This window comes from Triticum aestivum, chromosome 6A (genome assembly GCF_018294505.1).
Source record: "Triticum aestivum cultivar Chinese Spring chromosome 6A, IWGSC CS RefSeq v2.1, whole genome shotgun sequence".
NCBI classification, from domain to species: domain Eukaryota; kingdom Viridiplantae; phylum Streptophyta; class Magnoliopsida; order Poales; family Poaceae; genus Triticum; species Triticum aestivum.
Window position 1 is genome coordinate 115404005 of NC_057809.1, and position 72089 is coordinate 115476093.

The 72089-nt window shown below is 46.2% G+C and overlaps 1 long non-coding RNA gene, 6 other non-coding genes and 1 pseudogene across 7 annotated transcripts; all 8 read right to left on the reverse strand.

Annotated features, from left to right (window-relative positions):
* Nucleotides 1-21320: 21320 nt before the first annotated feature.
* LOC123132405 (uncharacterized) lies at nt 21321-25974 on the reverse strand. The gene is made up of 2 exons (XR_006464686.1): nt 25450-25974; nt 21321-25370 (listed from the first exon to the last, which is right to left on the reverse strand). It is a non-coding gene; the product is annotated as an uncharacterized lncRNA (long non-coding RNA).
* LOC123132756 (small nucleolar RNA SNORD34) lies at nt 22880-22960 on the reverse strand. Its single transcript, XR_006465024.1, has one exon. It is a non-coding gene; the product is annotated as a small nucleolar RNA SNORD34 (small nucleolar RNA).
* LOC123132830 (small nucleolar RNA Z43) lies at nt 23104-23196 on the reverse strand. The gene has a single exon (XR_006465061.1). It is a non-coding gene; the product is annotated as a small nucleolar RNA Z43 (small nucleolar RNA).
* On the reverse strand, nt 23617-23737 carry LOC123132695 (small nucleolar RNA SNORD14). The gene has a single exon (XR_006464977.1). It is a non-coding gene; the product is annotated as a small nucleolar RNA SNORD14 (small nucleolar RNA).
* On the reverse strand, nt 23877-23997 carry LOC123132697 (small nucleolar RNA SNORD14). Its single transcript, XR_006464979.1, has one exon. It is a non-coding gene; the product is annotated as a small nucleolar RNA SNORD14 (small nucleolar RNA).
* LOC123132698 (small nucleolar RNA SNORD14) lies at nt 24136-24256 on the reverse strand. The gene has a single exon (XR_006464980.1). It is a non-coding gene; the product is annotated as a small nucleolar RNA SNORD14 (small nucleolar RNA).
* On the reverse strand, nt 24296-24441 carry LOC123132860 (small nucleolar RNA snoR2/U65). The gene has a single exon (XR_006465087.1). It is a non-coding gene; the product is annotated as a small nucleolar RNA snoR2/U65 (small nucleolar RNA).
* Nucleotides 24615-24703, reverse strand: LOC123132832 (uncharacterized; annotated as a pseudogene).
* Nucleotides 25975-72089: the final 46115 nt, after the last annotated feature.

Below are 72089 nucleotides of genomic sequence, written 5' to 3' on the forward strand. Positions count from 1 at the left end.
ATACAAAGGGAAGAGACACCACTAGGAAGGCGTCTGTTCAGGGAGGTGCCTATTCGGCAGGGAACCGACGTGGCAGATGCAAATGCCTGCGGTTAGTGAAAGCAGGGATTATCCCATAATTAACAATCATTAATTAATCCTAACACTCCCCCTAATCAATGCTTGATTATGAGCAGACTTCATCTTGATAAAGACTCTCCTTGAAAACCCTGTGGGAAAAAATGTAAGGAGATACGTGTTTGATATGTTGCTAAAACTCCTTCAAACCCGGTGGGAAAAATAAGGAGAAAATGGCACAACATATATTGGTCATTGTCTCTTTTAACGCAATACGATAAAACTCATAGAGTTTAGAGGACAATAGATATGTCGTATATACTTTCCCAAAAACCCGGTGGGGAAAACAGAAAGTATGACATATGATCTTATGTTGATATTACCTCATTAAAAACCTTTATGAGAACCTGTATAGTAAACTCATGAAGGGAAAAAAGAGTATAATATGATGCATTGAAGAGGAACAACTTAGGAAGATATCCCCCCTGATTCTTGCAAATTCCAAAGTCGTCACCTACCAATTCCATGAACATGTTTCTGGAATGTAAAAGTTGGTAGAGACTTGGTGAACAAATCAGTTGCATGATTTCACTTGCAAGATATGCAATATAAAGATATTGCTTATTAGTAACCTGTTTGCATCCGGGCAACACAAGCAACATTATCATTGAGATAATGGTTGGTGGATGTTGCCATGAGGTCTGTTTCGAAGACTCTTCATGAGGGGGCTACCACACCTAGTAGGAACACTAAGCTTGTCTACGATCTGACATAGTGGGGATCTGATCGATGTATCCAATGATATCGGTGTTCACATTTCTGTGAAACTGAAAAACCAGGACAAGATGTTTGATGCCTTTGGAGATATCAAAGATATTCTTGAGTACCAACCAATTGTGTTTGGTGGATCCAATGGCATTATGGAACATTGAGTCCCAATATCTCATTTCCATCATCTCTTGGTCTAAATAGACCTTTCTCTATGTCTAGAGAATGAACTACCATGAGAGTTATGGATGGATAAGATTTGTCCACAATGAATTTCTCCAATATATCATGGATATAGACAACATAGTATACCATAATGTATGAATGAAGGTGCTCAAGTTGTAGTAATAACGAGCGGTATTTTGGTTTACCCAAATCCTTCATTTTAAAGTCCGTCACTTAGATGATTACATGTGTCGTCACTGCAGACACACAACACATGGATAATCATCATGGTAGGAGTAATCCTTGAGTATAAGGATCTCACTACATCGGTTGTACCGTATGTACCGACAACAATAAGTCGTATGGTGGCTTACCAAATTTACACAATGTATGTTGCATTTTGTATTTCGATTCGGAATTGAGATTCCATCGGAAATCAATCATATATGTCTGAATCTAGTGATCCACATGGATATGTAATCACTACATCTATCAACTGCAGAGATAGATGATTTTGAACCACCAATGATGTAAGTTATCGGAATGAGATTCCACCTCCGGAGAATAGTTGGGTATCTGCGTGAACCCTTGCGCTACAATACTTGCTCTTTGTTTCACCACCTGGTTGTTTTCAATTTTGTTTCCAGAAGAAAACTGGTGTAGGTATTGCTTATGAATACCTTCCCATTATTGAGCAAGATCATTTCTACCTAGATTATACCCTTTGCTTGAGTTCAGTCCGAGTGTTGATCACACTTTGCCATGGCCATGGTCTTTGGATCTGAATCATTTGTAAGGTTTTGCAATCTAGTTGAGAAATGTATGTCGACAATTGTAGACTTCCGGTTATATGTTCCTCCAGAATCTATATATCAATATATAGTTGATGGAAATATCGTTACCCATAGTGACTTCTCGTGATTTCCCAATGCGGTTGAGTCGGGTATTCCGATGTCCCAGTCATTTTGTGCACTATGACCTGGGTTGGTGGAGGTTTCCCGTCCACTGGGTGTATACTACCCATCAGGTGTCTGTCAACTTGAAGTTGACTTGCATTTACTGATTCACAGGTCTTTACATCCTTGCTCGCGAGAAGCTGAATCCTAATGTACTATTGCCGTACTTCTCCCCCTGTTGCTTTGAATGGGGAGTTGAGTGGTTTTAGTTGGTACCTCCACTTTTTCCGATATATTTTTCAGGATTGTAGGATTGTATGACACCTTTATAGTCAGTAAATGAATCTGGCAGGTTATTTGCAATGTGTTGCAAATTTTCTGAACGCATGGTTCAGATCTTTGAGTACGTGGATTTGAGGCAGAAATGTGTTGAACATTCCACTATTTTCCTGGCATTCTTTATGGTACTTGAAATCTCCCCCTAATGCCTGGAAATGTTCCTCATTGAATTAGCATACTGGCCTTGAATAACTCCCCATGCAAAGGGCTTGAGGTATTGACGGAAATAAAGTTATTCCTCACATAGATCCCAACTATATGTTGAGGGGCCAATGATGTATGCCGGGTGGTGATATCGGTATGCAACCGAATTACCGCAGATAGGAAATACTTGGTAGATATCCACATATCAAAGATAGAGGGGAATAATATTATGCAGTTCTGTCATGAGCGTGTAAAACTGCATGACTCCAACGTAAAGTTGGTAAATTGCAATTCCAAAGTAAAGATAATGAAATGAGCTTTAACTCTTTGGATATGATTCTACCAAACCATTTTGAGTCTAGATATTAGGACAAATTGCTAAACTTCAGTCTAAGGGCCATAGAGAAGGCACTCAAGGAGAATTATGCAATGTTATCCATTTTGATTTGCTTGAAATCGATGTCAGGATAATGAGCCAATGGTTTCGTGTGAATAAAGCATACACTTAAGACCATCATGTAGATATGTCTTTTAGAACCATGGAATACCTGAATAGTCTAGTTAATGGATGGGAAGAGCCACTTACCTCAACTTGATGCATTCAAGGAGTCTGAGTGGTTCAGCGTAGACTTTAAGGTGTGCGAGCCTTAAAATTAGCTTCCCTGTGTCACTTGTAGTGCACATAAAATCCAAATGTTGTTAGAATTTAGCATCATAATAATCATAAACTATTGGAATTGTTGATAGTTTCGGTTTCAACCCAATGTCTCGATGACCAAGGCGAGTATGTCAAGTTTTCATGTACAAGACATTTTGAAAAAACTATCTTGGGCGCAACATGTGCTACGGGTTTTGTAGTATCTGTAGTACAATCCAGATTATACATAGAAAATGTGCTTGCCATATCCGTTGCATATGGTAAAGAGAATGTATTTGTAACACCCCGAGAATCTTGCTACAGTAATCCCATGCCTAATGACGCCATGAAATCATAATCATTTTGCTAATCCTCACTTTGATTCAAACCAAACTCAAATCCGGATTCAAATGCCAAGTCGTATAATATTTTTTATAAAATAGTAATTTAAAAATATTCCTTAGGTTGAAAACTTTCATTACATAATTGTCATGCATTAAACAAACATTATGGAGATGTTTAAAATACCCCTGAAAATTATAACACTGGTCCAATAGCTAATTATTTGACCTTTTCAATTTCTAAAAAAAGTTGAACACTGCCAAATGCTTTGAAACTTTTTGTAGCAACCCGGAATATTGCGCTTTACTTTTGTGCCAAGTTTTGTATTAAATAAAACTCTTTAGTAGCTCAAATAAAATGCAAAGTATGAAAGTTAAATTAAAAATAGAAAAATAAAACATATCCTACCAGGCCACTTGGACCATCTAACTAAAACCAGCCCACAAACCCCCCCTACTTGTTCCTTCTGCTGCTAGTGGAGGCAGGGGAGGCCGTGGCGCCATCTCCATGGCCGCCGGCCACACGTCGGCATCCGAGCCGCCTTGCCCACCTACAAGACCCCCTTGACCCCCTGGACGAACCCTAGTCCTCCCTCTCTTCCTCCCCCGCACAGTTTCTTCCGCCCAGAGCAACCACCCGAGGCGTCATGGTCGTGCCGCTATAGATCCCGTGGCCACAGACAACCCCGCGCCCAGCCGTCGTGTCCTTAGGCTCCGCCGTCGACTGCTTCGTCGTCTTCAACCACCAGATCAAGCCGGGACTCCCGAACGACTACGCCCACGACCGTCTTCCTCGCCACGGCCGCCGGAGCTCCGCCGCTCGATCTGCCACCGTCCGTCCACCACGACGCCCACGAGCCGTCCGCGTGACTTCCCTGTGAGCAGACGCGCTATCCCTCTCCTTTCCCTTCTTCAATTGATAGCCGTAACTACCCTGTACGCCATGGCCGGACCTCCGCGCCCGCAGCTGCTTGCCGCGGCCGGCCCCTCCCATGGCCGCACTCCCCTTGCCCCGGGCGCTCCCCTGCACCATGCCCCTGGCCGCCCACGCTGGCCGCGCTCGGCTCGCCCGCTGCCGCTGGCACCCGCGTGCGCTCGGCCGCCCCTGACCGCGTCGTCGCCTGAGCTCCCGTGCTGCTGAGCTGCTCCTTGCGCCGTTGTTTCTTCGCTGCTACTTCCGCCCCTGCTTGCTCCTTGACCGCTGCTTACTGCTGCCGGTAGCCGCTGTTGTGCGTGCCTGCTACTGCGCTGCTCTGCTTCGACGCTGCTGTTGCTTAGTGCAACTACTGCGCTGCTCTACTCCAGCCGCTGCTAGTTGCTGCTAAAGGCCATGGCCGAGTGTGTGCGTGCAGCGTGTATGTGTGTGTGTTGTGTGCGTGCAGCGTGTGTGTGTTGTGTGTGTGTGCGTGAGTGTGTGTTCTGTGTGTGTGGCCGGCCAAAAACTAGTTTAGGGACTAGTTTAATTTGTTTGTGTAGTTAGTAGTACTAGTTAATTAGTCCAACGGTACATGACATGTGGACCCACTGTTAGTTAAAAAAACAAATTTTAGAAAAGTATAAGTCAATGACATGTGGCCCCTACACCGTTTATATGTTGACTAGTCAACTGTTGACTTTGACCCTGACCGCACCAATGATAAACTATGGCTAGAATGGCACTAGGTGACAAAACAAAATTTTGTTTTATTTCTGAATTATAAGAATTCCAAACTACTATTAAAACTTCAGAAAATCATAGTAAAATAACCGTAACTCGGATGAAAAAACTTTGTACATGAAAGTTGCTCAGACCGACGAGACAAATCCGAATACGTAGTCCGTTCGTCCGCCACGCATCCCTAGCATAGCAAACACGCGACTTTCCCCCTTCGGTTCATCTGTCCGAAAACGCGAAACACCGGGGTTATTTTTCCGGATGTTTTCCTCCTTCATCGGTACCACCTCATACCTCGTTAGGGCACCCCTAACACCGCTACTTCTCTTGTCATGCATCGTTATTCATCTGTTTGCATTATATTTATTGTTTCTTCCCCCTCTTCTCTCGCTAGACACCGAGACTGACGCCGCTCCTACCTAGTACGACTATGGTGTTGACGACCCCTCTCTCCAGGCAAGCCCCCCTTGATCACCAGATATCGCCTACTCTTCTCTATACTGCTTGCATTAGAGTAGTGTAGCATGTTACTGCTTTCCGTTAATCCTATCCTGATGCATAGCCTGTCCTTACTACTACTGTTGTTACTTTTACCTGCAATCCTAATGCTTAGTATAGGATGCTAGTTTATCATCAGTGGCCATACATTCTTGTCCGTCTGCCATGCTATACTATCGGGTCGTGATCACTCGGGAGGTGATCACGGGTATATACTATATATTTTATACATGATACATTCGATGACTAAAGTCGGGTTAGCTCAAGGAGTACCCGCGGTTGATTCACGAATTGGGGGCTGGAAGAACATACTTTCCCGACGGCCCTCTATGTTGATCTTTGTGGCGAAGCGACAGGGCAGGTTGAGACCACCTAGGAGAGAGGTGGGCCTGGCCCTGGTCGGCGTTCGCGGTTATTTCAAAATAACACGCTTAACAAGATCTTGATATTTGATCTGAGTCTGACTACTGGCCTACACGCACTAACCATCTACGCGGGGACAGTTATGGGCACTCGACGTCGTGGTATCAGCCGAAGCCTTCGTGACGTCAGCGACTGAGCGGCGCGTGCCGGGTTGGACTAGAACTCCTACTCTTGTATAAGGGAGGCTAGGTCTGCTCACCGGCCGTGTACGCAGCGTGCAGGTGTGCAATGGGCGATGGGCCCAGACCCCTGCGCCATAGGATTTAGACCGGCGTGCTGACCTCTCTGTTGTGCCTAGGTAGGGCTGCGACGTGTTGATCTTCCGAGGCCGGGCATGACCCAGAAAAGTGTGTCCGGCCAAATGGGATCGAGCGTGTTGGGTTATGTGGTGCACCCCTGCAGGGAAGTTAATCTATTCGAATAGCCGTGATGTTCGGTAACAGGACGACTTGGAGTTATACCTTGACCTTATGACAACTAGAACCGGATACTTAATAAAACACACCCTTCCAAGTACCAGATACAACCGGTGATCGCTCTCTTACAGGGCGACGAGGGGAGGATCATCGGTTAGGATTATGCTACACGATGCTACTTGGTGAACTTACCATCTACTCTCTTCTCCTGCTGCAAGATGGAGGTTACCAGAAGCGTAGTCTTCGAAAGGACTAGCTATCCCCCTCTTATTCCGGCATTTTGCAGTTCAGTCCACATATGATACCCTTATTCCATTTGATACCAATGCGTACATATATAGTGTAGCTCCTTACTTGTGAGTACTTTGGATGAGTACTCACGGTTGCGTTGCTCCCTCTTTTCCCCCTTTCTATACTCGATTGCTGCAACTAGACGTTGGAGCCCAGGAGCCAGACACCACCGTCGACAACGACTACTACTACTCAGGAGGTGCCTACTACTACGTGCAGCCCGCTGACGACGACCAGGAGTAGTTTAGGAGGATCCCAGGCAGGAGGCCTGCAGCTCTTTCGATCTGTATCCCAGTTTGTGCTAGCCTTCTTAAGGCAAACTTGTTTAACCTATGTCTGTACTCATATATTGTTGCTTCCGCTGACTCGTCTATGATCGAGCTCTTGTATTCGAGCCCTCGAGGCCCCTGGCTTGTAATATGATGCTTGTATGGCTTATTTTGTTTGTAAAGTTGTGTTGTGATATCTTCCCATGAGTTCCTGATCTTGATCGTACACGTTTGCGTGTATGATTGGTGTACGATTGAATCGGGGGCGTCACAAGTTGGTACCAGAGCCAGGTTTGCCTGTAGGAATCCCCCTTCCACACTCCTTGGCCGAAGTCGAGTCTAGACATTACAAGACTTTTTACTAACATGGTTGTGTGTCTTACGGGCACACGTCGCCATTGGGTGGTAGTAGGATCTTTTATTCCTCAACCTATACTCTGGGACTCTGACATATCTTCTATTCAGGTTAAACGATTTTATTAACTCTGACTCTAGTTTCTCGAAAATACTTTCTCCCGGAGAGCCCCTTATTACAGATGATCGTCTGCTGCACCAGAAGAATCCGAAGATACTCTCCGATGTTCTCTTGAGACTTTATGGCGTCGCTTTTGCAATTCCCTTCCATCGATAAACCCCTGTGGATAACCATGTATACTCGCCTTTCATACGATGCTTCCCAGCTGATTTTGTTATTACGAGATACCTCGAAATTCTCTCTGTTGTTCCGAGAATCCTTTGAGCTTACTGTCTTGCTGTTCTCTGTCACCTGAATACCCCTACGGATAATTCTCGCACTTATCGAGTATCCGCTCATTCCCAGTTGTTCATGTGTTTCGCCAAAGACTTCAAAATATCATTTGATCTTCCGAAAATCCCGAGCAGCCTATTGCTCTTGAAATTCTTGCTTGCTTGAATTATGGTTAATCCCATAAGTTTCGTGATCTTATTGGCCTCCCTTGTCTTTATCATTTTAAGTCCATTGATTCAATATGTTGAGGATGCCCGCATTCCTCAGTCGAATCCTAGGATTCATCCTTCCGGCTCAGACGTCATTTGGATATGAGCTGGTTCTGGACCAATCAATGCCTTGATCGTTTGTGCTTCTAAGTCTATTGAACTTATTCATTTTCGATCAGAACGATTGCTTCTGATCCCTTGATTTGGAAATCATAAAATTTCCTTGCATTGAGCTTTGAGTTAGTTAGTTGTTTCTATCAGCTGATCCCCTTGCATTCTTTCTTCTTCTGGTAGAGTACCGATACTCACATCAGCTCCGTTGTGGATCGTCAGATCCATTGTTGGATTTCATCCGACATCGTCCTTAATATTCAATAACCTTGTGAGCGTTTCCACCGGTATATAATGCCTTTGGTAAATTGTATCCTCTGCCTTGTCAACCATGCTCTACTTTCGAGCTTGTGTTATTTACTCCTGAAGTTTGTGATATATGTTCCTAAGATACCCGATGGTTTGAACTAATGCCTTCCCTAATCTGTGCAAACCCGGAAGATTTCACGGGTCATACTTATCTGGTATTGCACCAGGTAAAACTTTCAATAACTAATGTCATTTTCAAAATACGAGAGGTGAATGAAAGGTTATGCATTGAAGAAGTGGAAGTCGACCTTGAACTTTGTGTTCATGCCCGTGGACACGATGTAGATCTTATCATTAAAGCTTCTCTTAAATTAATTTTTTCCCTTGGTATAAGTTCTTATATCTGGGATCCGGCCTTTTGCAATCGTGGTTTCGACCATATGTTCTTCTTTGACCCCATTTCACGGGCAAGTTTAAGCACTTGTCTTCTGTGGATCAATACACCAGTCCAACCTTTACTTTGATCTTCCGTCGAGTATTACACCATGGTACCTCGATAATATCAAGTATTACATAACCTCTTATGAGTTCCTCATCAAGTACTACATTCTCATTGATTCCAAATTTTTCACGGGCTCTGAGTTATTAAACACTCAAAAACCGATAACTGAACCGAGTCCGCACTACGGTTCAACAACTTTTGGTAATCTTCTTTACTTACGAGTTTGTACCCGATCACGTCCTTCCTACCCTATTTGGCTATAACATTACTGGGATGATTTTAACTGTGCTACCTGGTCCTTATTCCCGGAGCACAACTTTCGACGACGAGCTAAGCTTACGTCGATCTTCCTCATCATACCATTTTGCCTTAAACAACGAGCTTGGTTTCGAGTTTGTGTCATACCCTTGGGTTCAATAACCTTTCGCTTCATCATGCCTTTGGCTTGATGTCATCGCCGACCGATTACATCTTCATGAAATCTCTCAACAATTGTGTCGTGATCATCATCGGCATTCTAAGCTCTTCTAGGATGTCAATTGAGTTCATTATGAGAAATACCATCCTTGCCCTCGATGATCTGTGTTATCATCGACCACTTTATTGATTTCCCTCCAACACAAACTTATTCGTGTTTTGTGCTATACTTTGAGATCCTTGCTATCCAGCAATTATTCTTCTTTACCTTGGAGTATTACTACCTTATAGGTCAAGAAGATCGTGAGAATTGCTCCACCTCTTAAGAATTATTGGTATAGTGATACTTCTCACCATCACCATTCTTTCTTGGTTCCCATGTTGATTCTAGCCGGGATACCAACAGGTGAATGGTGCTGCTTGGATTCTACACTTCTAGCAACCATATTGCTTTGAAGTTAATGGTCGATAATTCATTCTTAGACCATTGATTATCGAATCACCATTCTAACATTGATCATGCTACCTAAGCCCATATCTCGGGTGCACCTTTTACAACCAATGTTATCTCCTTGTTCACATAAGTGTGGAAATCCATCTTTTGAAAATCTCAATGAATTGTCGCGGAGTCAATCAGCCACCTCCTCGCCTCTCCTTGATTTAATGATGAACTCTTGTTTTGGAACTTGCTTCCATAGTTCAATGCCCGAGAATCTTATAATGTCATCTCGTCAATTGTGCTACACCTTTTCTTCTCAGGCATCCTAAGTTGGAGGTATCCTGACACCGGTCGGATCCGAACCTCGGTCAGATATGATGGTTGGAACATATCTCCAAGAGTTATAGCATTGGTCTTTATATGACTCGGTAATGTGATGTCATGCCTAGCACACCTGGCCGGAGGACCTATTGTGATAGTTTCCTTTTCTGCAAGATTATCCATGCTTCCATGAGGAAATTGTAAGACTTACTCTACAAGATGTTCCTGATGGATCCTTCGTGTATCCAGAGTCTGACCTTTGCCTGAAGACCATGTCAATGCTATCTCAAAGCATGTCTATGGTACTCCGATTTTCAACAAGAACATTTGGAGGCCAATGCTGAATGCTTCTTGCTCAATTATCCAAACACCATTGTACGGGTAATGTCATGAAATTCCTCTCCCATTACCTAAATGGTATTCTATGTTATATCCTGTCATGGATATCATGCTATGCTTGTCCTTGGGAAGGATATACCCCTGAAATATGTGTTTAAACACATTCTCCTTTCCATTCTTTTGTTTAATCTGATAATCACATTTTCCTTTCCATTGTTTTGTTTAACCTTTTTTGTAATCTGACTTAGCTGAGCAGAGATAATTCCCTGCCTAGTTGAACCTCGTTGTATCACTCTGTCAGCAAGACCCTATTACTATTGTTGATGACATTCCGGTAGCCACCGATGGACGAGAACTTTGCCTATTAGTCCGCCTCGTTCAACGAGCAGGAAAATGGTTCTCTTCGTCCCTCGCCCTTGGTACCGACGTGGCCGACATAATTTATAGGCTATCCTCCGGCATGCCTCGTTATCATGACTGTGCAAAATATCACCGCCCTTTCTACTTTTAACCCACATGTTGGGCCCATAACCCACAGGTCCCAGGATCGAAACCTGACTGTCCTATATACCCCTATCTCCGAAGTTATTCCTCACGATTGGCTTCGTATGAAGATCACCAGCCACCTTCCTAGAGATGATCTAATCTGGTATCAGACGCAATACTTGTTCTCGTTGCTCTGGACCCCTTTCGCACTTGGTTTCAGGCATCGAATGATTGCCTATCCATTTGAAACTTCTCATGCTACCTTCTTACCTTGCTCTCGACATCTTCTTAAGTTTCAATTCGAGAGGTACTTATGCTTCTTCCCCGGAGTTAACCGTCAGATGCTCGGTCTTGTTAGAATTCGTCCCTATAGAGTTTTTTCCCTTCTTACCCTTTCATAAGTACGGTGAAGATCCTAAAAGAAGGACGACAACTTCATCATGATGACCTGAAGCAGAGAAATGAAGGCATCAATGTAATGGATCGACCTCTTCGAGAAGAGCAACTAAGACCGAGAAGAATCGTTAGGATTAAGTAACCAGATCTTTCCCCTTACTCCACCTCTTAAAATCTCGGGACGAGATTTCTTGTAGTGGATGAGATTTTTAACACCGCGAGAATCTTGCTACAGTAATCCCATGCCTAATGACGCCATGAAATCATAATCATTTTGCTAATCCTCACTTTGATTCAAATCCGGATTCAAATGCCAAGTCATATAATATTTTTTATAAAATAGTAATTTAAAAATGTTCCTTAGGTTGAAAACTTTCATTACATAATTTTCATGCATTAAACAAACATTATGGAGATGTTTAAAATACCCCTGAAAATTATAACACTGGTCCAATAGCTAATTATTTGACCTTTTCAATTTCTAAAAAAAGTTGAACACTCCCAAATGCGTTGAAACTTTTTGTAGCAACCCGGAATATTGCGCTTTACTTTTGTGCCAAGTTTTGTATTAAATAAAACTCTTTAGTAGCTCAAATAAAATGCAAAGTATGAAAGTTAAATTAAAAATAGAAAAATAAAACATATCCTACCAGGCCACTTGGACCATCTAACTAAAACCAGCCCACAAACCCCCCTACTTGTCTCCTTCTGCTGCTAGTGGAGGCAGGGGAGGCCGTGGCGCCATCTCCATGGCCGCCGGCCACACGTCGGCATCCGAGCCGCCTTGCCCACCTACAAGACCCCCTTGACCCCCTGGACGAACCCTAGTCCTCCCTCTCTTCCTCCCCCGCACAGTTTCTTCCGCCCAGAGCAACCACCCGAGGCGTCATGGTCGTGCCGCTATAGATCCCGTGGCCACAGACAACCCCGCGCCCAGCCGTCGTGTCCTTAGGCTCCGCCGTCGACTGCTTCGTCGTCTTCAACCACCAGATCAAGCCGGGACTCCAGAACGACTACGCCCACGACCGTCTTCCTCGCCACGGCCGCCGGAGCTCCGCCGCTCGATCCGCCACCGTCCGTCCACCACGACGCCCACGAGCCGTCCGCGTGACTTCCCTGTGAGCAGACGCGCTATCCCTCTCCTTTCCCTTCTTCAATTGATAGCCGTAACTACCCTGTACGCCATGGCCGGACCTCCGCGCCCGCAGCTGCTTGCCGCGGCCGGCCCCTCCCATGGCCGCACTCCCCTTGCCCCGGGCGCTCCCCTGCACCATGCCCCTGGCCGCCCACGCTGGCCGCGCTCGGCTCGCCCGCTGCCGCTGGCACCCGCGTGCGCTCGGCCGCCCCTGACCGCGTCGTCGCCTGAGCTCCCGTGCTGCTGAGCTGCTCCTTGCGCCGTTGTTTCTTCGCTGCTACTTCCGCCACTGCTTGCTCCTTGACCGCTGCTTGCTGCTGCCGGTGGCCGCTGTTGTGCGTGCCTGCTACTGCGCTGCTCTGCTTCGACGCTGCTGTTGCTTAGTGCAACTACTGCGCTGCTCTACTCCAGCCGGTGCTAGTTGCTGCTAAAGGCCATGGCCGAGTGTGTGCGTGCAGCGTGTATGTGTGTGTGTTGTGTGCGTGCAGCGTGTGTGTGTGCGTGAGTGTGTGTTCTGTGTGTGTGGCCGGCCAAAAACTAGTTTAGGGACTAGTTTAGTTTGTTCGTGTAGTTAGTAGTACTAGTTAATTAGTCCAATGGTAGATGACATGTGGACCCACTGTTAGTTAAAAAACAAATTTTAGAAAAGTCTAAGTCAATGACATGTGGCCCCTACACCGTTTATATGTTGACTAGTTAACTGTTGACTTTGACCCTGACCCCACCAGTGATAAACTATGGCTAGAATAGCACTAGGTGACAAAACAAATTTTTGTTTTATTTCCAAATTATAAGAATTCCAAACTACTATCAAAACTTCAGAAAATCATAGTAAAATAACCGTAACTCGGATGAAAAAACTTTGTACATGAAAGTTGCTCAGAGCGACGAGACAAATCCGAATAGGCAGTCCGTTCGTCCGCCATGCATCTCTAGCATAGCGAACATGCGACTTTCCTCCTCCGGTTCATCTGTCCGAAAACGCGAAACACCGGGGATATTTTCTCGGATGTTTTCCTCCTTCATTGGTACCACCTCATACCTCGTTAGGGCACCCCTAGCACCGCTACTTCTCTTGTCATGCATCGTTATTCATTTGTTTGCATTATATTTATTATTTCTTCCCCCTCTTCTCTCGCTAGACACCGACACCGACGCCGCTGCTACCCAGTACGACTACGGTGTTGACGACCCCTCTCTCCAGGCAAGCCCCCCTTGATCACCAGATATCGCCTACTCTTCTCTGTACTGCTTGCATTAGAGTAGTGTAGCATGTTACTGCTTTCCGTTAATCCTATCTTGATGCATAGCCTGTCCTTGCTACTACTGTTGTTACTTTTACCTGCAATCCTAATGCTTAGTATAGGATGCTAGTTTATCATCTGTGGCCATACATTCTTGTCCGTCTGCCATGCTATACTATCGGGCCGTGATCACTCGGGAGGTGATCACGGTATATACTATATATTTTATACATGATACATGTGATGACTAAAGTCGGGTTGGCTCAAGGAATACCCGCGGTTGATTCACGAATTGGGGGCTGGAAGGACATACTTTCCCGACGGCCCTCTATGTGGATCTTTGTGGCGAAGCGACAGGGCAGGTTGAGACCACCTAGGAGAGAGGTGGGCCTAGCCCTGGTCAGCGTTCGCGGTTATTTCAAAATAACACGCTTAACGAGATCTTGGTATTTGATCTGAGTCTGGCTACTGGCCTACACGCACTAACCATCTACGCGGGGACAATTATGGGCACTCGACGTCGTGGTATCAGCCGAAGCCTTCGTGACGTCAGCGACTGAGCGGCGCGCACCGGGTTGGACTGGAACTCCTACTCTTGTATAAGGGAGGCTAGGTCTGCTCACCGGCCGCGTACGCAACGTGCAGGTGTGCAATGGGCGATGGGCCCAGACCCCTGCGCCATAGGATTTAGACCGGCGTGCTGACCTCTCTGTTGTGCCTAGGTAGGGCTGCGACGTGTTGATCTTCCGAGGCCGGGCATGACCCAGAAAAGTGTGTCCGGCCAAATGGGATCAACCGTGTTGGGTTATGTAGAGCACCCCTGCAGGGAAGTTAATCTATTCGAATAGCCGTGATCTTCGGTAACAGGACGACTTGAAGTTGTACCTTGACCTTATGACAACTAGAACCGGATACTTAATAAAACACACCCTTCCAAGTACCAGATACAACCGGTGATCGCTCTCTTACAGAGCGACGAGGGGAGGATCATCGGTTAGGAGTATGCTACACGATGCTACTTGGTGAACTTACCATCCAGTCTCTTCTCCTGCTGCAAGATGGAGGTTACCAGAAGCGTAGTCTTCGAAAGGACTAGCTATCCCCCTCTTATTCCGGCATTCTGTAGTTCAGTCCACATATGATACCCTTATTCCATTTGATACCAATGCATACATATATAGTGTAGCTCCTTGCTTGCGAGTACTTTGGATGAGTACTCATGGTTGCCTTGCTCCCTCTTTTCTCCCTTTCTATACTCGATTGCTGCGACCAGACGTGTAACGCCCTCGATGCGGCTATATCTCCCACGTGTCGAAGCACGACTTAGAGGCATAACCGCATTGAAAGCAATGTCGCAAGTGAAGTAATCTTCACACAACCCATGTAATACATAAGGAAAAGAGATACATAGTTGGCTTACAATCGCCACTTTACACAAATACATGAATAAAGCATTACATCATCCAAATACAATCATGGTCCGACTACGAAACCAAAATAAAAGAAGAACCCTAAATGCGACAAGGTCCCCGATCGACCCCAAGTGGGCTCCACTACTGATCAACTAGAACGAAACAACACAAAGGACAAGATCTTCATTGAGCTCCTCCTGAGCTTGGTTGCGTCATCTGCACAGACTCATCGGCACCTGCAAGCTGGTTTGGAAGTATCTGTGAGCCACGGGGACTCAGCAATCTCGCACCCTCGCGATCAAGACTATTTAAGCTTATGGGTAAGGTAAAAGGTATGAGATGGAGCTGCAGCAAGCGACTAGCATATATGGTGGCTAACATACGCAAATGAGAGCGAGAAGAGAAGGCAAAGCACGGTCGGTAAAAGTATGATCAAGAAGTGATCCTAAAACAACCTACGTCAAGCATAACTCGAACACCGTGTACACTTCCCGGATTCCGCCGAAAAGAGACCATCACGGTAACACACGCTGTTGATTCATTTTAATTAAGTTAAGGTTCAAGTTATCTACAACCGGACATTAACAAATTCCCATCTGCCCATAACCGCGGGCACGGCTTTCGAAAGTTCAAATCCCTACAGGGGTGTCTCAACTTAGCCCATGACAAGCTCTCACGGTCAACGAAGGAATAGACCTCCTCCCGAGACGTTCCGATCAGACTCGGTATCCCGGTTCTTCAAGACATCCTCGACAATGGTAAAACAAGTCCGGCAAGACCACCCGCTGTGCCGACAAATCCCGATAGGAGCTGCACATATCTCGTTCTCAGGGCACACCGGATAAGCTAAGCGTACAGGAGCCGACGTAACCCAAGTTGCCAAGGGATGGCCCTACACGGTGCTCTAGGTTGGACCAACACTCAGAGGAGCACTGGCCCGGGGGTTTAAGATAAAGATGACCCTTGGGCTGGCCTAACCCAGAGGAAAAAGAGGCTAGGTGGCAAATGGTAAAACCAATGTTGGGCCTTGCTGGAGGAGTTTTATTCAAAGCGAACTGTCAAGGGGTTCCCATTAGAACCCAATCGCGTAAGGAACGCAAAATCTGGGAACATAACACCGATATGACGGAAACTAGGGCAGCAAGAGTGGAACAAAACACCAGGCATAAGGCCGAGCCTTCCACCCTTTACCAAGTATATAGATGCATTAATTAAATAAGATATATGGTGATATCCCAACAAGTAAACAAGTTTCAATAAGGAACAACAACTCCATGTTCCAACAAGGAACATACTTCAATCTTCACCTACAACTAACAACGCTATAAGAGGGGCTGAGCAAAGCGGTAACATAGCCAAACAATGGTTTGCTAGGACGGGGTGGGTTAGAGGCTTGGTTCAACAATATGGGTGGCATGATAAGCAAGTGGTAGGTATCGCAGCATAGGCATAGCAAAAGAGCAAGCATCTAGCAAGCAAAGATAGAAGTGATTTCGAGGGTATGATCATCTTGCCTGAAATCCCGCAAGGAAGAAGAACGAGTCCATGAAGAAGATAAACGAATGTAGACAAATGGGTGCTCACAAACACGACATTACCGGAACCAACCCGAAGAAGCAAACACCGGAAAAGAAGCACACAACATAGTAAACAACCAACACATGAACATGGTATGATATGCGGGATGCGGTATGCGATGCATATGCAAGATTTGACAAGGAAAGCATGGACTTGGCCTCAACTTGGAAATCCAAGTGTGCCACTGGAAAGATGAGATGAAATCGCTTGAAAACGATATAAAGAACGCCGAAATCGGAGTTACGGTTTGGAAATGGCAAGCAATTCAAATATGGCACCGGTCTGCGATATACAGCAAGTAGCCATCTAAATGCAACAAGTTAAACATGCTACATCACTCAAACATGGCAACAAAATACATGGCAGGGATGCATTCAAGATGCTTAACAAAATATGAACACTGAGCTACGGCCAATTCATCCATTAACAGGTTCAAACAAGCATGGCAAAAATGCATATGGTAAACAGATCTCAGACTTAGTGAAATTAACACTTGTCTGGAATTTCATATCAGGTAGCACACTTCGGAGCATGAAAACTATATGCTACAGGACCTGAACATGGCAAAGTAAAGCATGGCATGGAGCTACTCAAAGAGCTTAACAAAAGTCCCTTAGTGACCTTGAGCCAAAAGGATCAGAAAACACAATTGCAAACATGTGAACATGGCAAAAACATAATCAGTTCTCAGACTTAGTGAAAACTGGAGCATGCTGAAACAGATATCAAGTAGGCATGTTAACGAGCTCGATGCACTCACTACAGAGCAAGGCATGACAACCTAAGCATACACCCATCAAGAATACACATTATGCAAGCTAGACATGGCAAGAACAATAACATGGCATGCACGGATCAACTACAACATCCTCGGCAAAATCGCTAGTAGACAATCTGCCCAGATTCACGAAATAGCAAAAGTAGAGCTCGATTGACTCAAGCTAGGGTGCTCTATAATTGCAAACAAAGACATGGATGGATAGAGCACTACAAGATTAACAAAACATCCTTACTGATCATCCTCAAAAGAGGCACGGATCACTAGGAAACAACATGAACATATGGCCAAATGAGATAAACAGCTCAAGGACTTGGTGGAAATGCTAAGTCCCTGAAATCAGCATTAACAAGTGCCTCACTTTGCAAGCTTGTGCTAGTCACCACACACATCACAAAAATACATGGGTTGCACCTCTGGAAAGATGGCAAAACCCTTAACAAAACATATGTAGAGCTCATGGGCATATCATGCACACATTAATTATGGCAAAAATGACAAATATCTAAATGGAGTAGCAGATCTGACAATTATCTCAAGTAGCACTCTTCTAACAGCATTTCGGACATCAAGATGAACACAAATGAAAATGATGCAATGGAATGAAATGATGTACTCTCTGAGATGAACATTTTGATATGTTATATGCCCAAATCGGAGTTACGGATGAAAAGTTACAGCACGATGAACAAGGGCATATGGATCTGGGAATTTCGGGGAGGGGATCTAGGGTTTGGCAGCGCGCGAACCGAGGCGGCGGCGGATCTCACCGGATCCGCGCCGGAGAAGGCAGGGGCGGCGGTGGCCGGACTTGATGCGGGGGACGACCGGAGTTGGGCTCGCCGGAGCCACCGGAAGAAGAGGCCGGCGCGGTGCGGGCGATGTGGCGCCGACGAGGAGGCGCAGCGCCGGCGCGGTGGAGTGGCGCGGTGCGGGGTGGTGGTCGCCGGAGCGCGCGGCGGCGACCTGGCGAAGAGGCGGGGAGGCAACGTTCGGAGGCGGCCGGGCGCGCGAGCGGCGACAGGCGACGCGCGGGCCGCGCGGGCCGGCTGCGGGCCCCGTTGGCCGGCGGCGGGCGCGGAGGAGAGAGAGGGAGGATGCCGCTGAAGTGGCGGCGCGTGGTTGGAGGAGAGGGGCGGCTGGCTGACGTGGCAGCCGGCGATTGGCCGGGCGACGTGGCAGCTGGGTGGACGCGTCCGGCCACCGGGCGGACATGTCCGGTGGCGCGGGGAGGAGTGGATTTAGGGTTCATCCGCGATTTTTGGGGAGGGGATCACATATTTATAGGTAGAGGGAGCTAGGAGAGTCCAAATGAGGTGCGGTTTGCGGCCACGCGATCGTGATCGAACGCTTTAGATGATGGAGAGGGTTTTGGTGGATTTTGGCCCACTTTGGAAGGGTGTTGGGCTGCAACACACACGAGGCCTTGTCGGTCCCTTGGTTAACCGTCGGAGCATCAAACGAAGTCCAGATGGTACGAAACTTGACAGGCGGTCTACCGGTAGTAAACCAAGGCCGCATGGCAAATCTCGGTCCAATCCGGAAATGTTTAATCCCCACACACGAGAAGAAGGTAGAAATGACCACCGGAGGAGAACGGAGCGCCGGATTGCAAAACGGACAACGGGAAAAATGCTCGGATGCATGAGACGAACATGTATGCAAATGAAATGCGCATGATGACATGATATGCAATGCATGACACGCAAGCAATGACAATGCAACAACAGCGAATAATTGGACGACACCTGGCACATCGGTCACGGGGCGTTACAAGACGTTGGAGCCCAGGAGCCAGACGCCACCGTCGACAACGACTACTACTACTCGAAGGTGCCTACTAGTACGTGCAGCCCGCTGACGACGACCAGGAGTAGTTTAGGAGGATCCTAGGCAGGAGGCCTGCACCTCTTTCGATCTGTATCCCAGTTTGTGCTAGCCTTCTTAAGGCAAACTTGTTTAACCTATGTCTGTACTCATATATTGTTGCTTCCGCTGACTCGTCTATGATCGAGCTCTTGTATTCGAGCCCTCGAGGCCCCTGGCTTGTAATATGATGCTTGTATGACTTATTTTGTTTGTAAAGTTGTGTTGTGATATCTTCCCATAAGTCCCTGATCTTGATCGTACACGTTTGCGTGTATGATTAGTGTACGATTGAATCTGGGGCGTCACAGTATTTCTCTTTCTTGTCATCATAAGTTTCACTATGGAAACCATTTTGACGAATATCTCTATAGCTTAGTAGGGTACGAGTTAAACTTGGGAAGCAATGAAGCATCCCTGCGTTACTCGAGTACCCACAGGGATAGTAAATATGACTCGAGTTGAGCCAACAAATACCTCATCGCGTCTAGCGATTTTAAAATATCTCATTTCTCTCAATGAGAGTGGAAACATTGGACTTCCCTGAGTATAGAGTTTATGGTGCATATGTCCACAAGGCACATATCATTTTTCATTAGATTGACTCCCATAGAAATCTATATATAGACATGAAGATTCTCAATATGAAAATCACTGTCAGATATATAGACATACAAATGTATTTGTACCAAAGTGCTGATACAATATATTGTGATATACAATATATGACGATGACAACAATACTTGTGTTGTTGTTAGAAAATCGTAAATGGACATTAATTATATTGACCACTCAGGAGATTGAAAGACTATTCATAGTCTCCAAACATGTCGGTTGAGGCATATTCAACCATCACATTCTCTGTGCTCATACGGCCCCGTCACAGCCGGTGATGTCGGATTGAAGGTTGAAGTAAGATTCAAACCTTCTCCCTTGAGGTTCATTGTATCCCAGGAATTGCTGATACAGAATAACCAAATGCTGAGATCTGAATCTAATGCCTTATGATTTATAAGACATCATTTTCTGTTAGCGGTGTGATCCTGACCAGAGGTGAAATCAGGATTGCACACATTATCTCATGAGACACAAGAGCGATCATGATGTCCATGGTTCAGATAGGGCAGTGGTGGCCATTGAGGGCGAATGCCTCAAACTCTATAGCCATATGTTACCTCTACGGGTAAACTAGAGATAATTAATTTACAACCAGTAAATTAAAGACCATCATGGTTGATGTTGTAATGAACTTAAGCAAAATCAGTGGGTATTTCAAGAAGTTATCTTGAAATCATTAGTGTGAATTTCAAATTGCTAAATATGACACCTTGAAGATAATCTTTAAAATGGAGTAGATCTCGTAGCACTAGAGAGTATAATCTTATGAAATCAGTAGATACTCACTCGTAATGCCTTATGTCATGACTTAGCAAAATGTGTGGGAGAGCACTTTGTAAAGCAATTATAATGTCAAAATGACAAAATATAGGCTTTAACAGTAGTCATTGATAATTTGCAAAAGGCAGTAGATCTATATGACTACCTTGTGATCTCAATACATCAATTTGAAGAAATCATCATGAATTTTGCATTCTTATTTGCAAGAAATTAAAAATCTCAATTGTAAATAGACGTATTAATCTCGACATGTAGTTAACATGGAGATATATACATTCCGAAATACATCGTAATCAACAAAAATACACTACTATTGTAATGAATAGTAATGATGTTGCACTAGCGTGAGAGGTTCCGGTCAGCGCGGACACGAAGGCAAGCGTGTCATCATCGTGAACTTGCACTTGATGTGTGGCCGGGATGTGCGCCATCGTCAACAGCGTCCGGAGCGGCGCACCGCCGTCGGCCTCTACCAATGTTGGTTGCATGTCTTTTCTTAAGCTAGAGTACTTTAAGTTAGAAGGCCTACTTTATTCGTCCTTTTAAAGCCTACTTATTCGTCTAGCTATTTCCGGCGGGAGGCCAGGCCGGCACATCGGGCTGTGGCGGCGCTGGCGCAGGATGCGGCATGGGTTGGTTCAACGGCCCCGCGATGCGTTCCTGCACCGGCGTTCACCAGTTTTCATTACTTCTCTCGTTCGACTCGCTGCTGATAACATGTTAGAGTAGAACGAGAGAAATAATGTCTCGTTCGACTCGCTGCTGATAACATGTTAGAGTAGAACGAGAGAAATAATGAAAACTATGTATCCTTTATTAGATAAGATCTGCTATTTTTTATACAAAGGGAAGAGGCGTCTGTTTAAGAGGTGCCTATTCGGCAGGGAACCGACGCGGCAGATGCAACTGCCTGCGGTTAGTGAAAGCAGGGATTATTCCATAATTAACAATCATTAATTAATCCTAACAAAGATAACACCTTTGGAAATCAGCTTTGCACCTAGCAAATCTCCCTGTTCTAAAAATTCATATTCATCCACATCCATAGACAAAGATGCTTCTATAGTACAAAAATCCATGGAAACCACGAATGTGGAAAAAAGTTGTTTTCAATTTGGCTGTAGAAAAAATATCCTAGCAAAATTTATGTATCCATTTAGAAAAACAAATGAAACATACTATTAATGAGTACATTTTGAATGTTTCCACGCTGTAAAAAAATGAATTTTGGAAACGAGCTATGACCATCCCAATCTTTTGGCCGATCGGCCAGAGCCGTTCGAACTATACGCACACATAAGTCTATCCAACGCCCACTGAATATGTTGCAGAAACTCCGCTGAAATAATCTTAGGGGCATGATCCTCAGCAAATCTATCCACATGCTCTCAGCTTAGTCATTGATAAGAACTTTCAGCGGTGAGATCCCAGCAAACCAAAGCCAAGCAGCTCAATCTGGATCACAGCATGCAGATTGGACAATAGCATCAACAGGACCTTCTCCTTCGTCAACCACGCACGGGAGAACAAGTTAAAAGAGCGGCGCCCCCATCCACATTGATGTTGCAATAGTAGCACTATCACGTGCTCCGCCCAACTGACAGCTTGCCGACTCTCACGGTGCGCCGGTGCCGCCATCAGAATTGTAGCACAACTACTTAGAATTCAGCTCTTCGTCGGTTGGTTCCAGCATGCAGGAGGAAGATGATTATAAAGAGAAAACAGTGTGGTTGGGCCAATCAAATGGAGAAGTGGACGATGCAAAACCGGCTCCTTTTGAGAAGAAAAGGTACTCATAATTGTGTCGTTCGAAAGAGAAATATCTGTGTCGATACAACAACGTACGGTTGTCCGGCAGAAAACATTTCATGAAAAAGTATACTTGAGTGGCACGATGTTTCTCCTCCCAGATGAACAGTAAAACCCAAAATAATAGCAAAGATAATCAAAAAATTGTGATCATTTTTCTTACACACATGTTTGAATGTTCCACACTTGGTAAAACGCCATTGTAAAACAAACACAAAAGGAAAATTACGGATCTTACAAGATTTAGACCAGAAGTGGAAGAAATACATGCATCCCAGAATCAAATTCAGAAAGTTTGGTATGCAGATCAGCCATTGGTTCAAAGTCAAAGAGACATGGCATCACATGAACCGGGAGAAGGTTAAGCAAGAATACCACTACAATGGCAAATTTGTGGGGCCCATATATCCATTGAATCAATAATTTTGGAGAAACTAACTGAGTAGTATAAAAGTAGTTGTTGTAATTGCCGTCAGCTAAGAGCAAAAGACCGTCCAAATAGCAATCATAATCCATTTGGAACATTTTTTTTCTTTTTCTTGTTCATCCTCAGACGTTGCATACGTTCTCACAGATTGTTCAAACAATGTAGGCAATACAGTTCGCAACTCATCATAGGTAAGAACAATTTAAAAACAGCATAAAATATAGATCATTGGTCTTAAACACAGATATGAAATGAGACAATTCTATTTCTATAATCATCAGAAAAACATCAAACAAAATAGATATGAATCAAAACCAAGAAAGGAAAACATGCATCTGGAGGACTCAGAATATGGGTGGTGATATAGCAGTATGGTCGGCAAGGCAAAAAAATGCCAATTACAACGGAGACCAAATATCAATCTTCACCATCCCAGCGAAAAACCAACCGAATTAATGTTTCTCTTCAGTGAAGATACTAAAGGATGCAACACAAACCATGTTAACACCCATGACTTAGGGAGCAGCTGCGAACGTTTTGAGAAACAAGATTTAGTTTTATCATAAGTTTCTACGTTTCAGAATCCTACATTCCAAACAGGCCTGGTACAAATATATCAGATTAAAACCAACATCATTAAGTCAGACACCAAAAAAGAACATTAAATAAGGTAAATTAACATGGCTCAGACATCCAAGGAAGGAGTCATCGCCACTGATTTCACCCAATTAAAAGAAGTACAGCAAAAACATATTATTGTTAAGTATGCAAAGCAAGTATAACAACAAAATATCCTGTTAAATCAAGAAGATAAAGCAGAGAGAAAAAAAGATTCAAATGGGTAATATCAACATGGCTCAGACATCCAAGGAAGGAATTAGCAGCATTAGCTCTCAAGCCTGGCAGGGCGAAAGCTCTTAGGCGGCAACTGCGAATGTTTTGAGAAACAAGCCAAAGTTTTATCATCATCGCCACTGATTTCACCCAATTAAAAGAAGTAAAGAAAAAGTATATTATTGTTAAGTATGCAAAGCAAGTATAACAACAAAATATCCTGTTAAATCAAGAAGATAAAGCAGAGAGAAAAAAAGATTCAGATGAGTAAAATCAACATGGCTCAGACATCCAAGGAAGGAATTAGCAGCATTAGCTCTCAAGCCTGGCAGGGCGAAAGCTCTTAGGCGGCAACTGCGAATGTTTTGAGAAACATGCCAAAGTTTTATCATCATCGCCACTGATTTCACCCAATTAAAAGAAGTACAGCAAAAATATATTATTGTTAAGTAGGAAAAGCAAGTATAACAACAAAATATCCTGTTAAATCAAGAAGATAAAGCAGAGAAAAAAAAGATTCAAATGAGTAAAATCAACATGGCTCAGACATCCAAGGAAGGAATTAGCAGCATTAGCTCTCAAGCCTGGCAGGGCGAAAGCTCTTAGGCGGCAACTGCGAATGTTTTGAGAAACAAGCCTATGTTTTATCATCATCACCATTGATTTACTCCAATTTAAAATAAGCTTAGAAATAGGGTTTTTTTAATGAAACAAAACAGCTCTGTGTTCCGACTAAATCACGTCCACAGGTAACTATCAAACGTGAAACATCCAAGATCTCTCTGTTGGCACAAAGTAGCATCTCTGGTCAAAGCTGTAGCTACCAGAGACATGGCAACACGCCCAATGAAAAACACCCAAGCAGTCACAACACAACAACCTAAAGTCCAAGCAATCATACCATAAGAAAAACAAATCATCTCAAGGAGTTGGTAAATCATCCTGAGAAATTGGCAATGAACAAATGAAAACGTGAACTAATCCAAAGATATAAATGCACCAGTTAGAGGGAGGGGGGAGCTCAGACAGCCAAGGGTTTGTCTTCAAAAGTACTGCTGAAGAGGCAGTATCAGAAACTCTAGTCCACATAAATGTCATCAACACTCAAAACTCCCTAACTAGCTGATGATGCAAACAGAAAAGATGTAAAAATTGAGAAACGGATATCAAAAAAAAAAGAGAACAAACCTATCAGTAAGGGAGAATCTAGAACACAGTACTGGCATAAGCACAACTACCCAACTGCACAATAGTGTTCTGCAAAAGAAGAACATGAAAACTGTACGCTACGTTGTGTAATAAAAGCATAGTTGTCATTCACGAGAGGCAGATCTCAAAGAGGCAAGGATAACAAGAAGTCCAGTTGTCAGTGTGATTGAGATAATATTACCATGGCAAAAACAGCTTCAAATGAATGACACTTGATACTTAAGGAGTTATGCTACCAACCTCCATATGAAATCTTCAAACCTAGCATTCCAATTGGAATCATATTTTCATTTTTACATACCTATTTTAATGCATAATTCTTAACCAGCTTTAGGAGCATGGTTGTGCTGAACTTCTCTACACACGAGTAACCGTACTTGAAAACACAAAAATGTTAGATATTATCCATAGTTTTGCCAAGCTATCATCCCTACTGAATAACTATCAGGATTAAGGATTAAAATTATCAGGGCAGATAAATCAACAAACCTAGACCTAGAGCACATCACCGTTAACAAACTATGATCTGCCCAAAAGCGCATGCCTGCCTTGAACTTGAATGAACTGGCAGCAAAGCAAAACATAAGAAACGTTGATGATAGATAACAGCCTACAGTGCAGAATTGAAGATAGCTGGCCTCACCTCTGCGGGATGCAGCACGGTTTTGGGTTAATATGGTGAGATTTCTAATGGACGACCTGAAAATCTTCTTCAAGTATTCCACCTTTTTCTCCGCAAGAAAAAAAAAGTGGAGTACTTGAAGAAGACGTTCAGGTACTCCAGCTTGGCGGATCTCTCCTCGACTGGTCTCCTGCGTGAATTTTGGCACGCCGGTGGCTCTGGGATGTTCAAGCAAGCGCCGCATGCTGCCGGTAGCATGAGGTTCCTGCTTGAACACCAGAGAGCCGCCGGGCTCCCCGACAAAACCGGCGGACGGCGCACATCATCCGGACGAGATCCAGCCAGCAGAAGGAGACGCGGCTCGACGGGGGAAGCCGCGGAAGGTGGTCGGCGGCGTCGACGGGGTCTGGGGAAACGGGCGCGGCGGCTGACGGGAGGCGCTCAGGCGCGGGGCGCGGCGATAAGGATGTGGTGGGGAGGAGGATGCTGAGGAGAGGAGATGGGATCTGAGATCTGGGAGGGCGTGGCGGCGGCGCTGCGAGGAGGGTTTGGTGAAGGGTTGGGGGTGGACGGGTGGTGCGCTGGAGAATGTATAGGGGTGGGCGATCTTCGTCGGGCTCAAGAAAACCAATTCGATACGGCCCTTGTGTTTTAGGGTCTGACGCAGACCGGGCCTGGCCTAGTTGAGGTGGGCTATGATCTCAAAAGATAATTCACATTCAGTGCTCTTCGCGGCGAAAGGCCTCCGCTCGTTGCAGCTAATTGCCGAGCGGACGCACAGGCCACTCCAACTAGGCCGGCCTATTAGCGTAGCACAGTGAAATATCCCAGCGCCTAACCAACGGAATTCGAGAGCTTCGAGATCTCTGAGGCAACATGCCCCTCTATTATATGCATCTTAGAAATCCAAATAGAGGGCTCACGTGTTGAAAGCATGATAGGATCTTTAGGTTTTGAAAAGAGTTTTGTTGTAAGCAGTAGAGGTAGAAGTGATGGTTTTGGTATCTTTTGGAATGAAGCAATAAAGTTAAAAATTCTCGATTATTCATAGTATCATGTTGATGTACTTGTGAAAGAACTAGTCCTGGTGCAAACTAGGATCACTTTTGTCTATGGAGAAGCACAAGTGCAAGAAAGATATAAAACCTGGGATATGATGCGTGGCATTGCTAATACCAGCAATCATCCCTGGGTTGTAGTTGGCGACTTCAACGAAGTGTTGCATGGCCACGAGCATGATGGGGTGTGTGCGAGAAGCCAAGCGCAGATGGATCTGTTCCGAGATGTTTTGGATACTTGCAGCCTTACCGACATCGGATATAAGGGGCAGAGCTGGACTTTTGAGGAAAAAAGTCGCCGGAGGATCATTCACAAGAGTGAGATTGGACAGAGTCGTAGCAATGCCGGACTGGTTGATGGCATTTCCGACAGCAGAAGTCAAGCACCTAGAGGCGGCAAGTTCTGATCACGTAGCCCTATTACTTACGCTGCAAGAAATGCATGCATGCAGGAGGGGCCCGAAATCATTTCAATATGAGGTATGTTGGGAGCGGGATCCCTCGCTGGGCTCGGTAGTGGCCGACAAGTGGGCAGAGGCGCCAGGCAAATCGATGGAGCAGATCAAGACAAAATTACAAGAGCTGTCAGGCGAGCTATCAACCTGGGATCGCATGCATTTTGGCAGCGTTCGGCAAGAAATCAGTGCACTAAAGACAAAATTGCAGATGCTCCGCGCAATTCCAGGACGATCATGGCCGACTAGAGAGGAAACAAAAATTACAGATCAACTTGTCGAACTATTTCACCGGGAGGAAATACTCTGGAGACAGCATGCACGTGTTGACTGGTTGATCCATGGTGATAAAAACACCTACTTTTTTCACTTGCGTGCTAGTAGGCGAAGAAGGAAAATCAAATCAAAGAACTATTGCGTCCGGATGGTACATTGGCAGATAATGTGATGGAGATGGAGACTATGGCAACGTCGTTTTACAAAAATATTTACATGTCAGAAGGTTTAGCGGATATGGGGCCGGTCCTGCATACTATTCCACGCAAAGTTACTGATTTAATGAATGATGCATTGAATGCTCCATATAGAGAGGAGGAGGTGAAAATAGCTTTTTTCATATGTTCCCGACGAAGGCCCCAGGCCCAGATGGATACCCAACTCATTTCTTTCAGCGTCACTGGGAGGTTTGTGGTAACGAAGTGAAAAATGCAGTACTACGGATAGTGGAGGGTACAGAATCAGCAGCATGCATTAATGAACAGTCCTGGTGTTGATACCAAAGGTAAAAATCCCGCCTTATTAGCTCAGTTAAGACCGATTAGCCTTTGCAATGTGCTCTACAAAATTGCTTCAAAGGTGATCGCTAACCGTGTGAAAGTTATTTTGCCTGATATAATATCTGAAGAGCAGTCAGCCTTTGTTCTTGGACGGTTGATAACTGATAACATTATCACTGCGTACGAGTGTCTCCATTTTATGAAAAGGAACAAATCAAAGAAGCACCGGTCTTTTGCACTCAAGCTCGACATGATGAAAGCATATGACAGGGTCGAGTGGCCCTATCTGAGGGTGGTGATGATGAAACTGGGCTTCACGGAAAGGTGGGTAAATATAGTGATGAACTTAGTCACTTCGGTTAAGTTGTCGGTGCTTTTCAATGGGAACAAGTTGGAGGAGTTTGAACCATCAAGAGGGATCAGACAAGGGGACCCAATCAGCCCTTATTTGTTCTTGCTTGCGGCAGAGGGCCTGTCGTGCATGTTTAAACTCCAAGAATGAGTCATCCAATCTGAGTGGGTTACAAGTGGCACATACGGCACCCCAGGTAAGTCACTTGTTATTTGCTGATGACAGACTGCTGTTTTGTAAGGCGAGTAATGCTGGTGCTGAAGAGGTGAACCTGGTACTGAACAATTACTGTGAAGCTTCGTGCCAACAGATTAACTTTGCGAAATCTTCTATCTATTTTAGTAAGGGTGTCCCTGATAGCACCCAGGAAGTGATCAAAGACACTCTCAATGTTCCAAATGAAACACTCAATGAGAAGTATCTGGGTATGCCATCTGACATAGGAAATTCCAAAAATGGGGCTTTCAAATATTTGAAGGATCGTTTGTGGAGCAAAGTGCAAGGTTGGCTAGAGAATACTATATCAACAGCGGGTAAGGAGGTGCTAGTTAAAGCAGTGGCACAAGCATTTCCGGTCTTCTCTATGTCTTGCTTCAAGTTGCCGAGGGGATTGTGTGAACACCTTAATATGCTCATAAGAAAGTTCTGGTGGGGCTCTAAGGATGGCAAGAGAAAACCTCACTGGGTCTCATGGAAGTCCATGACAGAGCCAAAAGGTATGGGAGGACTGGGTTTTAAGGATTTCGAGCTTTTCAACTTATCTATGTTGGCACGCCAAGCATGGAGACTTCTTCAGAACCCTGAAACCCTCAGCGCACGTGTGCTGAAAAGTGTCTACGAAGCCCTGGTAACACTGGACTGATTGGGATGGCCTCCTGCGACCTCCGCGGCGACTCGCCGCCCGCGGCTTCGGTCTCGCCGCCCGCGCCTCCGCCGCCGGCGGCCGCCTTTGCTGGCCCCTCCCCCCCGCCGACTCCTACCGCCCCCGTCTCCTCCCTCCCCCTGGTCCTGGCGCCGGTGCCAGAGCCGCGTTGGGCGGACCTCGCGGAGGTCGAGGATGTGGCGGCCGGTCGGCCGGTGGTCCGCCGCGTCCCGCCGCCTCGGCCGGTGTTGCCTCAGGTGGTGGTCTCCATCCCACCCCGTCGTGGTGGCTCCGCCTCCCCCGCTCTGCCTCGCCGGCCCGTGGGTGCTGCCCGGCCATCTCCTCCCTCGAAAGCTGCCGCCTTGGGCTCCAGGACCGCCCGCCGCCGCCGCGCTCTGGCGTGGGGTGTCGCGGGGCGGTCCGACCAGGGTCGGGCATGCTTCTCCTGGCATCCCTCGTCCCTCGGGTCCCCTTCCGTCCAGGTTGTGGCTTCCCCTCGCGACGCGGCTGTCCGGTGCTCCCCTCCTCTGCGCCGCACCTCGCCCTTCCGGCCATTTATCGCGGTGTTCGGCTCGTCCTCCCTTCGCATCTCCCCCAGCCGTGCCCCCAAGCGCTCCTGGCCCGCTCCCCCCTTGGCTCCGGCGCCGACCGCGGCAGGGATGGCGGCAGCAAGGGAAACCCTCGCGCCCATCCCCCTGCCCTGTTGGCTGGGCCGTGAGGCTCTGGGTCGGAAGCCTGCTGGGCCAGCTGCCCCTTGCCGGGCCGCCCTGACCTCAAGCCTGGGCCTCCCCCCTTCGGATGGCCGTGGGCCGGCCCGTGCGACCCGCCAGTCTATCTGGCTCCCGGCTGGGCTCCCTCGGCCACCAACCACGCGCTCCACGCCCGCACCCACGTCTGGAACCCTAGCGCCTCGCCCCCAATCCCCCCCAGCCGCCGCCTCTCTGTCCGGCCTCACCCTCGCCGGCAGCCATGCCCCGCGCATGGGACAACGGCGTTCCCCGGCCCAAGCGGCGGGCTGATGAGCCCCGCGCGGCGCCTCGCCCCTCCCCCGACGTGGCGCGCCATGAAGCGGACCTCCGCCGACAGCTCTCGGCGCGCGATGGGCGCCGCTCCCCTCCCCACTCCGATCGCCGATCCCCGCCTCGCTCCGACCGCCGCTCGCCTCCCCGCTCGGACTACCGCCTCCCTCCCCGTCGCTCGCCGGTCCAGGCTGATCGCCGGGACCGCTCCAGGTCCCGCTCGCCCGTGCAGACTACCGACTGGAGTGCCCAGCGCCACCGCTCCCCATCCCCGCCTCGCCGCCGTGATGACGACCGCTTGCCGCGCCGTAGCGGGCGGTCTCGCTTCCCTGCCCGTGGGCAGCCCCAAGCACCACCCATGGAACCTTGCCGCTACCAACCCCCTCGCGGGGAGCCTAGCTACCCACCGGGCACCAACGGTGCGGGTCGGGGCAAAGCTGGCCCCAAACGCAAGAAGAAGCGGGGCATGGGGCGGGGCTCTGGCCCGGCATCCTCCACTCCTCGGGCGCGTGATCTGACCATCCCCGCATCGACCGCCCTCCTACCCGACGACCGTGCCACCGACCTCGTCAAATGCTTCAACTGTGGCATTGCTGGACACTCCCAGGTGGCATGCTCCCGCCCCCAGTGCTGCTTCGTTTGCGCCGACCCTGGCCATCCGGCTACCCTGTGCCCCGACCAGCCGATGTCAGAGGAGTTGATGATGTACGGGCATGGGATCGAGGGACTCGGCTTCTTCCACGTTGAGGTCCCGGACCTCCCTCTCCCGTCACCTTCACTCCTCGCGATCGTCACTGTCCGCGATGGGGTGGCGTCCCCCGAGATGATCGAGGCCGAGCTCAACCACCTCTACCACTGCACCTGGGACTGGCAGGCCATCCTTCTATCTGGTAACCAGTTCTCGGTGGTCTTCCCCGACGTTGTCAGTCACGGCTACGGCACCCGCAGCGGCGACATCACCCTCGCGCTCTACAAGCTGGTAGTGGACATCTTTGTGCCGATCCGGGACCCCCTGGCTGTGGCCGTCCTAGACACGGCCTAGATCCTCATCGGCGGCCTCCCCGACATCGCGCGCTCGGAGCGGGTCATTCGGAGCATGTCCCGCCTCCTTGGGAAGGTGGTCGTGGTGGACGAGCTCTCTCTGCGCAAGGAGGAAGAAGTACGGGTCAAGGTTAAATGCCTTGACTCGTCCAAGCTTCGGGTCACAGTCCGGGTGTTCTTCAACGACCAGGGGTTCGACCTCCGGATTCCCCCCGAACCGCCAAACCACATCGGCCGCCCGCGCATCCCCGACGACAACCTCTTGGGTGGCCCCGATGGGGGGGGGGGCTAGGGGGCGCCACAGCGACCGTGGTCCCCGCCATGGTCACCACTCTAGGTCGGAGGACGACGACGACGAGTACGAGGACAGCCCCCGCGATCCTCCCCCCTCCCCTACAGCGCCCAGGGGCGGTTCGGGCGCCGGCCGCGGCCACCGGGTGGCCCTCCCACCCCCTGCGGACGGTAGTGACGCTTCCAACGCGAGCCTTGCCGTGTTCCCGGCTTCGTCCCCCTGCTCCCTTGCTGGTACTCTTCCCTACATCTCCAATGAGCTTTCCACCGCGATTGTCTCCTCACCTACTACCCCACCTCCGCCGGATGCTCCTGATGCTCCTGCTCCTCCCGTGGCGGTTGGGCCGATTCCGGAAGGGGATCCGCCCCCTTCCTCTCCCCGCGCCACCCTGGGTCGGGCGGACCTGGGGACCCCGGCGCCGATGGCTCTAGCCCCGGCCGCGGCCGTCTCTTCGCCGACCCGCCCCTCGGCCTCCTCATGCATCACCCTGGGTGGGGTGTCGGTGGTGGTGGTCACCCCGGTGGCCGCTCCTCCTCTCCCGCCTTGGTCTGCGGTGTATTCCAGGAGGGGCCGGTCGACCTCGACCCCGGTGACCTCCTCGCGATGCAGCGCTCGGATTGAGGCGGCCAGGCCGGTTGGCAACCGGGCTCTGCCCATCCCTGAGCGTGCTGCTCTCCGGGCCGCTTCCCGGAACCTCGAGTTAGGTACCCCGTCCATTCTGACCACCTCTGCTACCTGTTCCTTTTCTGCGTTGGAGTCGATTCCCCTTGGTCGCCTCGCTAAGGTGGCTGCGGACTCGACCATAGTGTTCAGGGGGGAGGTTGCCCCCCCTCTTGTTCAGATCGAGGCGATACGTGCGCGGGAACTCCTGGATGGTCGTCTGGCTGAGGCCCGCGCACATCTCTCCTCTTCCTCGGCTACTCCTACCGGGGGTACTCCGAGCGTCGGTCCTCTCGCGACGGGAGCCCCGGAGGAGATCCGGGGCCGCACCCGCGCGCGTACTGCTGCCCTTCGCGCCCAGAGCGCTTCACGTGTCTTGGGGTCAAGCAGCCCCCCGATGGATGCGTGATGCGGACCTTCTTCTGGAACATCCATGGTTTCGGCCAAGCTGGTCGGCGCCGCCAACTCATCGACTACATGCGAATCGAGCGAATTGACATTGTGGCAATTCAAGAAACGATGCGGACTGAATTCTCCTTGTCAGAACTTGAGCATCTAAGCTCCGACTTGTTTGCCTGGCATTGGCTCCCTTCTAGTGGGAGTACGGGCCACTCAGGTGGCATCCTCCTAGGCGTAAAGGATGCCACCTTCGAGGTTGGAAGCATGGACCGCGGAGAGTTCTTCGTTAGCGTGGAGGTTTTTGAGCGGGCTCTCAATTTCAAGTGGGAAATCATCGCGGTTTATGGCCCTGCCGATCACCGCCGATCTGAGGCCTTCCTCGTGGAGCTCCGTAGGAAGGTGGCCTCCGCCCAGCTACCGGTGGTAGTGGGCGGTGATTTTAACCTCATCAGGACGGAAGAAGACAAGAGCAATAACCTAGTGAATTTCCCGCACATGCAAATGTTCAATGACTACATTGCGGACATGGGGTTGCGCGAGCTCGATCGGGTTGGGGCGAGATTCACTTGGACTAACCGCCAGGTTGATCCGACTCGCTCGGTCCTCGATCGGGTCTTCATCTCCCCTGAGTGGGACATGCGTTGCCCCCTAGCATCGCTTCGGGCGATTACGCGGATTGGTTCAGACCATGTCCCCCTTCTTCTCTCCTCGGCAAATGATCGCCCTCCCCTGCCACCCGCTTCCGCTTCGAAACCTTCTGGCTACGCCAGCCTGGCTTTACTGCCGCGGTGGCTGCCAGATGGCGGGAGGCGCGGGAAGCCCCCCATCGTGCCCTGTCCGCCGTTGATTCATGGCATTTCTGTGCCAAACGGTCACGACAATTTATGAAAGGATGGGGCGCCAATGTGGGTAGGGATATCCGTGAGAGGAAGAAAACCCTCCTTGAGGGCATTCAGGCCCTTGACCTAAGGGCGGACGCCGCCGGCCTCACGGCGGACGAATGGATGCTTAGATATGATCTGGAAGATCAGCTCACGGTCATCTACGCCGACGAGGAGGCATACTGGCGATTACGAGGTACGCAGAATTGGGTCCTCAAGGGGGGCGCAAATACGGCCTACTTCCAGGTCATCGCTAATGGCCGCAGACGCCGTAACTCCATCCCCCTCCTGTGGGACGGAGCGACCCTCCTTCAGCGGCCAGAGGAGATCCGGACCCATGTAGATGGCTTTTACAGAGATCTATTCTCTGCGTCCCCTCGGGGAGGTCTTGCCTTAGCGCAAGACATTTGTCCTGCCCACTGCTGTGTTACGCCTTTGGACAACGCGGCCCTCACGGCCCCATTCTCCGAGGCTGAAGTATGGGAGGCTATAAAGAGCATGAACCCATCTTCGGCCCCTGGACCGGATGGACTCCTAGTCAAATTCTTCCAGACCTTTTGGGAGGTGATCAAACCGGAGGTGATGGCCCTGTTTGACGAGTTCTTTGTTGGGTCCATTGACCTCAACCGGCTGAACTATGGGGTAATCACGCTCATCCCCAAGGTGGCTGGGGCGTCCGACATTCATCAATTTCGGCCGATTACGGTGATTAATGTCATCTTCCGCATCCTTGCCAAGGGGTACGCCATTAGGGCGGCTCCTATCACCGACCGGATCACCCACCCGGACCAGTCAGCCTTTATTCAGGGCCGTTATATCCTTGATGGAGTCTTGGTGTTCCATGAAGCGCTCCATGAGGTGCACTCCAAACACCTCAAGGCAGTCTTCCTGAAATTGGATTTCCACAAGGCCTACGACACGGTCAGTTGGACCTTCCTTCGGGAATGTCTCCTCCGTAAGGGCTTCGACGACCGGTGGGTGACTAGAGTGATGCAGATGGTGTCCTCGGGGCGCACTGCGGTCAATATTAATGGGGAGATCGGCCCTTTCTTCCCCACATTTTGTGGGGTTCGTCAGGGTGACCCCTTCTCTCCGTTCCTATTTAACATGGTGGTAGATGCCCTGGCAGCCATCCTTGAACGGGCCAAGGCGGCTGGCCACATTAAGGGAATAGTCCCGCATCTGGTTGGGGGGAATGGTGTATCCCTCGTCCAATATGCGGATGACACCATTATCATGGTGGAGGGCTCGGAGTGTGATATCGCTAACCTCAAGTTCCTCCTGTTGTGCTTCCAGCAAATGGCCGGCCTGAAGATCAATTTCGACAAGAGTGAGGTGATGGTCTTGGGCTACACCCAGGAAGAGCGCCAGGGCATTGCGAATCGGCTTAACTGCCACCTTGGGTGCTTCCCCACGACTTACCTGGGGATCCCCATTAGCGACTCCAGGCTTACGGTGGTCGAGCTGCGCCCCACAGTGGGGAAGCTTCAGCACCGGATCGAACCCTAGCAGGGTAGATGGCTCTCGAAAGCTGCCCGAACGGTGCTCATCAACTCCTCCCTCTCCAGCCTACTATTATTCATCATGAGCTTCTACGGCCTCCCTGAGACCCTCCATCACGAGATCGCCACCGTCCAGGGGCGTTTCTACTGGGCCGGCGAGGGTGATAAGCAGAAGTACCACATGGTCAAGTGGTCGAAGATCTGCAAACCCCGCGACCAGGGCGGTTTGGGTATCATGTCTTCCAAACGCATGAACATTGCCTTACTGACTAAGTGGCTATGGCGGATCGCTAATGGAGAAGGTGGACTGTGGCTCCGCATTATTCAGCAGAAATACCTCCACGGTCAGCCCCTCGCCTTCTGCCAGCGTTTTGGGGGTTCACAGTTCTGGCAGTCCATCATCCAGCTCCTCCCTATCCTTCGGATCGGAACCTCCATCGTGATTGGCTCCGGCACTGCCACCTTGTTCTGGTTTGAGAGATGGGCGGGCGACTCGCCCCTTGCGACCCGCTTCCCGAACCTATTCTCCATCGCGGTCATGCCGCAGATCTCCATGGCAACCGCCCTTACTGACCTAGGGCAACTAGCGTTCTGGAGACCTTTCGGTCCGGCTGAAATCGAGGACTGGCAGGACCTGCTCGACTGCATAGCTCTTCACGAACCGGAACTCTCGACGAACGACGACCGTGCCAGATGGCGGTTAGAGCCATCTAGGCAATTTTCCACCAAATCCCTCTACCTCGCCATCGCCCCTTCGCTTGGTCATGAGGTGCTTTCCTCCATTTGGGAGATTCACCTCCCCCTGAAGATTAGGATCTTCTTGTGGCAATGGATTCATGGCCACCTCCCTTCTGGTGTAGAGGTTCTGAAGCGCAATGGCCCTGGAGACGGGCGCTGCCCGCTCTGTGGACCTGAAGAAGATTCGAACCATATCTTCTTCACCTGCATGTCCGCGCAGTTTCTCTGGAGCTATTTCCGCGAGATTGTGGGTGGAAACTGGGACCATAACAATTTCCCCGCTCTCTTTGCTGAACTCCAGGCGATCCCTCCCGCGTTGCGCCACACTAGGTGGCTGACCATTGGGGTCCTGGCCTGGACGCTGTGGACTGTCAGAAATAAACTTGTGATTCAGCATATTCCTCTTCGTCGTGCGACTGATGCTTTGTTCAAATGGTCTGGTTACTTGCAGCTTTGGCGGCCGCTTAGTTGGCCCAGGGAGAGAGACGCTATCACCTCCATCATCACCCAGCTACATGCGATGGCCCTCCGTTTGACGCCGCCGCTTCCCCCACCTCCTTCAGAACCTGATTAGATCGTCATGTCGTCAACTCCGCCGCCACCGTCTGGGATTGTGTCGTCGTACTCTCGTGTTGGGCGTGATGTGTTGTGCCCACAGCGGAACTTAGGTTTTGTGTGTGTGTGTCTGTACTTGTTGGTGTGGTTCCTGACTTGCGGTGGCATTGCGTTTGTATGTCCGCTGTGTTCTGTTGTTACCTTGATACTCTGTGCTTGGTGGGTGCTTTATTTATAAAGCGGGGCGAAAGCCTTTTTCAGTAAAAGTGTCTACTTCCCGGACACAGATATATTATAGGCAAACCTGGGCGGCCACCCAAGTCAGGTCTCGCGGGCAATAGTTGAAGGCCAAGACGTGCTAAAGCAAGGTATCATTCGCCGCATAGGCAATGGTGAAACTACCAACATCTGGGAAGATACTTGGATACCGAGGGACGAGATGATGCGCCCGTACGGATGCCGGGTGGCCGAGCTGATTGACAACACCAGTGCCACATGGGATGTCCAACGCGTCAACCAGGTTTTCATGCCAACGGATGCTAAGGTCATCTTAAGCATTCCTTTATGTACATGCAACACAGATGACTTCTGGAGCCAGAACTTTGAAAGGAACGGTGTTTTCTCGGTCAAGTCATCATATCGCATGTTAGTGGAAACTAGATGGCGTCGGGAGGCCTGGTTGGAAAACACAACAAGCTCTTCAATGATAGTAGCAGAAGAAGGAATGTGGAAAATATTATGGAGCACAAAGGTACCAAGGAAAGTGAAAATGTTTTTGTGGCGTTTATCAAGACAATCCCTCCCAACAGAAGATGTTCGAGCTCATAGACACATGTCACACAGCTTGGCTCGCGGGATGTGTGGAGCGCTAGATTCATGGAGGCACTCGCTGCTAAACTGTACATCATCCTGATGTGTGTGGGCTTTGGTTGATGATGACCTTGCCCAACCTCTTGTTGCTACCACCAAACCAAAAGCTAAGCTATGGCTTTTTACACTTATGGAATCCCTTTCACATGACCAGTTTGTGCTGCTAGCGGTCACGCTGTGGGCAATATGGACGACCCGTTGGAAGGCAATTCACGAAGGGATTTTTCAAACACCACAGGCCACCACTGATTTTGTTAGGAGATTTATAGCTGAGCTTGAGGTGCTGGAAAACAAGAAGGAACCCATAGCAAGAAGCGGTCTCCCCGCTCAGGTCAGGCCACGAGCTCCACCTGCGGGTTGGTTCAAAATTCACGTTGACGTTGGTGTCAGAGCTGGGAGGGGAGGATCAGCCGTTGCGATGTGCAGGGATCAACAAGGCAACTACCTGGGGAGCTCAGCGCTGGTCATTGCTGGAGTGGACGACCCAGCGATTTTGGAGACAATTGCATGCCGAGAATGTAACGCCCCGAGACCGATGTGCCAGGTGTCCTCCAGTTATTCGCTGTTGTTGCCTTGTCATTTGCTTGCGTGTCATGCATTGCATATCATGTCATCATGTGCATTTCATTTGCATACATGTTCGTCTCATGCACCCGAGCATTTTCCCCGTTGTCCATTTTGCATTCCGGCGCTCCTATCTCCTCCGGTGGTCATTTCTACCTTTCTTTCGGGTGTGGGGATTAAAAATTTCTGGATTGGACCGAGACTTGCCAAGCGGCCTTGGTTTACTACCGGTAGACCGCATGTCAAGTTTCGTACCATTTGGACTTCGTTCGATGCTCCAACGGTTAACCGAGGGACCGAGAAAGCCTCGTGTGTGTTGCAGCCCAACACCCCTCCAAAGTGGCCCAAAACCCACCTAAACCTCCTCCATCATCTAGAGCGTTCGATCATGATCGCGTGGCCAAAAACCGCACCTCATTTGGACTCTCCTAGCTCCCTCCACCTATAAATATGTGGTCTCCTCCGAAATTCTCGCGCAGATCCAACCCTAGCTTCGTCCTCCTCGCGCCCAGACAAAACCCCCACCGCGCCGGACATGTCCGCTGCCCCGCCGCCACGTCGCCTCAACCAATGGGAGCCGCCACATCACCGCCGCCACCGCCCTCACCCAATCGGACACCGCCACCTCGCCCGCGCCTCTCTCTCCTCCGCCGCGGCCCGTGGGGCCCGAGTCAGGCCCGCCCGGGCCCGGAGGCGCCCGCCGCCGCTCTTGCGCGCCCAGGCCGCGCCGGACCTCATTGCCGGGCCGCACTCGACGCCGCTGCTCGCCGCCGGCCGCCGCCTCCACCACGCGACCTGGCCACCGCCCGTCTCCGCCGCCTTGGGGTCGCCGGATCCGCCGCTCGGGGCAACTCCGGCGAGCCCCCGCGCCTCCTTCTCCGTCTCCAGTGTCCCTCCGGCCAGCTCCGGTGAGCTCACGTCGGGGGTGGACGAGATCCACCGGGTGCCCGATCCAAACGTGCGGCCGCGTCCCGATCCGCTCCGTCCCGGATCCCTCCGTCCCGCGTTGACTTTTCGCGGAGGTTTAAATTTCACTAAGTCCCCGAAATTTCCAGATTCATATGCCCATCTTCATCGCATCATAACTTTGCATCCGCAGCTCCGTTTTGGGCATGTAGCATATCAAAATGTTCGTCTCAGAGAGCACATCATTTCATCTCATTGCATCATTTTCCTTTGAGTTCATCTTGATGCCCGAAATGCTGTTGGTAGAGTGCTATTTGAGTTAATTGTCAGATCTGCTGCATCAAATAGCTATTTGTCATTTTTGCCATGATTAATGTGTGCATGATATGCCCCTGAGCTCTACATGAGTTTTGTTATATGCTTTTCCATCTTTACAGAGGTGCTATCCATGTATTTTTGTGATATGTGTGGTGACTAGCACAAGCTTGCAAAGTGGTGCATTCGTTAATGCTGATTTCAGGGACTTAGCAATTCCACTAAGTCCTTGATGTGTCTTTATCAATATGCCATATGTTCATGTTGTTTCCTAGTGATCCGTGCCTCTTTTGAGGATGATCAGTAAGCATGATTTGTTCATATTGTGGTGCTCTATCCATCCATGTATTTATTTGCATTTATGGAGCACCCTAGCTTGAGTCAATCGAGCTCTACTTTTGCTATTTCGTGAATCTGGGCAGATTGTCTACTTGTTAGCGATTTTGCCGAGGATGTTGTTGTTGATCCATGCATGCTATGTTGTTGTTCTTGCCATGTCTAGCTTGTATAATGTGTATTCTTGATGGGTGTATGCTTAGATTGTCATGCCTTGCTCTGTAGTGAGTGCATCGAGCTCGTAAACATGCCTACTTGATATCTGATTTGCATGCTCCAGTTTTTCACTAAGTCTGAGATCTGATTATGTTTTTGCCATGTTCACATGCTTGCAATTGTATTTTCTGATCCCTTTTGGCTCAAGGTCACTAAGGGACTTTTGTTAAGCTCCTTGAGTAGCTCCATGCCATGCCTTGCTTTGCCATGTTAAGTTCTTGTAGCATATAGTTTTCATGCTCCAAAGTGTGCTACCTGATCTGAAATTCCAGGCTTGTGTTAATTTCACTAAGTCTGAAACCTGTTTACCAATTGCACTTTTGCCATGCTTGTTTGAACCTGTTAATGGATGAATTGGCCGTAGCTCAGTGTTCATCTTTTGTCAAGCATCATGAGCGGATCCCTGCCATGTATTTTGTTGCCATGTTTGGGTGCTGTAGCATGTTTAATTTGTTGCATTTAGATGGCTACTTGCTGCTTATCGCAGACCGGTGCCATATTTGTTTTGCTTGACATTTCCAAACCGTGCATCCGATTCCTGCGATCTTTATATTGATTTCAACCGAAATCACCTCACCTTTCCAGTGGCACTCTTGGAATCCCAAGTTGAGGCCAGGTTCATCATTCCTTGTCAAATCATGCATATGCATCACATACCGCATCCCGCATATCATACCATGTTCATGTGTTGGTTGTTTACTATGTTGTGTGCTTCTTTTCCAGTGTTGCTTCTTCGGGTTGGTTCCGGTAACGTCGCGTTTGTGAGGACCCGTTCGTCTACGTCCGTTTGTCTTCTTCATGGACTCGTTCTTCTTCCTTGCGGGATTTTAGGCAAGATGACCATACCCTCGAAATCACTTCTATCTTTACTTGCTAGTTGCTCGCTCTTTTGCTATGCCTATGTTGCGATACCCACCACTTGCTTATCATGCCTTCCCTATTGTTGAACCAAGCCTCTAGCCCACCTTGTCCTAGCAAACCGTTGTTTGGCTATGTTACCGCTTTGCTCAGCCCCTCTTATAGCGTTGTTAGTTGCAGGTGAAGATTGAAGTTTGTTCCTTGTTGGAACATGGAGATGTTGTTCCTTGTTGGAACATGTTTACTTGTTGGGATATCACAATATCTCTTATCTAATTAATGCATCTATATACTTGGTAAAGGGTGGAAAGCTCGGCCTTATGCCTGGTGTTTTGTTCCACTCTTGCCGCCCTAGTTTCCGTCATATCGGTGTTATGTTCCCGAATTTTGCGTTCCTTACGCGGTTGGGTAATAATGGGAACCCCTTGACAGTTCGCCTTGAATAAAGCTCCTCCAGCAAGGCCCAACATTGGTTTTACCATTCGCCACCTAGCCTTTTCTTTCCCTTGGGTTCTGCAGACTCAAGGGTCATCTTATTTTAACCCCCCCGGGCCAGTGCTCCTCTGAGTGTTGGTCCAACCAAGCGATGTCCGAGGCTACCAGGGGCAACTCTGGGCTGGCTTACCCGACGTCTGGCTCATCCGGTGTGCCCTGAGAACGAGAAATGTGCAGCTCCTATCGGGATTTGTTGGCACATCTGGGTGGCTTTGCTGGTCTTGTTTTACCATTGTCGAAATGTTTTGTAACCGGGATTCCGAGTCTGATCGGGTCTTCCCGCTAGAAGGAATATCCTTTGTTGACCGTGAGAGCTTGTGATGGGCTAAGTTGGGACACCCCTGCAGGGATTTGACCGGGTTTTCTATAAGCAGGGGTTGTTTGGATAGCAAATATTAGGTTTTGGTTTATAGAAAATAACTTTTTAGCTGATTTTTAGCAAAAACCACTTTTACTATTATTTCGGTTAAGAATGAGTTTGTATAAGACTACGTTTGCATTGGAGAGTGTGTTTGTCAGTTCCTTATTCGATAATGATTCAGAGTACTATTTCTATTCTGTGGTGAGCTTCTTATTTTCCCATCACATTCCGTCGAGGTACGCAAATACAGGAGAGTTGACTCATCGATCTCGCCGGACAGCCGTGTACACGCTCATGTAGAAGCTAGCTACTGAGGCAAGCGCTCGATCAATTCGATCCGCCTGCTGCCGGACGCACGAAATTACGGCCATGAACACGCACACAGATGTAGAATCTTGTTGCCTAGAGCGATGGCTGGATCAATTCTATCGGCCGGCTGCAGAACTCACGAAATGATGCAGCCCACATGTGTATCTAGAAGCTAGCTACGGACGGGAACAAGCTGGATCGATTTGATCTGCTGGCTTCCGAGTTCCGACGCATGTACACGCTCAAGGAGCTGACCTTGGCGGCGACAACGACAAGACGGACGGTGCAGAAGAAGCGGCGGCAGGCGGCAGGCGGCCGGCGGCTAGAGGATGACGTCGTCGAGGTGTGGCACACTAGTGAGAGCCCATCGAGGCTGTCGCCGGTCACGGGCACATCTGCGGATTCTAATTCTTTGGCTGATGAACGTGCCCACGAGGATCAGCGAGAGAGATATAGGAATCGCGTTTATAGAAAAATGACTAATAGTCGTTTTTGTACAAACCTGAAATTCCAGGTTTATAGGAATCCAGTTTTGCATATCCATGGATTATTTAGAAGACCCAAACATGGTTTTAGTCGGTTAAACAATTTTTTTGTTTTATATAGAACCGATTCTCTATATTCCATTTCTCAAAAAAAAGGAACCTTCCAGATCCTAGCCGGTTTTTATCGCTTTTGGGAACCTTCTAGAAGGTTAGAAGGTTCCTGAATCGGGTTTTCTTTTTTATTTACTTTTTTGTTAACTTTTTGTTTTTATTTTTCTGTTTATGTTTCTTTTTTGTTCTTTTTCCGTATTTTTTTACCTGTTTTTCAGTTCGGAAATTTCGAATATTTTTTGATAGTTTTAAAAAAAATGTTCTCTTCTTAAATTTTTGTTCATATTTTTATAAAAAAATATCATGTTTTAAAAAAACTTTAGAAATTTCAAAAACAATTCTTATTATCAAAATTTGTTCAAAATTCAAAAAAAGTTCTTGTCTTTAAATTTTGTTCATAATTTCAAAAATTGTTCATGTTTAGCAAAAGTTCAAGAATTTCAGAAAAAGGTTCCTGTTTTCAAATTTGTTCACATTTTCAGAAAAATGTTCATGTTCATGGTTTTCAAAAAAATGTTTTTATTTTCAAAGAAAATTCAGCATTTCAGAATAATGTTCATCCTTAAAAAACTATTTGCGATTTAATCATTTTGTTTGCAATTTCGACAAATGTTCCCATGTTTCAAATTTTGTTCGCATTTCGGAAAAAGGCATACTATACAAATTTTGTTTCGATTAAAAATATTCTTTTTTAACTTTTTTTCAGGATTTAAAAAATGATCATGTTTTCCTTTTTTGTTTAAAACTTAAAATATGTTCGTCATCTAGGAAAATATTCAGAAATTTGAAAAAAGGTTCACATTTTTCGTAATTTATTCATTTTTTGGGAAATGGTTAAATTTTTGAAAAATTGTTCGGCGACACTGTAGCCATGCTCTCCACGATGTGGTGGATGTCTTGTCATACAGTTGGATTTGACGGGTGTTGAACCCACCGGCTGCCAGCTGCGACCAGTCGGCCCGAGCGATGCACCGCGCCCAGCCGACCTCCTGCTGGGGGAGCCGGCTTGAGGGCCTGTCGGTTTGAGGGATCTGAACCGTCCCGATGTTTTGAAATGTTAACTTGTTTCCTTGAGCCTACCCGGGGGTCATCCCCCTGACGATAGCCCCTGAAGCTGTTGAGATCCAGCAGTCATGGGCTGAGGTACTCCACAGGTTTCCCCCGAAAGCATGTTGAAGATGGCGACTGTAGGTTTCGATAAAGACGGGTCCGGTTGGCGGCAGTCTCCCAGCCGGAGGCTAGCCAGACGCCAGGGGAGGTGCCCAAGGGGCCAACAAGCTCGAGGGGAGGGGGCACCCCCAGGCTTGTGGCTCCCTCGGCCACACCCTGGTCCATCTTAGGTGCTCCGTGGGTCTCTTCCGGTCCATAAAAAATCACGGTAAATTTTCATCCCATTCTGAAGACTTTTATTTCTGCACAAAAAAGCACCACAGTAGTTCTGCTGAAAACAGCGTCAGCCCGGATTAGTTCTAATCAAATCATACCAAAACCATATAATTTTTTTAACATGGCATGAATACTTCATAAATTATAGATACATTGGAGACGTATCACCCACCTCCGCAACCACACGGTTCGCCAACAGTAATAACCTTCCGTCCAAAATTGGCATACATTGGATGATCGACTTCACCCAACGTCAAAAATATTATTAACGTAAACATGCAAAGAGGATATTAAATCCTAATATCAACGATCTATTACACACTAGGGTTCAGCCATATACATGAGAACTAAGGGAACTACTCACTCATGATGGCAACAAACATCATAACACCCGGGGTAAAGGCCATGAATGAATTACACATGTAACACACAAGTTATCCCCCTTAGGGTTCCCGAGATTACAACGAGCGGAATGTGAATGATGATGATGATGATGACAGTGGGGATGATGTTGGAGCCTTCCCGGTGAAGGTGGTGGAGGCGACGGCCTCCTCCTTGTCGGTTCCTCCCTCCGGATCACTCCGGTGGCTAGGGTTCCTGCTCCTGGACAAGTTTTCTGGTGTCTCTGGGTCTCCGATCCATGATCGTTCTTCACGGGGTGAATACAGTTGACCTGGCGGCGATGATGGTACTCCATACAACCGCTCATACGGGCAGGCGCGGGCATATGGAACGTCGTCTTTTGCCCTAAAGGCTCAGCGACGATTGCCTCTTTGCCCATTTTGCTTCATTCTTTTATGGTAGGTAATTATCACTTTAAATACATGATTCCACTACCATTCCCTGGGATTTCTTCCATAAAATATCATTGGGTCCAGAAAAGCGTCATATGAGAAAAACGACAAAAAGAAGTGCGCGAACGCGGTAAAATTCCATAAAGCCTGCTTAGTAGGCACAAAAAAACTAGCAAAATAATCACATAATTTGGACTCATCAACCAGGTATAACAAAGCGCAAGTTGTTGGGAAACATAGTAGAAAACCAAACAAATCGCCCTACGATCACCCAAGAACAATATGAAGATGCATATAATGTTTGGATCAACAATCATTACCGACTCTGGAGTGCAGCGGAAGTAGATGATTTGGTGTAAATCGTACTTGGAGTCCCTCGAACCATTGATGATGATCCCGCGAACCGCCCTCGAATGATCACTTGAACATAAGACTGAAAGCACGACCTCTCTACTTGGTTGCGAGCGTACGGTCTTCACGATCTGGCAGCGCTTCACCGTCCAGAGATAATTGTCACCAGAGAATTAGAGGGGAGATAGTAGAACCACACTGGGCTTCTAATTATGAGGATTAGGGAAACTAGTTCTAGCTCTAATTAGATCAACTAGGATCAACTGGAACTAGAATTGGATGAACTAGAGGAGGCTCCAAAGCTTGTGCCAATTGTCGCCACAAGGAGGGAAGGAATCCTCCCTCCTTGGGCGGCCAAGAGGAGGAGAATTTCCCCTCCAATTTGGCTTCCCCTCCCTCCTTTCCATGGAGAGGGAGGCGCTGATACGTCCATTTTGCATCATGTTTTTCTATTGTTATTTATAATGTTTTTATGCATAATAATGCTTTATGGAATAATTCTAACGCCTTTCTCTCATAATATGCAAGGTTTACACAACAAGGGAGAATGCCAGCAACTGGAATTCTGGACCTGAAAAAGCTACATTGGAGTTACCTATTCTGCACATCTCCAAATGAGTTGAAAATTTACGGAGAATTGTTTTGCAATATATAAAAAATACTGGAGCAAATAACTACCGGAGAAGGCCCACCAGGTGGGCACAACCCACCTGGGCGCGCCAGGACCCCCAAGCATGCCCTGGTGGGTTATGCTCTCCTCGGCCTACCTCCGGTGCCCATCTTCTGGTATATCGGTCATTTTGACCTAGAAAAAATGAGGAGAGGACTTTCAGGATGAAGCGCCGCCGTCTCGAGGTAGAACTTGGGTAGGAGCACTTTTGCTCTCCGACGGAGCGATTCCGCTGGGGGAACTTCCATCTTGGGGAGGGCAATCTCCATCAACATCTTCAACATCACCATCTCCTCTCAAACCCTAGTTCATCTCTTGTGTTCAGTATTTGTACCGGAACCTCAGATTGGTACTTGTGGGTGACTAGTAGTGTTGATTACATCTTGTAGTTCATTACTATATGGTTTATTTGGTGGAAGATTATATGTTCCGATCCATTATGCTATTTAATACCCCTCTGATCTTGAGCATGATTATCATTTGTGATTAGTTACCTTTGTTCTTAAGGTCACGAGAGAAGTCATGTTGCAAGTAATCATGTGAACTTGATATGTGTTCGATATTTTGATGATATGTATGTTGCGATTCCCTTAGTGGTGTCATGTGAACATCAACTACATAGCACTTCACCATATTTGGGCCTAAGGGAATGCATTGTGGAGTAGTTATTAGATGATGGGTTGCGAGAGTGACAGAAGCTTAAACCCTAGTTTATGCGCTACTTCGTAAGGGACTGATTTGGATCCAAAAGTTTAATGCTATGATTAGATTTTATATTAATACTTTTTTCGTAGTTGCAGATGCTTGAGAGGGGTTTAATCATAAGTAGGAGATTTGTTCAAGTAAAAACAGCACCTAAGCACTGGTCCACCCACATATCAAATTATCAAAGTAGCGAGCACGAATCAAACCAACATGATGAAAGTGACTAGATGAAATTCCCGTGTACCCTCAAGAACACTTTGCTTATTATAGGAGACTGTTTTGGCCTGTCCTTTGCCACAAAAGGATTGGGCTACCTTGATTCACTTTATTTACCATTACCGTTACTTGCTCGTTACAAATTACCATGCTATCAAACTACTCGTTACCGACAATTTCACTGCTTGCAGAGATTACTTTGCTGAAACCACTTGTCATTTCCTTCTGCTCCTCATTGGGTTCGATAGTCTTACTTACCGAAAGGACTATGATTGATCCCCTATACTTGTGGGTCATCAGGCGCCACCCCTATTGGACCCTTGTGGCCCAATTCTATTTCCACTACTTGGCCTTTTAAGGCCCTGATACGTCTCCAACGTATCTATAATTTACGAAGTATTCATGCTATTATATTATCATTCTTGGATGTTTTACAATCATTTTATAGCAATTTTATATCATTTTTTGCGACTAACCTATTGACTCAGTGCCCAATGTCAGTTGTTGTTTTTTGCTTGTTTTTTACATCGCAGGAAATCAATATCAAACGGAGTACAAACACCGCGAAACTTTTTGTGGGTTTTTTATGGACCAGAAGACATCCGATGGGCCAGAGCAGCACCTGGGGGGTGCCCCGAGGGGGGCACAACCCACCAGGGCACGCCTGGGGGCCCAGGCGCGCCCATGTGGGTTGTGCCCACCTCGGTGGCCTCCCATACCCCCTCTTCACCCTATAAATCGTCAAATATTCCAAAAACCCTCGAGGTAACCCTAGATGAGAAGTTCCGCCGATGCAAGCCTCTGTAGCCATCGAAAACCAATCTAGACCCCATTTCGGCACTCCGCCGGAGGGGGAAATCATCACCGGTGGCCATCTTCATCATCCCGGCGGTCACCGCGATGAGGAGGGAGTAGTACACCCTCAGGGCTGAGGGTTTGTACCAGTAGCTATGTGTTTAATCTCTCTCTCTCTCTCATGTTCTTGAGATGTCATGATCTTGATGTATCGCGGGCTTTATTAATATAGTCGGATCATATGGTATTTTCCCCTCTTTATCTTGTGATGAAGTGAGTTTTGCCTTTGAGAATTCATTTTATCGGATTGAATACTTTTATGGATTTGAGAACACCTGATATATGTCTTGCATATGAATACCCATGGTGACAATGGGGTATTATTTTGATTCACTTGATATATGTTTTGGCACTCAACTCACGGATTCCCAAGGTGACATTGGGGTAATCTACGCATAGGGGTTGATGCATGTTCTTGTCTTTGTTTCTCCGGTAGAAATCTTGGGGTACTCTTTGAGGTTCTTTGTGTAGGATTGAGTATTATGAATATGAAATTATTTGGTGTTATTTTAGTACAAACTCTTGGATAGATCGATCGAAAAGAATAGCTTCGAGGTGGTTTTTGAAGGTAATATTCCCTAGAGGCAATAATAAAGTTTTTATTTATATTTCCTTATATCATGATAAATGTTTATTATTCATGCTAGAATTGTATTAACCAGAAACTTAGTACATGTGTGAATACATAGACAAAACAGAGTGTCCCTAGTATGCCTCTACTTGACTAGCTCGTTAATCAAAGATGGTTAAGTTTCTTGACCATCGACATGTGTTGTCATGTGATGAACGTGATCACATCATTAGAGAATGATGTGATGGACAAGACCCATCCGTTAGCTTAGCATAATGATCATTAAGTTTTATTGCTATTGCTTTCTTCATGACTTATACATATTCCTCTGACTATGAGATTATGCAACTCCCGAATACCAGAGGAACACCTTGTGTGCTATCAAATGTCACAACGTAACTAGGTGATTATAAAGATGCTCTACAGGTGTCTCCGAAGGTGTTTATTGAGTTGGCATAGATCAAGATTAGGATTTGTCACTCCGAGTATCGGAGATGTATCTCTGGGCCCTCTCGGTAATGCACATCACTATAAGCCTTGCAAGCAATGTGACTAATGAGTTAGTTACAGGATGATGCATTACAGAACTAGTAAAGAGACTTGCCGGTAATGAGATTGAACTAGATATGATGATACCGACGATTGAATCTTGGGCAATTAACATACAGATGACAAAGGGAATAACGTATGTTGTTATTGCAGTTTGACCGATAAAGATCTTCGTAGAATATGTAGGAACCAATATGAGCATCTAGGTTCCGCTATTGGTTATTGACCAGAGATGTGTCTCGGTCATGTCTACATAGTTATCGAACCCGGAGGGTCCGCACGCTTAACGTTTGATGATGATTTGTATTATGAGTTATGTGTTTTGGTAACCAAAGTTTGTTCGGAGACCCGGACACGGACATGATGAGGAGTCCCGAAATGGTTGAGAGGTAAAGATTCATATATTGGAAGGTAGTTGAGGGAGTCCTGGATTAAGGGGTCCTCGGATGGTCGGGTTATGTGACATGGGCCGGACTGATGGGCCGCGAAGATACAAGATAGAAGGCCTTCCCCATGTCCGGATGGGACTCTCCTTTGCTTAGATGGCAAGTTTGGCGATCGGATGTGTAGTTTCCTTTCTTTGTAAACTGACTCTGTACAACCCTAGCCCCCTCCGGTGTCTATGTAAACCGGAGGGTTTAGTCCGTAGTGGCAATCAAAAATCATACAGGCTAGACATCTAGGGTTTAGCCATTACGATCTCGAGGTAGATCAACTCTTGTAACCCCTATACTCATCAAAGTCAATCAAGCAGGAAGTAGGGTATTACCTCCATTAAGAGGGCCCGAACCTGGGTAAACATCATGTCCCCTGCCTCCTGTTACCTTCGATCCTCATATGCACAGTTTGGGACCCCCTACCCGAGATCTGTCGGTTTTGGCACCGACATTGGTGCTTTCATTGAGAGTTCCTCTGTGTCGACAACAGAAGGATCGATGGCTCGCCTTGTCATCAATGACAAAATCACCTTTGGAAGGGCCCTAGTTCCTGGGTAGATCCTCTAGTTCGACAGTTTTACCATGGGTGCCCGCTCGGCCGTTCAGCCAAAGGCAGTCTCCCAAATTTCCAAAAATCATCTCCGCATCGGTCTCGAACAATCCGACAAGATGGATCTGGTAGATATTTCTGTTGGGTAACGCAGTAGTTTCAAAAAATCCTACGCACACGCAAGATCATGGTGATGCATAGCAACGAGAGGGGAGAGTGTCGTCCACGTACCCTCGTAGACCATAAGCGGAAGCGTTATGAGAACGCAGTTGATGTAGTCGTACGTCTTCACGATCCGACCGATCCAAGTACCGAACGTACGGCACCTCCGAGTTCAGCACACGTTCAGCTCGGTGACGTCCCATGAACTCTGATCCAGCAGAGCTTCGAGGGAGAGTTCCGTCAGCACGACGGCGTGATGACGGTGATGATGATGCTGCCGACGCAGGGCTTCGCCTAAGCAGCGCCTATGGTATGACCAAGGTGCATTATGGTGGAGGATGGCACCGCACACGGCTAAAAGATCAACTGATCAACTTGTGTGTTCTAGGGTGCCCCCTCCCCACGTATATAAAGGAGGGAGGCTCCTCCTAGCAGGAGTAGGATTCCTCCTTTCCTATTCCTACTAGGAGGGGAAAGGAAGGAGAAGGGTAGGAGAAGGAAAGAGGGGGCACAGCCCCTCCCCTAGTCCAATTCGGACTAGGCCCATGGGGGGCGCGTGGCCAGCCCTCGTGGCTTCTCCTCTTTTTTCCCTTAAAGCCCACTAAGGCCCATATGTACTCCCGTATTCCTGTAACTCCCCCGGTACTCCGGAAAATACTCGGATCACTCGGAACCTTTCCGATGTTTGAATATAGCCTTCCAATATATCGATATTTATGGCTCGATCATTTTGAGACTCCTCGTCATGTCCGTGATCTCATCCGGGACTCCGAACAACCTTCGGTACATCAAATCACATAAACTCATAATACCAATCCTCACTGAACGTTAAGCGTGTGGACCCTACGAGTTGGAGAACTATGTAGACATGACCGATACATGTCTCCGGTCAATAACCAATAGCGGAACCTGGATGCTCATATTGGCTCCTACATATTCTACGAATATCTTTATCGGTCAAACCGCATAACAACATACGTTGTTCCCTTTGTCATCGGTATGTTACTTGCCCGAGATTCGGTCGTCGGTATCCTCATACCTAGTTCAATCTCATTACCGGCAAGTCTCTTTACTCGTTCCGTAATGCATCATCCCGCAACTAACTCCTTAGTCACAACGCTTGCAAGGCTTATAGTGATGTGCATTACCGAGAGGGCCCAGAGATACCTCTCCGACAATCGGAGTGACAAATCCTAATCTCGATCTATACCAACTCAACAAGCACCATCAGAGACACTTGTAGAGCACCTTTATAATCACCTAGTTACGTTGTGATGTTTGGTAGCACACAAAGTGTTCCTCCAGTATTTGGGAGTTGCATAATCTCATAGTCATAGGAACATGTATAAGTCATGAAGAAAGCAATAGCAACAAACTAAACGATCATCATGCTAAGCTAATGGATGGGTCTTGTCCATCACATCATTCTCTAATGATGTGATCCCGGTCATCAAATGACAACACATGTCCATGGCTAGGAAACTTAACCATCTTTGATTAACGAGCTAGTCAAGTAGAGGCATACTAGGGACACTCTGTTTGTCTATGTATTCACACATGTACTAAGTTTCCAGTTAATACAATTCTAGCGTGAATAATAAACATTTATCATGATATAAGGAAATATAAATAACAACTTTATTATTGCCTCTAGGGCATATTTCCTTCAGTCTCCCATTTGCACTAGAGTCAATAATCTAGTTCACATCGTCATGTGATTTAACACCAATAGTTCACATCTTTATGTGATTAGTTCACATCTCCATGTGAGTAACACCCAAAGGGTTTACTAGAGTCAATAATCTAGTTCACATCGCTATGTGATTAACACCCAAAGAGTGATCATGTTTTGCTTATGAGAGAAATTTAGTCAACGGGTCTGCCACATTCAGAGCCGTATGTATTTTGCAATTTTTCTATGTCTATAATGCTTTGCATGGAGCTACTCTAGCTAATTTCTCCCACTTTTAATATGTATCTAGATCGAGACTTAGATTCATCCAAATCGGTGTCAAAGCTTGCATCGACATAACTCTTTACGACGAACTCTTTGTCACCTCCATAACCGAGAACCATTTCCTTATTCCACTAAGGATATTTTTGACCGCTGTCCGGTGATCCACTCCTGGATCACTATTGTACCCTCTTGCCAATCTTATGGTGAGGTACACAATAGGTATGGTACACAGCATAGCATATTTATAGAACCTATGACTGAGGCATAGGGAATGACTTTTCATTCTCTTTCTATTTTCTGCCATGGTCGGGTTTTGAGTCTTTACTCAATTTCACACCTTGCAACACATGCAAGAAGTCCTTCTTTGACTGTTCTATTTTGAACTATTTCAAAATCTTGTCAAGGTATGTACTGATTGAAAATATATCAAGTGTCTTGATCTATCTCTATAGATCTTGATGCTCAATATGTAAGTAGCTTCACCGAGATATTTATTTGAAAAACTCTTTTCAAACACTCCTTTATGCTTTCCAGGAAATTCTACATTATTTCCGATCAACAATATGTCATTCACATATACTTATCAGAAATGCTGTAGTGCTCCCACTCACTTTCTTGTAAATACAGGCTTCACCGCAAGTCTATATAAAACCATATGCTTTGATCACTTTATCAAAGCATATATTCCAACTCCGGGATGCTTGCACCAGTCCATAGATGGATCAATGGAGCTTGCTCACTTTGTTAGCACCTTTAGGATCGACAAAACCTTCTGGTTGCATCATATACAACTCTTCCTTTAAGAAATCCATGAAGAAATACAGTTTTGACATCCATTTGCCAGATTTCATAAAGTGCGGCAACTGCTAACATGATTCAGGCATACTTTTAAGCATCGATACGAGTGAGAAAATCTCATTGTAGTCAAGACCTTGAACTTGTCGAAAACATTTTGCGACAATTCGAGCTTTGTAGATAGTAACACTACTATCAGCATCCGTCTTCCTCTTGAAGATACATTTATTCTTAATGACTCACCGATCATCGGGCAAGTCAATCAAAGTCCATACTTTGTTCTCATACATGGATCCCATCTCAGATTTCATGGACTCAAGCCATTTCGCGGAATCTGGGCTCATCATCACTTCCTCATAGTTCGTAGGTTCGTCATGGTCAAGTAACATGACATCCAGAACAGGATTACCGTACTACTCTGGTGCGGATCTCACTCTGGTTGACCTACGAGGTTTGGTAGTAACTTGATCTGAAGTTACATGATCATCATCACTAGCTTCCTCACTAATTGGTGTAGGAGTCACAGGAACAGATTTCTGTGATGAACTACTTTCCAATAAGGGAGTAGGTACAGTTACCTTATCAAGTTCTACTTTCCTCCCACTCACTTCTTTTGAGAGAAACTCCTTCTCTAGAAAGGATCCATTCTTAGCAACAAATCTCTTGCCTTCGGATCTATGATAGAAGGTGTACCCAACTGTGTCCTTTGGGTATCCTATGAAGACACATTTCTCCGATTTGGGTTTGAGCTTATCAGGATGAAACTTTTTCACATAAGCATCGCAACCCCAAACTTTAAGAAACGACAACTTTGGTTTCTTGCCAAACCACAGTTCATATGGCGTTGTCTCAACGGATTTAGATGGTGCCCTATTTAACGTGAATGCAGCTGTCTCTAATGCATAACCCCAAAACGATAGTGGTAAATTGGTAGGAAACATCATAGATTGCACCATATCTAATAAAGTACGGTTACGATGTTCGGACACACCATTACGTTGTGGTGTTCCAGGTGGCGTGAGTTGCGAAACTATTCCGCATTGTTTCAAATGAATACCAAACGCATAACTCAAATATTCTCCTCCATGATAAGATTGTAGAAACTTTATTTTCTTGTTACGATGATTTTCCACTTCACTCTGAAATTATTTGAACTTTTCAAATGTTTCAGACTTATGTTTCATCAAGTAGATATACCCATATCTGCTCAAATCATCTGCGAAGATCAGAAAATAGCGATACCCGCCGCGAGCCTCAACACTCATTGGACCCCACACATCAGTACGTATTATTTCCAACAAGTCTGTTTGCTCGCTCCATTGTTCCGAAGAACGAAGTCTTAGTCATCTTGCCCATGAGGCATGGTTCACAAGCATCAAGTGATTCATAACCAAGTGATTCCAAAAGTCCATCAACATGGAGTTTCTTCATGCGCTTTACACCAATATGACCTAAACGGCAGTGCCACATATAAGTTGCACTATCATTATTAACTTTGCATCTTTTGGCTTCAATATTATGAATATGTGTATTACTACAATCGAGATTCAATAAACCATTCACCTTGGGTGTATGACCATTGAAGGTTTTATTCATGTAAACAGAACAACAATTATTCTCTGACTTTAAATGAATAACCGTATTGCAATAAACATGATCAAATCATATTCATGCTTAACGCAAACACCAAATAACATTTATTTAGGTTCAACACTAATCCCGAAAGTATAGGGAGTGTGTGATGATGATCATATCAATCTTGGAACCACTTCCAACACACATCGTCACTTCACCCTTAACTAGTCTTTGTTTATTCTGCAACTCCCATTTCGAGTTACTAATCTCAGCAACTGAACTAGTATCAAATACCGAGGGCTTTCTATAAACACTAGTAAAGTACACATCAATAACATGTATATCAAACATACCTTTGTTCAATTTGCCATCCTTCTTATCCACCAAATACTTGGGGCAGTTCTGCTTCCAGTGACCAGTCCCTTTGCAGTAGAAGCACTTAGTCTCGGGCTTAGGTCTAGACTTGGGCTTCTTCACTTGAGCAACAACTTGCTTGTCGTTCTTCTTGAAGTTCCCCTTCTTCCCTTTGCCCTTTTCTTGAAACTAGTGGTCTTGTCAACCATCAACACTTGATGCTTTTCTTGATTTCTACCTTCGTCGATTTCAGCATCACGAAGAGCTTGGGAATCGTTTCCGTTATCCCTTGCATATTATAGTTCATCATGAAGTTCCAGTAACTTGGTGATAGTGACTAGAGAACTCTGTCAATCACTATCTTCTCTGGAAGATTAACTCCCACTTGATTCAAGTGATTGTAGTACTCAGACATTCTGAGCATATGCTCACTAGCTGAGCTATTCTCCTCCATCTTGTAGGCTAAGTGCTTGCAAAGGTCTCATACCTTTCGACATGGGCATGGGTCTAAAATACTAATTTCAACTCTTGGAACATCTCATATGCTCCGTGGCGTTCAAAATGTCTTTGAAGCCACGATTCTAAGCCGTAAAGCATGGTGCACTAAACTATCAAGTAGTCATCATATCGAGCTCGGCAAACGTTCATAACTTCTGCATCTGCTCCTGCAATCGGTCTGTCACCCAGCGGTGCATCAAGGACATAATTCTTCTGTGCAGCAATGAGGATAATCCTCAGATGACAGATCCAATCCGCATCATTGCTACTCACATCTTTCAACTTAGTTTTTCTCTAGGAACTGATACGTCTCCGTGGTATCTACTTTTCCAAACACTTTTGCCCTTGTTTTGGACTCTAACTTGCATGATTTGAATGGAACTAACCCAGACTAACGCCGTTTTTAGCAGAATTGCCATGGTGTTATTTTTGTGCAGAAATAAAAGTTCTCAGAATGACCTAAAAATCAATGGAGAATTATTTTGGAATATATAAAAAATACTAGAAGAAGAATCCACGTCACGGGGGCCTCCACCTGTCCACGAGGGTGGGGGGTGCGCCTGCCCCCCTGGGCGCGCCCCCTGCCTTGTGGCCCCCCTGACGCTCCACCGGCCTCGACCTTGACTCCATATATTCACTTTCGGGGAGAAAAAACCAGGAAGAAGGATTCATCGCATTTTACGATATGGAGCCGCCGCCAAGCCCTAAACTCTCTCAGGAGGGCTGATCTGGAGTCCGTTCGGGGCTCCGGAGAGGGGAATCCGATGCCATCGTCATCATCAACCTTCCTCCATCACCAATTTCATGATGCTCACCACCGTGTGTGAGTAATTCCATCGTAGGCTTGTTGTACGGTGATGGGTTGGATGAGATTTATCATGTAATCGAGTTATTTTTGTTAGGGTTTGATCCCTAGAGTCCACTATGTTTTGAGATTGATGTTGCTATGACTTTGCTATGCTTAATGCTTGTCACTAGGGCCCGAGTGCCATGATTTTAGATCTGAACCTATTATGTTTTCATCAATATATGAGAGTTCTTGATCCTATCTTGCAAGTCTATAGTCACCTTCTATGTGTTATGATCCGGCAACCCTGAAGTGACAATAATCGGGAGCACTCCCGGTGATGACCGTAGTTTGAGGAGTTCATGTATTCACTATGTGTTAATGCTTTGGTACGGTACTCTATTAAAAGGAGGCCTTAATATCCCTTAGTTTCCAATAGGACCCCGCTGCCACGGGAGGGTAGGACAAAAGATGTCATGCAAGTTCTTTTCCATAAGCACGTATGACTATATTCGGAATACATGCCTACATTACATTGATGAACTGGAGCTAGTTCTGTGTCACCCTAGGTTATGACTGTTACATGATCGATCGCATCCGGCATAATTCTCTATCACCGATCCATTGCCTACGAGCTTTCCATATATTGTTCTTCGCTTATTTACTTTTCTGTTGCTATTGTTACAATCACTATAAAACCCCAAAAATTGCTACCGTTACCACTACTATCATATTACTTTGCTACTAAATACCTTGCTGCAGATATTAAGTTTCCAGGTGTGGTTGAATTGACAACTCAGTTGCTAATACTTGAGAATATTCTTTGGCTCCCCTTGTGTCGAATCAATAAATTTGGGTTGAATACTCTACCCTCGAAAACTGTTGCGATCCCCTATACTTGTGGGTTATCAAGAACATTTTCTAGCGCCGTTGGCAGGAAGCATAGCTCTATTCCTTGAGTCACTTGGGATTTATATCTGCTTATCATTATGAAGAACTCGCAAGATCGAAGGACCAAGATTTTTCCCTCAACTACGAGGGGAGGTAAGGAACTGCCATCTAGCTCTACACTTGATTCACCTTCTGTTTTGAGTAAGCTTGTGACACATAAACCTGCTTCTGCTATTAATTCTGATATGTCGCATGTTATTGATGATGCCACTTCTGCTATGCATGATACTTATGATGAAACTACTTCTATGCTTGATACTACTGTGCCACTTGGTGAATTTCTTGATGAACAACTTGCTAGGGCTAGAGAGAATGAAATTATTGAAACTTATAATATTGATGAAAGTGATGATGAAGATTCTCCCCTAGATATGAATTGCCTGTTGTTCCTGAGGGTTATGTTATGGATGAAGAAACTGCTAGTGACTTTCTTGCTTGCAATGATAGAAGTGATCTTAAGAAATTATTAGCTAAGCTGAAAGAAAAATCTCTGAATGCTAGAATGAAATATGATCCTGCTTATGGTACTTCACCTATCTTTATTACTGATAAGTATTATGATTTCTCGGTCGATCCTGATATAATTACTTTGGTTGAATCTGATCCTTTCTATGGCTATGAATATGAAACTATTGTGGCACATCTTACTAAATTAAATGATGTAGCTACCCTGTTCACTAATGATGAGAAAACTCGCTATTATTATATCCTTAAATTATTTCCGTTCTCATTAAAGGGTGATGCTAAGATATGGTTTAATTCTCTTGATCCTGGTTGTGTGCGTAGTCCCCAAGATATGATTTACTACTTCTCTGGTAAATATTTCCCCGCTCATAAGAAACAAGCTGCTTTAAGGGAAATATATAATCTTGTGCAAATTCAAGAAGAGAGTCTCCCACAAGCTTGAGGGAGGCTTCTCCGATTACTTAATGCTTTGCCTGATCATCCTCTCAAGAAAAATGAACTACATGATATCTTTTATAATGGACTAACCGATGCTTCCAGAGATTACCTGGATAGTTGTGCTGGTTGTGTTTTCAGGGATAGAACAGTTGATCAAGATGAAATTCTATTGAATAATATGTTGACTAATGAAAATAATTGGACACTTCCTAAACCAACTCCTAAGCCAACTCCGAAGAAAAGGGGTATTCTATTTCTCAGTCCTGAAGATATGCAAGAGGCAAAGAAATCTATGAAAGAAAAAGGTATAAAAGCTGAAGATGTTAAGAATTTACCACCTATTGAAGAAATACATGGTCTTAATTTGCCGCCTGTTGAAGAAATACATGGTCTTGATAACCCGACACAGGTAGTAAAGGTAAATTCTCTCTATAGATATGATAAAGCTGAAATCCCTCCTGCTAAGTTTGCTAGCCAATGTTTGGATGAATTTGATAACTTTATGGTTAAGCAAGAAGATTTTAATGCTTATTTTTGGGACTAACCTATTAACCGAAGGCCCAACCCAGAATTGCTGTTTTTTTTTCCTGTTTTAGGGTTTCAAAGAAAAGGAATATCAAACAGAGTCCAAACGGAATGAAACCTTCGGGAACGTGATTTTCTCAACGAACAAGACCCGGGAGACTTGGACCCTACGTCAACAAAGAAAAGAGGAGGCCACGAGGTAGGGGGCGCGCCTACCCCCCCAGGCGCGCCCTCCACCCTCGTGGGCCCCCTGTTGCTCCACCGACGTACTCCTTCCTCCTCTATATACCTACGTACCCCCAAATGGTCAGATACAGAGCCAAAACCCTAATTCCACTGCTGCAACTTTCTGTATCCACGAGATCCCGTCTTGGGGCCTGTTCCGGAGCTCCGCCGGAGGGGGCATCGATCACGGAGGGCTTCTACACCAACACCATAGCCCCTCCGATGAAGTGTGAGTACTTTACCTCAGACCTACGGGTCCATAGTTAGTAGCCAGATGGCTTCTTCTCTCTTTTTAGATCTCAATACAATGTTCTCCCCCTCTCTTGTGGAGATCTATTCGATGTAATCTTCTTTTTGCGGTTTGTTTGTTGAGACCGATGAATTGTGGGTTTATGATCAAGTCTATCTATGAATAATATTTGAATCTTCTCTGAATTCTTTTATGTATGATTGGTTATCTTTGCAAGTCTCTTCGAATTATCAGTTTGGTTTGGCCTACTAGATTGATCTTTCTTGCAATGGGAGAAGTGCTTAGCTTTGGGTTCAATCTTGCGGTGTCCTTTCCCAGTGACAGTAGGGGCAGCAAGGCACGTATTGTATTGTTGCCATCGAGGATAACAAGATGGGGTTTTCTTCATATTGCATGAGTCTATCCCTCTACATCATGTCATCCTGCTTAAGGCATTACTCTGTTTTTAACTTAATACTCTAGATGCATGCTGGATAGCGGTCGATGAGTGGAGTAATAGTAGTAGATGCAGGCAGGAGTCGGTCTACTTGTCTTGGACGTGATGCCTATATACATGATCATACCTAGATATTCTCATAACTATGCTCAATTCTGTCAATTGCTCAACAGTAATTTGTTCACCCACCGTAGAATACTTATGCTCTCGAGAGAAGCCACTAGTGAAACCTATGGCCCCCGGGTCTATCTTCATCATATTAATATCCTACTACTTAGTTATTTCCTTTGCTATTTACTTTGCCTTTATTTTAATTTGCATCTTTATCATAAAAATACCAAAAATATTATCTTATCATATCTATCAGATCTCACTCTCGTAAGTGGCCTTATAGGGATTGACAACCCCTATTTGCGTTGGTTGTGAGGATTTATTTGTTTTGTGCAGGCACGAGGGACTCACGCATAGCCTCCTACTGGATTGATACCTTGGTTCTCAAAAACTGAGGGAAATACTTACGCTACTTTGCTGCATCATCCCTTCCTCTTCGGGGAAAACCAACGCAGTGCTCAAGAGGTAGCAAGAAGGATTTCTGGCGCCGTTGCCGGGGAGGTCTATGCAAAAGTCAACATACCAAGTACCCATCACATACCCTTATCTCCCGCATTACATTATTTGCCATTTGCCTCTCGTTTTCCTCTCCCCCACTTCACACTTGCCCTTTTATTTGCCCTCTCTCTCTATCCTCCCTCTCTTTCTCTATTTGCCTCTATTTGCCCGCTTGCTTTTTGTTTGCTTATGTGTTAGTTTGCTTGCTCGTCACGATGGCTCAAGATAATACTAAATTGTGTGACTTCACCAATACAAACAACAATGATTTTATTAGCACTCCGATTGCTCCTCTTACTGATGCTGAATCTTGTGAAATTAATGCTGCTTTGCTGAATCTTGTCATGAAAGATCCGTTTTCCGGCCTTCCTAGTGAAGATGCCGCTACCCATCTAAATAGCTTCGTTGATTTGTGTGGCATGCAAAAGAAGAAAGATGTGGATAATGATATTGTTAAATTGAAGCTATTTCCTTTTTCGCTTAGAGATCGTGCTAAAGCTTGGTTTTCGTCTTTGCCTAAAAATAGTATTGATTCATGGAATAAGTGCAAAGATGCTTTTATCTCTAAGTATTTTCCTCCCGCTGAGATCATTTCTCTTAGAAACAATATTATGAGTTTTAAGCAACTTGATCATGAACATGTTGCACAAGCTTGGGAGAGAATGAAATTAATGATACATAATTGCCCTACTCATCGTTTAAATTTGTGGATGATTGTTCAGAATTTTTATGCCGGATTGAATTTTGCTTCTAGAAATCTTTTAGATTCGGCCGCGGGAGGCACTTTTATGGAAATCACTTTAGGAGAAGCTACTAAACTCCTAGATAATATTATGGTTAATTATTCTCAATGGCATACTGAAAGATCTACTAATAAAAAGGTGCATGCGATAGAAGAAATTAATGTTTTAAGTGGAAAGATGGATGTACTTATGAAATTATTTGCTAATAAGAGTGTTTCTTCTGATCCTAATGATATGCCCTTGTCTACTTTGATTGAGAATAATAATGAATCTATGGATGTGAATTTTGTTGGTAGGAACAATTTTGGTAACAACGCGTATAGAGGAAATTTCAATCCTAGGCCTTATCCTAGTAATCCGTCTGTCGGTGTCAAAACTGGCGGATCTCGGGTAGGGGGTCCTGAACTGTGCATCTAGGATCGATGGTAACAGGAGGCAGGGGACATGATGTTTACCCAGGTTCGGGCCCTCTTGATGGAGGTAGTACCCTACGTCCTGCTTGATTGATATTGATGATATGAGTATTACAAGAGTTGATCTACCACGAGATCGTAGAGGCTAAAACCCTAGAATCTAGCCTATGGTATGATTGTTGTATATTGTCTATCGACTAGCCTGGCCTTGGTTTATATAATGCACCGGAGGCCTAGGATAACAAGAGTCCTAGCCGAATACGCCGGTGTGGAGGAGTCCTTGTCTTGATCACCAAGTATTGTGGAATCTTCCATGTATGCGACAACTGTCCGAACTGGCCCATGAGTATACGACCATGGGGGTCCTCGGCCCAATCTAACAGATCGGGAGATGACGTGGTGAGTACCCCCTAGTCCAGGACACTGTCAGTAGCCCCCTGAACCAGTCTTCAAGTTAGGGACGCTCCTCGATTCTTCCCAACTGTTCTTCATCTTCGGTTGTCGGTCTTGAAAACTGGTTCAACAAATCTTCTCATCTTCGATCTTGAGGATTGCCGAAATGCATTCGACGGGTTTACATGTCGGGTATCCGAGGAGCCCCTTTAAGTTTTCGACCTTTATCAATGCCTTGTTATTCTTATGCCACACCTCGGGTTTGAAGTTGTTCCCAGGAGGCAGTGTCCTCTTGCATCCAAGCTCCAACGCCGGACTGCATTCGAGGTAATTTTTGCAGCCGAGCACCAACGTCGAACCACTTTCCGAGCTCCAACGCTGGACTATGTCCAAACTCCAACACCGGACTATATCCGGGTTCCAATGCCGGAATATATCTGAGGTGTCATATCACCTTGGTTCAAAAAAGTTGAAGGAGTTTAGCCGAGCTTAATGCTGGAAATGCCCTCTATGGAGCCAGCCACTAGCGCCCGAGCTTTATGCCAGACTGCTTTCGAGGTGGTGTACCACCCCGACTGTGGGCCGATTTTTTGTCAATATTTTTGATTGGTGCAATTTATTCTCTGCCAAGATATATAGCCAGTAGCCCTCAAGGTGTGTATAGGTTTAAAACCCGAGATGCACTTGAATGATGACGTAAGACCACTGATCCCAGTAGCCGCTGAGACTCAGGTTGATTTGCAAAATCGGCCTGAGGATCAAGTCCTAGCTCGGCAGAATACTTCGGGACACAAAAAGCGGCATGCTCAGTCCTTGGGACTCAGGTTGGGTGCGGCCGACCAACCTGAGGATCAAAGTCTCATCGACAACTGTATTGCACTTAAAATTTTCTGCATTGAACAGGCAATGCAGTAGCCCCCGAGACACTGGTCGGGTGGCAACACCAGATCAGGGGATCGATGTGCCCCTTTAATATTTTTAAATAATAAGCCCGAAGCCCAGTATCCCCCGAGCCTTAATGCGAGCACGGGTGGCCGAATTAAGGATCGATATCCATAGTAAAATCACAAAGTATGTGTAATGACTCTATGTATCCAAGTACTTTACGTCATTAATGCTCGGATCCGCATTGTACAAAACTTTGTTGACCGACCATCGGCTTCCGCCTCCTTGGCTAGTAGCCGAAGAGTGTTTGTCCTACTTTATAAAGCCTTTATGAGGGCAAAGATTTACGACAAACAAGGCAATCTGGCCATAAGGTTTTATAAACAAAGGTACGCAGAGAGATATGTTATATTACTGTTTAACATAAGAAATGTCTTCCAAAGAAAATAGTCCCGCTATCGGTCCCTTTCTTTGTGTTGTCATGCTAAGCATGATCATGAAACCTCAGCTCTAATGTAAGAGCAAAATATTGAGGATTTTAGTTTTGGAGGCCAGTTACTAGCCCCCGGTAGTGTTCGGCGACAGCCGAGGTCAAGCCGTAAACACTTCGGCCATTGTTATGAATGGCCCGTCATTTAACACCGTCATCGAATTGCTGACTAGTTTACGCTTATTGTGACAGTCAGTTTTCGGCTTTCTCCACTGAGCTACTTAACCATGTGAGCTGGAAGCACAATCGCAGTGGTTCTCCCTTTGCACACCTAGCCGAACAAAGCGGAACATAGGAGGCAAGTGCAGGAGCCAGGCAACCCATCTATTGACCAAAGACACAATTTGAAACCAATGCATATATAGTGAGATCCGAGAATGTTTTTGCCGAATCTATAAAGGTGTACGGCATTGCACTGTGAGACTTGTGCTAGAAACACACAAATAGTTTAAAAGTGCCCAAAAGCTTGGAAAACCAAAAAACGTTAGTAAAAACATGACGTCTGAACAAGATCAAGTGTTCGGTGCCAATCCAAAAATTGGAAGAGAAAGAAAAAAATGTGCTTCTGTTGTGTTTTGACAACGACCAAGAAGAAAACACATTTACAGCTCATATATAAATTTTAAGAGCCCCCAAGTGACTTGGGTAAGAATTTTATGTATAATGATTGTATGTACCGAAGTAATTATATCATATTTGTGTTCACCCGAACTTTAAACACGTCTTAACCGACCGTCGACTTCTCCCTCTTCGGCCAAGGGCCGAAAAGTGTCATGTACTCCGCCTGTCGAGAGTATCGACAGTGTTTCCAATGACCAGGCAATCAGGCCATAAGGCTGTAATATACAAAGCGCGCTCAGGGAACTTATGCTATATTACTAACGAAGTGTAAGAAGCATCTTCGAAGAAAATAGTACCCCCACCAATACCTTTCTTCGGTGCTCATTATTACTATGAGACTTGTGCAATAGATTTTTTGTACTCGTGAGTTCCGTTGTGTGCCGACCATGATTGAAAACAATAAGAGTGCTAGCTTTCGGCTTCACACAGTCTGAGGTCAGAGCTCGGATGACCCGGTCGTGACAATCGCAGAGGTGCTCCCTTTACTCCCTAGCTGAACAATCAGGAACGTAGGGGTAAACACAGGAGCGAGGCAACCCAGCTTGCAAATCGCTTAAGTCAATATGGTGCATATTGTGGCCTAATACACGAAGAAGGAACGAAGCCGTACAAGTATAATCATATGCAAGAGGAAAAGCTTCATAAAGGAAGCCCCCAAGTAAACGGGGTATTTGAATTTGTCCGTCGCAAACAAAGTTTGGACAAGGAAATCTTTTACAAGCAACTTTTTTCCAAAAAAGTATAATGCTTGGTCGAACCGAACACAAGTTAAAAATTTAAAACTTTGAGCATGAAGGCAACTTAGCTGGCTAATGTGTTCGGTATTGATGACGCGACCCGAGCTTGATGCGGGACAAGGTTCCATCCCCCAAGCCGGTCCCAAGGTGGCGGAGCAAAGAGCTCGGCACTCCGAAGTGGTGACATAGCACGGTCAATGCGGGCCGACAGAGTGATGCCGAAGTCCCTGGCATGGGGTAATGAAGTGTTGACGAAGCCTCCCGTCCAGCCGAGGTGACGTGGTATGTCAGTACGCCGAGTTGACGATACTGCCCAACCCGGATCATTTTCCTGTGCACAAAAAATAGTGCAAACCGGAGATAATAGTAATAATAATAATTTTAAAAAAATCGTTGCATAATGAATGATTTATGCAAAGTGAGTAATAAAAGAAATATGGCATGGCGCCGAAGTCAATGTCGATGCAGGGTGTCGGCGTGATGCGGTAAAGGCGTGGCAAAGCCTGAATTCACAGGTCGGTCCGAGTTTCGGATGCGGCGTTCACCGAACTATGTACGGAAACTGACCGAACCACCGTGCGACCGTTGTTAATGCGGCCACCATTTGATAGACCTGTGTACATATGATGGACAAACCAGAGTAATAATTTCTTGGAAAAAATAAACCCAAACAAGCAAAAAATACTAGGATTAATAGCACCTGGTTTATTTGTTGGAGCAATCCGAAGAAAGGTGATTCCCAAAATTGGGACTCGGTCCGCACACCCATTACCTGATGGGCGATAAAGCGATGGCATGATGATGCTGGCAAAGGTTGGCTCGCCGAGGCAAAGCCCTCGGTCGAGCTAACGTGACGGAGCTGGTCGGCTAGTGACGTCGAAGTCTCCGGAGTAGGTTAATGAAGAGATGGCAAAGCCCCCGGTCCAGCCGAGATGTCGAAGCCACGATGTCAGCTAATGAGTCGAAGTAGGTCGGCATGATGGACACCAGCTTGAAGAAGCAATAGTGCGGCCCTGCCGATGTAGGTCATGGAGTGGTCGATGCTGGCTTGATGAAGTGACCGCGCGGCGATGCCGGTATGCCCGCTTCGTGTAATCCGTGGGGCGGCGATGTTGGTGATGATTTATCCTTCGCGATTCCAGACTCTTGTTCGGCTTACCGAGATGATGATCCGAAGAAGTTGATCTCCGCTCAACAAAGTGACGATGTGTCTAGCGCAGGTCGGCAGCCTTGGAGCAATATTGCTGGACTGGTTTGACACCAGCATGATGATGAAGATGACCTCAGGGGAGGCTTAAAAAATTTACGGGCACGTATTTGAAAACAACGCACAATACTCTAGAAGAGAATTCCTCTAAAAAGGTTGTCCAATATCACATTCATAAAGAAACATGAATTCGGGTCGGATCCGTTTTCGCGCAGAAAATGGATCCGAAAATCGGTCCACTCATCGGAAGGTTCCCGGAGTTTGAACCGTCGGATCGAGCTGAAATTTGGAGGGGTGGTAGATATGAGAATTCCGCAGTAGATGAACGGTTGGATCTTCCAAAGGACCTCCGAGCTGGGCTCTGGAGACCACGCCCTAAACTTGTCCAGATTCCTGTCTAGATTTGACAGGGCTCCGGTATATTGTAGATGGTCGGAGATTCCTCCATCAGAACTTGACAAAATTTTGCATGGTTGTTGTAGACGTAATTCCGCACTATTCCACAAAAGCAATCGTCAAACCGACGCTCGAGGAGGTGGTGACGGCGAATACAAGTTCGATGTCCATAAAAACAGCACGGCCGCCCGAGGGCAATGTTGACGTTGAGCCCTCGAGCTCAATGGATGACTCCTCTATGATCATGATAGAGATCGGAGTTGATGTTGAAGAAGGCCCCCGTCCGAACATGACGATCGGAGATGGAGCACGGTCCTCGGTCGAGCCAAGTTGACCAGTCGAGCCGGCGTCGCAGTTGACCTGCGGGCGAGCCATTGATCCTTTTGCCGATCACACAACGGAGCTCTCAATGAAAGCACCAATGTCAGTGTCAAAATCGGCGGATCTTGGGTAGGGAGTCCCGAACTGTGCGTCTAGGATCGATGGTAACAGGAGGCAGGGGACACGATGTTTACCCAGGTTTGGACCCTCTTGATGGAGGTAATACCCTACGTCCTGCTTGATTGATATTGATGATATGAGTATTACAAGAGTTGATCTACCACGAGATCATAGAGGCTAAAACCCTAGAAGCTAGCCTATGGTATGATTGTTGTATATTGTCTATCGACTAGCCTGGCCTTGGTTTATATAATGCACCGGAGGCCTAGGATAACAAGAGTCCTAGCCGAATACGCCGGTGGGGAGGAGTCCTTGTCTTGATCACCAAGTCTTGTGGAATCTTCCATGTATGCGGCAACTGTCCGAACTTGCCCATGAGTATGCGGCCATGGGGGTACTCGGCCCAATCTAACAGATTGGGAGATGACGTGGTGAGTACCCCCTAGTCTAGGACACTGTCACCCTCTAATAATTATGGTAATTCCTACAACAATTCTTATGGAAATTATAATAAGATGCCCTCTGATTTTGAATCTAATATTAAAGAATTTATTACTTCACAAAAGAATTTTAATGCTATGATTGAAGAAAAATTGCTTAAGATTGATGATTTGGCTAGGAACGTTGATAGAATTTCTCTTGATGTTGATTCTTTGAAACTTAGATCTATTCCACCTAAGCATGATATCAATGAGTCTCTAAAAGCCATGAGAATTTCCATTGATGAGTGCAATGAAAGAACCGCTAGGATGCGTGCTAAGAAAGATGTCTTTATAAGAGCGTGTTCTTCTAGTTGCTATGAAAATAAAGATAAAGATATAAAAGTTATTAATGTGTCCCCTATTAAATCTTTGTTTTGCAATATGAATCTTAATAATGATGGGACTGAATATGATCCACCTTTACCTAGAAGGCGTTCCAAGAATTCGGAATTTGTTGATCTTGATGCTAAAATTGATATATTGAAGAAATTAAAATCCTAGATGTTACTAAACCCACTATTATGGATTTCAAGGAATTTAACTATGAAAATTGCTCTTTTATTGATTGTATTTCCTTGTTGCAATCCATGCTAAATTCTCCTCACGCTTATAGTCAAAATAAAGCGTTTACTAAACATATCGTTGATGCCTTGATGCAATCTTATGAAGAAAAACTTGAATTGGAAGTTTCTATCCCTAGAAAACTTTATGATGAGTGGAAACCAACTATTAAAATTAAAATTAAAGATCATGAATGCTATGCTTTATGTGATTTGGGTGCTAGTGTTTCCACGATTCCAAAGACTTTGTGTGATTTGTTAGGTTTCCGTGATTTTGATGATTGCTCTCTAAACTTGCACCTTGCTGATTCCACTATTAAGAAACCTATGGGAAGAATTAATGATATTCTTATTGTTGCAAATAGGAATTATGTGCCCGTAGATTTTATTATTCTTGACATAGATTGCAATCCTTCAGGTCCTATTATTCTTGCTAGACCTTTCCTTAGAACGATTCGTGCAATTATTGATATGAAGGAAGGAAATATTAGATTTCAATTTCCATTAAGGAAAGGCATGGAACACTTTCCTAGAAATAAAATTAAATTACCTTATGAATCTATTATGAGAGCCACTTGTGGATTGCCTACCAAAGATGGCAATACCTAGATCTATTCTTGATTGTTATGCCTAGCTAGGGGCGTTAAACGATAGCGCTTGTTGGGCCTTTTGATCCTGTTTAGTAATAAATAATTTATCTAGCCTCTGTTTTGGTTGTGTTTTTTGTGTTTAGTGTTTCTGCCAAGTAGAACCGTTGGGAAGACTTGGGGAAAGTCTTGTTGAACTTGCTGTAAAAACAGAAACTTTAGCGCCCACGAGAACTGCTGTCATTTTTATTTGGAAAGTTTTATTTAGTTAATTATTTTTGCAGATGATTAATAGATAAACTCCTCACGTCCAGCAATTTATTTTAGAATTTTTGGGGTTCCAGATCTTGCGCTAGCTACAGATTACTACAGACTGTTCTATTTTTGACAGATTCTGTTTTTCATGTGTTGTTTGCTTATTTTGATGAATCTATGGCTAGTAAAATAGTTTATAAACCATAGAGAAGTTGGAATACAGTAGGTATAACACCAATATAAATAAAGAATTAGTTCATTACAGTACCTTGAAGTGGTCTTTTATTTTCTTTCGCTAACGGAGCTCACGAGATTTTCTACTTTAAGTTTTGTGTTGTGAAGTTTTCAAGTTTTGGGTAAAGATTTGATGTATTATGGAACAAGGAGTGGAAAGAGCCTAATCTTGGGGATGCCCATGGCACCCCCAATATAATCTAAGGACACCTAAAAGCCAAAGCTTGGGGATGCCCCGGAAGGCATCCCCTCTTTCGTCTACTTCTATCGGTAACTTTACTTGGAGCTTTATTTTTATTCGCCACATGATATGTGTTTTACTTGGAGTGTCTTGTATGATTTGAATCTTTGCTTGTTAGTTTACCACAATCATCCTTTCTGTACACACCTTTTGAGAGATACATACATGATTTGGAATTTGTTAGAATACTCTATGTGCTTCACTTATATCTTTTGAGTTATATAGTTTTGCTCTAGTACTTCACTTATATATTTTAGAGCACGGTGGTGGATTTGTTTTATAGAAACTATTTATCTCTCATGCTTCACTTAGATTATTTTTAGAGTATTAATAGCATGGTATTTTGCTTAAAATCCTAATATGCTAGGTGTTCAAGATTAGTAAAATTTTCTTAAGAGTGTTTTGAATACTAAGAGAAGTTTGATGCTTGATGATTGTTTTGAGATGTGGAGGTAATAATATCAAAGTCGTGCTAGTTGAGTAGTTGTGAAATTGAGAAATACTTGTGTTGAAGTTTGCAAGTCCCGTAGTGTAACACCCTCGATGCGACTATATCTCCCACGTGTCGAGGCACGACTTAGAGGCATAATCGCATTGAAGGCATATGTCGCAAGTCAGGCAATCATCACAAACATCCCATGTAATATAATTAATAAAAGGGGAGATAACATAGTTGGCTTACAATCGCCACGTCAATCAAGTACATAAATAACATTACAATCATCCAAACACTCATGGCCCGACTACGACACCAAAATAAAAGATAACCCTACATGCGACACGGTCCCGATCACCCCCCAATAGGGCACCACTACTGATCATCAGGAAAGGAAACATAGTAACGTTGAGAGTCCTCGTCGAACTCCCACTTGAGCTCGAGCGCGTCACCTGGAGCGGAATCATCAGGCCCTGCATCTAGTGTAATAGTAATCTGTGAGCCACAGGGACTCAGCAATCTCGCACCCTCGCGATCAAGACTATTTAAGCTTAATAGGTAGGGTAAGGTAAAAATAAGTGAAGCTGCAGCAAGCGACTAGCATATATGGTGGCTAACTTATTCGCAAAAGAGAGCGAGAAGAGGAGGCAAAGCGCGAGCGAGAAACTAGAGGACAATCTGCGCAAACATTACTCCAACACCGTGTCCACCTCCCGGACTCCGCCGAGAAGAGGCCATCATGGTAACACACTCAGTTGATTCATTTTAATTAAGTTAAGGTTCAAGTTATCTACAACCGGACATTAACAAATTCCCATCTGCCCATAACCGCGGGCACGGCTTTCGAAAGTTCAAATCCCTCCAGGGGAGTCCCAACTTTGCCCATGACAAGCTCTCACGGTCAACGAAGGAATAGACCTACTCCCGAGACGTTCCGATCAAACTCGGTACCTCGGTTCTTCAAGACACTTCGACAGGTTAAAACAAGACCAGCAACACCGCCCGAATGTGCCGACAAATCCCGATAGGAGCTGCACATATCTCGTTCTCAGGGCACACTCAGATGAGACTAGCTACGAGTAAAACCAACCCTCAAGTTGCCCCGAGGTGGCCCCGCAGGCAGCTCAATTCGGACCAACACTCAGATGAGTACTGGCCCGGGGGGGGGGGGGGTTTAAAATAAGATGACCCTTGAGTCCGCGAAACCCAAGGGAAAAGGCTAGGTGGCAAATGGTAAAAACCAAGGTTGGGCATTGCTGGAAAAGCTTTAATCAAGGCGAACTATCAAGGGGTTCCCATTATAACCCAACCGCGTAAGGAACGCAAAATCCGGGAACATAACACCGATATGACGGAAACTAGGGCGGCAACAGTGGAACAAAACACTAGGCGAGAGGCCGAGCCTTCCACCCTTTACCAAGTATATAGATGCATTAAGATAACATGGCAATATAATGGTATCCCAACAAGTAAATAAATATTCCAACAAGGAACGGTCTCCAATCTTCACCTGCAACTAGCAACGCTATAAGAGGGGCTGAGCAAAGCGGTAACATAGCCAATCAACGGTTTGCTAGGACATGGTGGGTCAGAGGTTTGACATGGCAATTTGGGAGGCTTGAAAGAAAATGGTAGGCATCGTAGCATTGGCATAGCAAAAGAGCGAGCAAACTAGCATAGCAAAGATAGTAGTGATTTCGAGGGTATGATCATCTTGCCTGCAAAGTTGTCAGAGTTGACTGGATCCTCGAAAGCAAACTCAACGGGCTCCTCGTTAGCGAACTCGTCTCCCGACTCTACCCAAACAAGACAAACAAGCAACAAGGACACAATCAACCACGTACAAGGATAAAACAATATGATGCTATGAAGATATGCTATGCGGGATGCGATGCGGGATGCATATGCAAGATGTGACAGGAAATGCATGGACCTGGCCTCAACTTGGAAAACCAAGTGTTCCACTGGAAATATGAGATGAAATCGCTTGAAAACGATATAAAGAACACCGGAATCGGAGTTACGGTTTGGAAATGGCAAGCGATTCAAATATGACACCGGTCTGCGATTTACAGCAAGTAGCCATCTAAACGCAATGAGATGATCAAGCTACAGCACTCAAGCATGACAACAAAATACACAGCAGGGATGCATTCAAGATGCTTAACAAAAGTCTAGCACTGAGCTACGGTCAATTCATCCATTAACAGGTTCAAACAAGCATGGCAAAAATGCATATGGTAAACAGATCTCAGACTTAGTGAAATTAACACTTGTTTGGAATTTCAGACCAGGTAGCCCTCTTCGGAGCAACAAAACTACATGCTACAGGACCTGAACATGGCAAAGTAAAGCATGGCATGGAGCTACTCAAATAACTTAATAAAATTCCCTTAGTGACCTTGAGCCAAAAGGGATCAGAAAATATACTAACAAGCATGCGAACATAGCAAAAGCATAATCAGTTTTCAGACTTGGTGAAAACTGGCACATGCTGGAACATAACTCAAGTAGGCATGTTTACGAGCACGATGCACTCACTACGGAGCCAGTCATGACAAACTAAGCATACATCTATCAAGAACACACAAAATGCAAGCTAGACATGGCAAGAACAATAACATAGCATGCACGGATCAACTACAACAACATCGGCAAAATTGCAAACAAGTTGACAATCTGCCCAGATTCACAAAGTAGCAAAAGTAGAGCTCAATTGACTCAAGCTAGGTTGCTCCATAAATGCAAACAAAGACATGGATGGATAGAGCACTACAATATTAACAAAACATCCTTACTGATCATCCTCAAAAGAGGCACGAATCATTAGGAAACAACATGAACATATGGCATCATGAACAAAACAGCTTAAGGACTTGGTGGAAATGCTAAGTCCCTGAAAACAGAATTAGCAAGTGCACCACTTGGCAAGCTTGCACTAGGCACCAAACACATCACAAAAATACATGGGTTGCACCTCTAGAAAGATGAAAATACCCTTAACAAAACATATGTAGAGCATCATGGCATATCATGCACACAATAATCATGGCAAAAATGACAAAAGTCTAAATGGAGCAGCAGATCTGACAAATAACTCAAGTAGCCCTCTTCTAACAGCATTTCGGGCATCAAGATGAACTCAAATGAAATTGATGCATTGGAATGAAATGATGTACTCTCTGAGATGAACATTTTGATGAGCTATATGCATGAATCGGAGCTACGGATGCAAAGTTACGAGGCCATGAACATGAGCATATGGATCTGAGAATTCGGGGACTTAGACGAATTTTTACCTCCGGATCTAGGGTTTCACCTGGGCACGCAAAATGAGGTTCATCGCCGGGGCTTCGCCAGAGTTCGTCGCAGGAGTAGGAGGGAGAGGCCGAGAGGGGCCGGGGAGGCGCGGGACCCGAGGGGCGGCGAGGGGTGCGACGGGCGAGGCAGCGCGGTGGGCGAGGCGGCGCAGCGGCGGAGCGGCGGAGGCGGTGGCGCGTGGTGCTGGGCGGCTCGGGGCGGCGTTGGAGGAGAGGGGCGGCGCTGGCGGCGGTGCCCGGGAGTCGGGCCGGGAGGGCCGGTGACGGGCCGCGCGGGCCGCGGCGGGTGCGGGCGGCGATGTGGGCGCACGGCGCCACGTGGCTTCGCGGGATTGGCCCGGGCAGATCGGGCGGACAATGTCCGTCGGCGGGGGAGTTTGTCCGGCGCGCGCGAGGTGGCGGATCTAGGGTTTCGGGGGGAAGAAGAAGAAGAAAACGGAGGGGATCTTTAAATAGACATAGGAGGAGCTAGGAGAGTCCAAATGAGGAGCGGTTTTCGGCCACGCAATCATGATCGAACGCTCTAGATGATGGAGAGGGTTTAGGTGGGTTTTGGGCCAAATTGGAGGGGTGTTGGGCTGCAACACACACGAGGCCTTTTCGGTTCCTCGGTTAACCGTTGGAGTATCAAACGAAGTCCAAATGATACGAAACTTGACAGGCGGTCTACCGGTAGTAAACCAAGGCCGCTTG